Source organism: Halichoerus grypus, chromosome 10 (assembly GCF_964656455.1).
Source record: "Halichoerus grypus chromosome 10, mHalGry1.hap1.1, whole genome shotgun sequence".
NCBI lineage: Eukaryota > Metazoa > Chordata > Mammalia > Carnivora > Phocidae > Halichoerus > Halichoerus grypus.
In genome coordinates, this window is record NC_135721.1 from 54,789,408 (window position 1) to 54,861,496 (window position 72,089).

General features: G+C 39.5%; 1 long non-coding RNA gene across 2 annotated transcripts; it reads right to left on the reverse strand.

The window, feature by feature from the left end:
• Positions 1 to 3,313: 3,313 nt before the first annotated feature.
• Positions 3,314 to 48,974, reverse strand: LOC144379356 (uncharacterized). Of its 2 annotated transcripts, none has more exons than XR_013442185.1 (3): positions 48,911 to 48,974; positions 4,307 to 4,380; positions 3,314 to 3,963 (listed from the first exon to the last, which is right to left on the reverse strand). It is a non-coding gene; the product is annotated as an uncharacterized LOC144379356 (long non-coding RNA). The 2 variants fall into 2 exon arrangements; XR_013442186.1 differs by lacking the exon at positions 48,911 to 48,974 and adding an exon at positions 15,968 to 16,298.
• Between the last annotated feature and the right edge of the window lie 23,115 nt (positions 48,975 to 72,089).

The window sequence follows — 72,089 nt, forward strand, 5'->3', positions numbered from 1 at the left end:
ACATCAAAAATGAAAAGATAATGTGAAAAATAAAATTCATATTTACTTACAGGTATGATGATTCATGCACTGATAATGAAGAAGCGGTGATTTGATTGCTTTATGGTAGCCTAGTGTAATTGATACAAATATTTCATGGTAGCCTAGACTATACACTAATGAAAGAATCATTATAAAAATTTTATGGCATACAGTATTATAGTCATATCCATGTTACATTTTTTAAAAAGCCACTTACCTATGAGGATAGGATTGCAGTTTTTCCAATTATGAAAGAGACATACTTACATTAAGGTAATTCTTTGAAAAAAAAGTTATAAAATAGCACAAAAACACATCATTTTTATATGAAATATCACTCACCTTATGCCTATGAAAGGATAGGCTGTTCACTTCTATACAATGTTCTCCACAATGAATACTTAGGCAATAATGACAACAAAAGTCTCATGCAGTTCTTGGTGTACAGTTAGATTTTCACATGAAGACACTCATATACACATACAACAGATAAGCTTATTAGCTGTACAGCACGATGACCATTTACAATTCACTGCGTGGAAGTAAGTCATCATAAAGTCTTCATCCTCATCGTTTTCACACTGAGCAGGATGAGGAGGAAGGGGAGGTGGCAGGGTTGGTCTTGCTGTCCCAGGGGTGGCAGAGGTGGAAGAGGTGGAGGGAAGGGAAGGCAGAGAGGCAGGCACATTAGGTGTAACTTTATGGAAATAGAATGTAATTTCTGTCTTTTTTGCTTTTTCATTTCTCTAAAAATGTTTCTATACCTTACCAATGCTTCTTCCATTGTTTGCTTTAATTTCAGTGTCCATATCATAGAAGGGTCCATGTCATAAAAGAAGTCAAAAGCAGTCTTGAAGAACTGGACTCCTTCTGCAAGACTGTCTGACATCAGTCTGTTTTCCCACACTGCTTCTTCTACATCTTCTTCCTCATTGTCGGCACTGATTCAGAAGCGTTCATCTCTATCAAGTTGTCTTCTTGATAGAGATGTTAATTCCTCCGGTCCCTTCACCAGCCCCCCACCTTTTTTTTGCCATATCCACAATCTCTTTCATGATTTCCCTGATTGGCTCCGTCATAAATCCTGTGAAGTTATGCACAACATCTGGATATAATTTTCTCCAGCAGGAATTTATTGTTTCAGGCTTCACAGCTTTCATGGCTTTCTCTATAACAACAATGGCATCTTCAATGGCGTAATCTTTCCAGATTTTCATGATGCTCTATCAGGGTTCCCTTCCATAACATTGACAATCTTTTCCTTGGAGTAACGTATATAATGAGCCTTAAAGGTCCTTATGACCCCCTGATCTAAAGGCGGTTACAGACATTGTGTTTGGGGCAAGCAGATCACTTCAACGCCTTTGGTATTAAACTCATGGGATTCCAGGTGGCCAGGGGCACGGTCCAATCTCAAAAGAACTTTAAAAGACAGTCCCTAATTGGCAAGGTACTTCCTGACTTCAGGGACAAAGCATGGATGGGACCAATCCAGAAAAAGAGTTCTCATTGTCCAGGCCTTCTTGGTGCACAGCCAAAAGACTGGCAGCTGGTGTTTATCTTCTCCCTTCAAGACACAGGGGTTAACAGCTTTACAGATAAGGGCAGGCAGTCCTATTCATAAAGCAGACCGCATTTGCGCAAAACAGTAGTTAGCCTATCACTTCCTGCCTTAAATCCTGGTGCTCACTTCTCTTCCTTACTAATAAATGTCCTTTGTGGCATTTTTTTCCAGGATAGAGCACTTTAGTCTGCATTAAAACACCTGTTCATGCAGATATCCTTTTGCCTCAATGATTTTCTTAATGGTATGTATGAGCTCATCATCTGCCTATTGGTCAACAGAAGCTGCTTCTCCTATTATCTTGACACTTTTTAAGCCAAATTCCTCAAATTATAAAACCATCCTTTGCTGGCATTAAATTCTCCAGCTTTAGATCCTCTACCTTTTTTTTTTGCTTTGTCATAGAACAACTTCGCTTTTTCTCAAATGATTAATTAGAGTCTATAGGTATGTCTTTCTTGTAGCAATCCTGCACCCACATAAAAGCTGAATTTTCAATGAGATAAAAAGATATTCTGCAAAAAGTGCAAGGTGTTTTGCACCTGCTGGTATAGCTGCAGCAATGGCTTCACAAATTTCCTTTTGCACTGGTTTGTTTTTGTTTTTTCACAATGGTCCTTACATTGGGTTCATTTATCTTGAAATGGCGGGCAACCTCAGCTGTGGACTTCAATCTATGACACATATCAAGCAATCTGACTTTTTCTTGTAATCTCATGACTTTTCTCCACTTCTTGGGAGCACTTCCAGCATCACTCGTGGCACTCTGTATGGGTCCCCTGGTGTTATTCAAGGTTTATGGTATTGCACTAAACGTGATGAAAAATATGCCAAGAACTGCGAAAGATCAGTTTTTACTGTGATACACAATTTACTGGAGAGATGAACTGCTCACATGGAGGTGATTAGCATCATATGCATTTTAAGCAGATACCTGCAACACTTGAGCTCACCACAATAGCAACAGGAAGTGGCTATGAAATTATTACAGTAGTACAGTCTGTACCACAGTGAATTTTATGCAGTTATGATTTAATACTGAATCTTTACAGTTGTTCACCTTTCCCTCAACTATGAGTGGCACCATGTACAGTCTGTGTTTGTGAGTGTAAGTTTTGATAAATTTTAACTTTTCATAATAGACTTGTGTATATTTTATGGTATCAAGTGATAAAATAGACTAGTATCTACATATATTTTATGAATCCATGTCATACTTAACTTGTTCTTAATTTTTTTAGTACTTCTAGACGATGCAGCTTGTCTACAATTTTAAATTGTCACAAATCTCCCAAAATTTTTCCAATGTATTTATTGAAAAATCCAAGTAGAAGTGGACCCACACAGTTCAAATCCATGTTCAAGAGTCACCTCTACTCTGATTTGAAGTATATCCTAAAGGTTAAATATTCTCTCCACTATTTTGATCTCTCTAAAATCACCCTGGGATTAAAAATCTTCAACAAGGTCCCAATTCACCTTGAAATGTATTTCTTGGGAAGAACAACCTAAGCTATTATCATCTTATCATTAATTCAATTTCAGAGTAACTAGCTAGTCACCTAACAAGGGCTTATGGGAATGTATCCAGGACATGTAAGTTTTGACTTGGAAGATGAAAAATAAAGGAATTTGGGGTACTTTCCCAAAATACACACCCTGACAGGGTTCTACAGTGCAGCCTGGACAGTCATTACGGGACATGAAGGCACAGAGTACTGGGGAGAATAATAAGTGGTCACAAAAATGAATTGGATTTAGCAAGATGGAGACATCTGAAAAGCATGCACCATCTGCTTCACAAATTTGCTCATCTCTGGGCTTAGGGGCTAATTCTAACTTTCCAAAGTGTGTAAAAGATATGCAGAAGACCAAAGTCACTCCTACTCACCAACTAGATAAGGTAAACCCGTTAAGGTCTATTTGGCCTGCTAAAGAGAATCCCAAGGAAGTGAAGGCAATCAGCTCAGTGTTTTGGTAAAGGGAACTGGATGAAGGGGTAGAGAGTCTCTCTTCCCTTCTGGGATTTGTCAATCTTTTAATATTGTATTTCACCTATCCCTAAGACTATTCACATATTAAAATCTCTAAAATCAGGATGCATCTTACAGTCAGAACATATCATAGTTTCACTGATAACTTTTTTCTTTTTAATGGAAAATAAAATATTGGTATCTATTACATTGATGGCATCTTAGACACAATGAAATACTGTATATTGGAAGGGTGGCTATAACACATGGGAATATACAATACTTTGCCATCTCTTCTGTGGGATTCAGCCACAATCAGCACAGCCCTCCAAGCCTCTGTCTTCAATTCACCAGTTGTTTGTGGAGTCCCCAAGATTCCCAGGCACAGTGATCATGTTTGTGTGGCTACATGAAAAATCTTGTCAGAAAGGGGAAAGACAAGGTGGCCCTATTTATTTTAATATGTCTTCAGCTATTTTAAAGGGCTTTTCTTACTTCCATGTTGGAGGTCTTCCTACCAGTTTGGAAGAATGCACCCCTCCCTCAATTCCCCAAACACACCAGTTAAATTTTAAAGCTTAGGAGTTTTCTCTGTGGCCCTCTGTTTCCCTTAGATCAGGGAACAGCCAGTGAGAAAGGAAGGAATGCTTTCAGAGTGTCATTTACACCCCAGAGGCTCTGTACCACCCACAGTCTTCCCTTTTTGCCTCTCAAATGAATCAGAGCAAAATTAAATATCAAAACTCACTCAGACACTCCCAGTTTCTCCAGGCCTTCAGTCCAGCCTCTGCCAATTGGTGAAGAATACGGCTTAGTTGAGCTCTGGGAATATAAAATAAAGTTGCTATTGGTGCCTTGTCAATCAACATCCAATCCCATGCAAAGGCAGAATGTGCAGTCATGTGCCTACCACATGTAGAATGTTACTCAACCACCTTGGAGGAGGGAACAATTCCTGCAGGGAAATTCTTACAGCCCAGACATTTGACTCAGAGATCCAAGGGGGAGAGGAGAGAAGAGAAGGATCAGGAATGAATTCATGGCAGGTATTAATGTAATGCTGACTTCTCCGGTCTTGACCATCCAACTATGCATAGGGAAGAAAAAGAGAAAGAGGACAGACAATAATGAATGGAAAGGAGAAAAGAGGGCAAGAATGTTCTCTTCCAGAAGCATCGCCAGGGGTATAAGGGACACACACATTCTCTAAAAGTGGCACTCCTCAGAAAAAGTTCTTAAGGTGCTATGTTAACGCCACTACTGTTAAAAAATATATAGGTTAAAACGCATCAAAGAAAACAACATGAAAGCAAAGAGAAGCTAAGAGAAACCTATGTGGGAAAACCTGGAAGCAGAGAGTCAGCTTTTCTCTTTCCCATAAATAATGCTACATGGCAGTCCATGACTCTGCCTACAGAGACTGGCTTTGTCAGGAGCCAAGAGATGGTGATAAGGAAGAGCCTAAGTTGATGGTCATCCAGGTGGACCTGAAGGAGTTTATGCAAGGCCAAGAAGAAAAATCAAGAATTTATTAGTTGCGTTAACTGGCTAACAGAAAAAATACATTCATAAATATGTGCTTTCCCTCCAGTGAATATAATGATCTTTCTCTCAATCAATTGGCCTGAATCAATGTCAGCTGGGAAAGCCCTAAAGGAGGATGGTATCTTCTCAAATTCTACCTCCCAGTGTTATTTCTCTTCAAATTACATTTGCTCATGTCTACAGAGTATTAAGACACTCATTGATTTATCAAAGGACCTCACAGGAATGAAACAATCTTCAAACTCAGACTTTACCAGAATTGACAAATGCAGCAGTTCCCTGTAGAACAGCTAAGACACGCAGAGGAACCTGAATATCATTGTCCTAAATTATCTGGAATAAATTGCCCAAATTCCCCCACTTAAGGCAAATGAACATGCCTCTTTCTCTGGGGACTGCGTGAGAAACAAATACACCTTTACTTGTCTGATCTACTCCTTTGTGGTTTTAGGTGGGGAAGATCAAGTCATACAACCTAATCAAAAAGAATATTTTTCCTCTTTAAGTGAAAAAGCTTAAGAAGAATTCCTCACATGTGTACAGAACTTTATACTATTCTAAGAACTCTCAGCTGTTATATTTGATGCTCATAGGCATTAAAGCCCATAAATAAGATGTGTATTTACAGTCATCCTACTACTGCAAAGCAAACCAACAGTTTTTCTATAAACATTACATACCAGTTGCCCATAACCTCAAAAGATCTTTCTCTGTATCCACTCACTGCCCTTTCCTTTCCTTTTCCCTAAAGCTTTTTTCCCCTCCTATGATTAGTCCTGCCTGTTTTACAACCTTTATTACTGTTGTTATATGTACAGGTATTTGCATTTTCGTTGCCTCTGAGGATCTTTATTCATAAGATGGTAAATCTCCCCCATTTTCCTTTTCTTTCTTTTTTTAAAATTCTCTTTTGTACTCCCATACCCTGATCAAATGATGCCCACATGTTTCACAACAGATTGTGTTTTGTTTCACCTTCACAACTCCCTTCTCCTGGCCATACCCTTTCAGTACTTATGCTTATTTTCCTTGTGATTTGTATAGAAAGTATTTACTCGCCCTTCCTTACCCTGGTTCTGTTTCTGCTGCCACAAAGATAAGCTGATGTTAGTCTCAAGCCATCAATTTCAAATATGGAAATTACTTATTTGTACAGAAAATGCTTCCAAAGTCTTTCTTCTTACAAACTTTCTTCTTAACAAACTTTTATTCTTCATCCCTGCCACAGGATTTTAAAGTTGAAAGGGACCTATATGAAATCTAATCCAAAGGTCTCATTTGAAGGTGACTAAACAGGGATCTGAACCCAGGCCTCATCAGCTTTGGCCTTTACAACATATACTGATTTCTGGCCCCAATCACCTCTCCTGAGTCTTACACTCAGAAATCATTTGACATTATCACCTAGTGGCCCAAATGTATTTTGAACTCATTTAGATGCCATCACTGAGCTCCCCCCACCCCACCACCACCCCCGCAGCCCCCAACTCCTCCTTCCCCCCTCAAAACCTGCCGTGCCTCCTTGGTGAACATACCACCATCCACCAGATGTCATCCTTTTTTTTTTTTTTTTTTTTAAATTTTATTTATTTACTTGACAGAGAAAGCGAGAGCACAAGCAGGGGGAACAGAAGAGGGTAAGGGAGAAGGAGGCTCCCCGCGGGGAGCCCGATGCAGGGCTCGATCCCAGGACCCTGAGATCATGACCTGAGCCGAAGGCAGATGCTTAACCATCTGAGCCACCCAGGCGCCCCACCAGATGTCATCCTTGATGTAGGTGTCATCCTAATTCCTCTCCTTCTCCCCCAACCTCCAGCTCATCTCTCAATCTGACTCCTCTTAAGCCTCTCCATCACCAGCAAAGTTCCGGCCGCCAACAGCTCTTTCCTGAATCACCGCAACACCTTCCTGAGTGGTCTCCTTGATCCCCCTCTTGTCCACATCAAATTGCAACCATCTCTTGCAGCAGACACATCAAAAATTAAAATTTGATCACATCACTACCCTGATTAAAACCATCAACGAGTCCCCCACTGCCATCAAGAGAAAGTTTGGATCTGCAAGTAGGGCTACAAGGCTGTGTTTTGACCCCTTATGTCCAAGCTCATCTTTGACCACTCTTACATCACATTTCAAACCAAACCTCCTTCAGTCATTTAGATGAGTCATGTTCTTTCCCACCTATAGCCCTTTGCATGAGCCATTCCTTCTGGCTGCAAGGTTTTCCCTCTTCCATTTTATTTGGATAACTGGCAAGCTCCTATTCATCGTTCAGGTAGGAACTTTAGAAATATTTCCCCCCAGATCGCATGCTCACTTCTTGCAGTTCTTTGCTCCAATGTCACCTTTTTAGACAGCCCTCCCCTCACCAGCATTTCACATATCAAAACCTCATGGATTATGCATCCATTTGCTTATGCTGCTCTGCCCCTTCACCACCTGTCCTCCTCACCACCACATTAGATGATTTTTAAGCACCGTGAGAATAGGGACCCTGCCTGTCTTAATCACTGCCGAATCCTCAGTGCCTAGTAAGCATTTTTAAGTATTTGTTTGATGAATGAATATTCTCGGTGTTGAACATCACTTTGTTTACAGTAGTAGCTTAATAAATATTTGAAGAACGATGGAAGGGAGGAATGAAAGAAAGAAAAAAGGTTAAAACTTGGGAGTTTATAGTGGCTTTCATCTTTCTTTTCTATAAAAGTTGCAACATCTCTTCATTTTATTGTTTGTTATTTCATCATCTTTCTCCTATTAGCCACTGAAAACAGCTGCCCCCCAAATGGACCAAACCATCAACAAACTTAACTCCGAATGCAGCAGCACAGCAGTGAGGCCCACAGTCAGGAGCACCCCTCCAGACTTCTCCAATTCATTTCTTAAGCTTAGATGCCTGCATTGAATCACCAATTTCTGTATCTTTGACTGAAATGTCAGAATTAGTTTACAGCCCTGCCCCATCCCCTGCACTTTTCCTGAAAACAATTACATCAAAAACTCCTGTTCTAGTCCATTTCTCTCATAGACCATCTCCTAGCACCCTATGAGCTGTGTGTAGGTGGCATCGTTATTATTCCTTGACCTGCTCTCATCTCTCATCAGCCAGTGTCAGCATAGATGTCTCTCATTGGTACTATTTTTTCCCCACTTAGTTCTTTATTTAAGAGAGTATGTGCTTCCTATTCTGGGTCTCCCCAGAACCTTCCCTTTAATGATTTATTTGAGAATCCTGCCCACTAGACTGAGGTTTAAGGGCCTCACCTTCCTTTCCTTTTTGAAACAAGGATCTGTGCTTGCCCACATCCCATCTGCTTCCCACCACAGTCGGTCCATGAACACTGGCAGTGACATGCTCTCTCTTGTGCAAGAACATAGAAAGGCATCTGCTCCAGCCAGGAAATTAGAATTCATCCAGAGCAGGGAGGTCCCCGGATCTGTTCATTCACGTTAGGTCTCAGTTCCTTCCTACTTATGTTTGTTCTTCCTTTTACAGCCCCAGCATCGTTCCTTTTGGCAGAAAAGATGAATGTAAAATAGCTCTGATGGAGTTTGCACTGTACTGACCATTCATCAACAGTACCCTGGTGCTGCCAAGCACTCAGACAAAGGGATTCTTTTCTTCTTATTCCATGCTTAGTTTTAAATCCTTTTCCCTATGCTAAGCATTTTTGAAAGCCTAGGTTCACTCTGAGCTTCAGCTTTCTGGCTTCTTTAAATTTTTCTTCTCATTTTTTTTTTTTAAATACTAGACATTCTATTTTATGCATCCCTGGTTTAGGTTTTATTCTTTTATATTTTTATACATCTTTAAAAATCTGAGCTCATCAGAGAAGGACCTGTGGAGTCAACCTGGATTCTGTGGGTTTTTTTTACTTTTTCACTTAGATCCATTTCTCTAAAATCATCAGAATAGTATCAGGGTGCAATCAGGACTAACAACATAGAAATTGTTTTCATTTTCTTTTAAGGTATTCGTTGTGAACTTGATTCATAGAACACTGTAGGAAATACAGAAAAACAAAAAGAAAAAATTTGAATTTATCCAAAACCTGGTCAACAAGGAATACTCACCACTGCCATTGTACTGACGTATGTAGGGCTTCTTTTCCCCTATGCATTAGCAAAAAAAAGGGGGAAATCATTTGCGTATCCCATTAAGCTCACTTAACACCTTCCTATGCACAATTTTCTATGTCACTAAATATTGTTCTACAACATTATTTTTAAAGGCTACGTAGTATTTCGTGATATAGATAAGCTATTATTAATTCAACAAATGCCTATTACAAGACGGAGGCTGTTTCTAACATTTGGTATTAGAAACAACTGTGTATTGAACATTGCTATAGGGGAATCTTTGTGCATATCAATAATTGTTTCTTTAGGACTCAGTCCTGGAAATGGAACTGCTAGGTCAAAGGGTATGAATTTTAAAAAAAGGTACAAATTAAATTTGAGGATACAGATAAAAATTACCTCTCATAAGGGCTTTATATTCTCTGTAAATTTACACCAGGTTACATTCTCTGGAGATGAACGTGTGTACTTTCCACAACAGTAGGTATTAAAATTTTTCAAAAACCTTAACCAATTGTATAGGTAAAAAATGGTATTTGTTGCTTTCAGTTGCATATATTTAATTATGAGTAGGTACTGATAATTTTCATATGTCTATTGACTTTATTTTTCTGCTTTTGTGAATTATCTGCTCATAATCCTTTGGAAATTTTCTTCCTAGGGTGCTTGTCTTTTTCTTAAAATATAGGAGTTCTTCTATACCTTGAGAATTATATTAGACCTATTCTTACAAATATTCCTATTTATTCTTATTTTTCACTTACTTCTAAATTTTCATTATTTTTTACGAAGCAATAGCCTTTGTTTAGTAAATAAAATGTATTTTTTCTTATATATTATCTGCCTTTTGGATAATGTCTTAAATGTCTTCCCCACCAAAAGAGGATCTTTTAAAAAACACCCATATTTTCTTCTAATATTTTTATGGATTCTTCTTTCTTACTAAATATTGAATTTATATGGAACTTAATTTGCTTATGGCAGAAGATAAGAAATCTTAATTTGTGTCCCAAATGCCTAGCCATTTATTCAAATCATTAATTAGGGGTGCCTGGGTGGCTGTCCGTTGAGTGTCCAACTCTTGGTTTTGGCACAGGTCATGATCTTGGGGTCCTGGGATTGAGCCCAGTGGAGGGCTCCATGCCCAGCGGGGAGTCTGCTCGAGGATTCTCTCTCTCCCTCCCCCTCTGCCTCTCCCCCTGCTCACATTTTCTTTCTCTCAAATAAATAAATCAATCTTTAAATAAAAAAAACACTTATTGAGTGCCTGGGTGGCTCAGTCGGTTAAGCGTTTACCTTTGGCTCAGGTCATGGTCCCAGGGTTCTGGGATTGAGTCCTACATTGGGCTCCCTGCTCAGCAAGGAGTTTGCTTCTCCCTCTATCCCTCCCCCTTGCCCATGATCTCTCTTACTCTCTCTCTCTCAAATTATTTAAATAAATATATAAATAAAAAACATTTATTAAATAATCCTTCCTTCCCCAGTGATATTTAAGAACCATTCTTATCATATGCAAATTCTTATATATACTTAAATCTATTTTTGGATATTCTATCCTGTTAATTTGAAAGAATTAGCACTTTTAAGTCCTCTCATTCAGAAATGAGTTAAGTACTTTCATTTATCGAGATATTATTTCTCAGTAAAAGTTTGTTTTTTTCAGATAAGTCTTTAACAGGTCTCATTAAATTTATATGAACCCATTTTATATTTCTGACTGCTATTATTAATGGGACTGTCTTTCTCATACTTTTTATTGGGTTATCACTAGTATACAGGAACTGTAGTGGCTGTTGTGATGTGCTGCTCAGATCCTCCTTTGTGGCTTGTGCACTCACTTCCCTAGCTGCTGGGTGGTGATAGATGGCAGATTTAAGCTGAGTTCCCCTCTGGAACTGCCCTTAACAAGAGGGTTGGCTTGCTCCCAAGTCATACTCTTCCCACAGTCCTTGTCCAGTGACTGGTAGGTTAGGGGTATCAAGGTCCAGACCCCTTGCATCAAAGCAGGAAATTCTGAAGAACCATCTCAGCTTCAAGGCTCCCCATGGAAATGGATGTGGTTCTTGTGGCAACTGCATTATAGTCTAACACCTGCCTCCACTCCCCCTAAGGTATTGATCCTAAAAGCACTCACCAATAAACTTCCTATATATAAGCCTCCATATCAGAGTTTACTTCCCAGGAAACCAGTCCTAAGACAGCTGTTGTCAGGAATGATCTGAGGAAGAAGACAAAACTAAAATGCAGTTTTGGAACTGGATCACTTGCTAACCAGCTGGCAATGAGGACCCCATTCTTAGCAGTAGGTGGAGCAGTAGAAACTACAAGGTTGCTGTAGCAGTGCAATTGTTAAAACTTCTCACCAGTGACAACCTGGGATAGGATATCCTTGGAAGAAAATGCACTGGCAGGTGCAGTAGCTTAAGTTTTAAGAGGTTCTGAGGAAGTACTAATTATAAGGACAATGGACTCTAATGGCTTGCTGAGTGGCACTGATGCATTGGAGAGAGACAAGAAAAGGCTAAGAGTAATTAATCACTAATTGAAAGCTAAGAGTGAAAATCAGAGGACCTCTCTGGCAGCATGTAAAAAGGCTGTGATTCCTGATCTCTGGGGGAAGGAGGAGGTTAAGGATCAAGCCCAAGACTTAATTATACGAGTAGCAAAGCTCCAGATAAAGTGAATTCTCAGCCCTGGTAAGTCTGCTATACCAAGGTCAGGGCTCTGACTGGGAAGGAGTGGGACCCTGAAATTTGAAATGCATCATTTGGATTAATACACTTGTAAACATTAACATTACAGATCCCCCTAACCTTGTTGGGCCCAAAGAAGTGGCCCACTGCTCCCTAGTAGTCTACAGCACCCCTTGCTTAAAGATAAGGCAGAGGCTTCTGTCCTGCAAGGCAACATGTACCCTCCCTCAAGTTCTTTTCCCCACATCCCCTGTTGGGCAACAGAGCAATATATAGGGTCAAGTGACAAGGTTACCTGGATGATGATGTGCTGGGCCTGCAAAGGGAGGAAACTATATCCCAAAGATACTGTAAGACCTAGTTTAATTATACTAATATGAGTTGGAGCATATGTATGACACTGGATGCTGAGGGTGCTACAAAAAGAGTGAGTAAAGAACATCAGGTAGAGGGCGCCTGGGTGGCTCAGTCAGTTAAGCATCTGCCTTCGGCTTGGGTCTTGATCTCAGGGTCCTGAGATTGAGCCCTTTGTTGGGCTCCCTGCTCAGTGGGGGGCCTGTTTCTCCCTCTCCCTCTGCCTGCCTCTCCCCCTGCTTGTTCTCTCTCTCTGTCAAATAAATAAATAAAATCTTTAAAAAAAATAAAATAAAGAACATCAAGTAGGGAAAGAAAGAGTTTTTATCAGCATGAGGACACTCTCCTACATTAGAGGATCTAATTTTATATCCTGGCCTAGGAAATAGCACTAGCACACTACTAGGATTGCTCTTGGAAGGTCAGAGAAAGAAAGAGTTCATACATACTAAATGAAGTACAAATATCAAAACTGCCTTAACAGATGGTAAAATGAAGAGTTTAAAAGCCCAGGGAAGTAAGCAGCTAGAGTGGATATACTTTGTAGGGCCAGAAAGCTCACCTGGTGATTATGTTCTGCAGTGGGGTCCAGAGGACACCTCATTTACCAAAGTAATAAGACAATAAGGCATGGGCTGGTAAGAGAGGCTGTCCACTGCAGGCCAGAGCAGAGGAAAGGAAATACTATTAAAAAATCAGGCTCACTGGTAGTAGTGAAGATGACAGAACCAAACAAAGAGGCCTGGTTTTCTAACTCAGGAGCCATTAACTCAAGGAGAGGCTAGATACTCAGAAGGAAAGACTCTGCAACACCAAGGCAAGTATGCACAATAATTCCCCCAATTCTTCTCTAGAAAGACCTACGGCTACTTACTCTGATAATCACATACCAGGGAAAAGTAGAATACACCAACATTTCAAGGACTATTGTACAAAGGCTCAAAGTTGATATCTGGGCACATAAAACATACTCATGGCTCCATTAAAATGGCAACTTCTGAGAGCCAAGTAATAAATGGAGTGCTGGGCCTAATCTTGCTTGCAATCTTGCTTCTACTGGGTCCACAGATCCGTTCTGTAAAAATGTCCTTGGATGCTAAATGTATAAATGGGATGGACATGCTTGGTGGTTGGAATAATCCCTACATGGGTTCCTTGGCCTTTGGAGTAAGTAAGAGCCATTATAGTAGGGAAGATCAAGTGAAAGCCACTGAAACAGCCCCTTTCCAGAGAAAAATTATAAATAAAAACACTATTGTGTCCTGGGGAAAATGAAAGAGATTAGTGTCACCCTAAAGACCTCATCATGACCCAGAATGTAGAGGTAGTATTCCCCATTATATTCCCATTTAATTAAGTAGTCTGGCTACCAGAAAAACCAGATAGATCCTGGAAGAGGACATTAAATTCAGCCTAGTAGTAGTTCCAATTACAGCTGCTGTGCCAGATGTGATGTCTTTTCTAGAACAGATCAACATGGCCTTAAATACATGGTAACCAGCCACTGAGCTGGTTTTGGTATTTTCCATCCATATCAGGAAGAAGGATCAGAAACAGTTCTCTCTTACACTGGAATAGGCCAAAGAATATATTCACATTTTGCCCTGGTGCTCTCCCAACCTCTGCCATACTGTAACCTAAAGGGACTGGAATCTATTGGACAATTTTCAGAATATCACACTGAACCACCATATAGGGCAAGATGAGTAAGAAGTACTAAGTATGTTGGAGGCCTTAGGAAAACATGCCTCCAGAAGGTGGGAGAAAAACTCTGAAGATTCAGGGACCTGCCATATCAGGAAATTTTTGGGAGATCCAAGGATGCTGATACTGCTCTTCCAAAGTAAAGGACAAACTTCTGCATCTCATACCTCCTGTCCATAAGGAGGACGTACAATGCCTGGTAGTCCAGATTCTAGAGACAGCATTTTCCATATTTGAAAATACTGCTCTGATTCCCCTACTGGGTGACATGATGTACAGTTTTGGGTATGTCCCAGAGAAAGAAAAGCCTCTGCAAGGCAGGACCAAGTTGTAAAAAAGCGGGCCTGCCACTTAGTCAATATTACCAGGAAGACCCCATGCAATTGGAGGTGTTGGCGTGGGGGAAAATGCCCAAATGACAATAGAAAAATGGCTGAACTTGGGTCACAGATGTGTCTGTTCAATATGTGGGTTTGGGGTTAAAATGAACAGCTACTATACAACAGCCCCACTCAGAGGTGACCTAGAAAGTCAATGGTATAGAAAATCCTCCTAAAGAGTATAGCTTCAGAAGATGCACCTGATAATGCTCTTTGTGTGGAATGAGAAGTGACTCAAGGTAAGAACATATATGTACTTAAGGCCAATGGTATATCAGGCTTATGTGGTGTGTCGGGAAACTGAAGGAAAAAGACTAGAAGATCATAAACAAGGAGAGCTGGGGAAGAAGAATGAAGATGCATCTACAGAAGTAGCCACAAAATGTGAAGATCTTTACTTCTCATGTTAACTAACCCACCAGAGAGTATCTACCATAGAAAAAGGACTAAACAACCAGGCTAGCAGGATGACTGACTTATCTAGTTGATGTTAGCCAGTCTCTGCATGAGCCACCCCAGTGCTGCAGAACGTGTACAGGAACGGAGCAGCCATAGAAACAGGGACAGGGGCTGTGCATGGGCCTAACAGCACGGGCTCCCAGTCACCAGGACTGATCTAGCTACTGCTGCCACCAAATGTCTAACCTACCAGCAGTAGACATGCATACTGAGTTTCTGAAATGGTACCATCCCTCAAGGAGTCAACCAATGATTACACTGCATCCTAGAAGGGGCAGGATTCATCTTGAATGGACTTGAAACACATTCTGGGTATGAGATTGCCTTTTCCATCTGCAGGCCTCAACCAGCACCACTATTTTAGGGTACAATATTTGATCTGCTGACCAAGGTTCCACAAACATCACGTTGGACCAACATACCTACTTTACAGCAAAGAAAGCACAACACTGGGTGCAGGCATGGTCATTAGATCCACTAGTCCTATCACATCACCCAGAAGTTATTGGCTTGACAGAGCAAAGGGATGGCCTTTTGAAAGTACAACTGGGATGCCAGCTCGGAGATGACACACTGAGAGAATGGGGCACCCTCTCCAGCATGTAATATACATCCTAAATCAATGCAGAGTATATGTTGCTGAATCTCCACAGACAGAATATAAAGGTTCAAGATAAAATGACTGAAAGAGGAGTAAAACCACTTACCATCACTCACAGTGACCCACTTGTGAGAATATGTGATTCCTGTTCTGAGCTCGGTAGGTTTAGAGATTCTGGGTCCCAGGGGAGAAAAGCTTCCATCCATTAGGTAACAGGAAAGAATCCCACTAAACTCTAAGCTATGACTTCCATCTGGTCAATTGAGGATCCTCATGCCTAAGAGACCAGCAGGTAGTGAATTACCAGGGTAACTGACCCTATCATCAGAAGGAAGTTAAGGCTACCGAAATATACCAAGCCAGGGAAAAATATTTTTGGAAACCAAGTGATCCATTAAAGCATCTCTTGAAGAACTTCATCTAATTTTGACAGTAAGTTTTTGTGTGTGATAATCTCATTTCAATGTCTAAATAGCCTAAGAATTACAATTTTTCTTTTTCTTTGAACTAAGATCTAAAAGTGCTTAATTTCATTTTTTAACTAAAAATGTCTTTAACAATTTTTACATAGGGTCTCTTTCTCAAATGCTTACCCTTGATTTCCACAATCAAAACACTTGATTCAATGGTACTTTGCCATGCACAAATGATTTCACTTTTTCATTCTTTGATTCATCCTTGTTCCAGTTATTATCCCCTTCTCCATCCTTTAAAAAACAAAAACAAAAAACATTCCTAGCAGGTAGTAGAAACCATCCTCCAACTTGCTACAGCCCAACTTCCCAGTCAGATTGCCAAGTTCAAACCTCAAACCAAGCTGCTTTACTGGAACTGTTACCACAAGCAAAATCCCTCCTAAACAAAGTCCCAGTGTTTTCTATACTTGCCTTTTCATTCATGAATAGAATGAATAGAGCCTCTGACCCTGACCTGCTTGATTAAAGCCTGCCACGTTCCTCCAGCAGTCCTTCCCTCCTGGCAGAACCTCCACGCCAAATCCAATTCCTCTGTGGGACTTCACAGTGAACTCCTTGCCTGCAGAAATATGTACACTATAAATAGCATCCTTCCACTGAATTCATAATCAGGGTTCCCACACTCTACTGTGTCTCTCTGAGTAGCTGCTTTTTGCCTCAAGAGGGAGACCCAAGACTCAAGTCCAGCATATGCCCCAAAGGTTGATTCTTTCCCCTTCTTCCTCTCCCACGAGTTGCACAGGTTTTCTTTTCTTCCCCCTGAAAACTCACAAAAACAAGCAGTGCCTCCATATTTTGCTTTCTCCCTCTGCTCTCGCTCCCTAAATCCTTCCTGTTTTACACCATGCCACAATTCTAGAACACTTGATCTTCAGAGTTCCAATATGAATGACCACTAGCATTCCCATATGTCACAGTAAATGACAGATGAGAAAATCTCAGGGATCCAGCTAAATTACTGTAGTTCTGCTTTTAATTCACTCCTTAGGAGAACAAGGTAAGCTCAGCCCAGCCCAGGCCATAGCCAACAGGCAGCTGCCAAGACTTTGGTACAAGGCAGCCCCATGGAAAGCTTAAGTCAGATTCCTGCAAGGAGCATGCAGAGTCAAGCTGGGGGCCACATTAAAATGTCAAAACCAGCACACAGAAGTAGAGCCAATGTTCACATGAACTGGATTGGGATGGGAGCAAAACAGGCAAGTCTGGCCACGAACTGCACAGAGTATCTCCGGCTTCCCTTTGCTGATGCATAAGAATATGGTGTGTGTGGATGGTGGACTGACTGAAAGAAATATTGCCTTATACTCACACTGCTTTCTCTAGCTGCCTCCATTTCCTCATGTCTTCCATTTGTACCACTGAGGCACTTTATAGTTCTCCACTCACATGCTTGGAGGTTCTCTTGGCTAGCTCCATCTCAACATGTACTGCCCATTCACAGGCAAAGCTCATCTCATCTTTACAATAATGAGGTGAAGTATGGAGAGCGGGTACTGTACCATCTTAAAGATCAGGACACCGATACACTAAAATATTAACTGATTTATCATAAACAAATCAGTAGCAGAGCAGCACCTGGGATAGAATTTGTATCTCCTAACTTCTATTCCAATTATAGTTACCTCAAAATTATGCTGAAGTGAGTAGAATTGTGTTGATCTCCAAATGGGCAATTCCAGGTGGAAAACAGATGTCTAGCCTTCATCACCTACATACCAAGATGGTACAGGATATACTTGACACTTTCTCAAATCAAAAATGCATATTCTGTAGTCACATGTCTTCAGGCCACCAGTATACTCCCTTGTCAATCTCAGACAACTATTCGTAGTTTTACCCTATTTTACCTTCAACTAGTAGCATACCCCAGTCCTATAACCTGGAGCTTCTCTGGATCCTCAGATTTTCCAGTGTAAATATTAAACATGTAAAATTCTATAAATCTTAAGAGATGAGAAACAGTTCCCAGGGCCCCTAGGAACATCAGCCTTGCTCTCTTCTTTATGTTCAACCAAAGAGGACCCTTATTCCCTCCAATATTAACTAGGTGAGTTCCACGACAGCAATTTCATTTAGAAAGGGGGGAAATTGTTTTTTAGGGCAGGAAGAGGAGGAAAATCAAGCTTTGGTGTTGATTTGTCCTGTGTTTAAGCAACATTTTATGACTCTGTCCATACACAGCCCAGATGCTCTGGCAAGGCTACTGTGCAAATAAAATATGTCCTACCTCTGTGCATACAGTAAGGGTGTGTAAATGTACGCACTTCCTGACATGTCAGACCATTTGGACTCATTCTGCTGCAGCACAACTTCTAGGCTCAGGATGCATGGGTAACCTCTGATAACACTTTTGACTTCTGTTTACACCTGTCAGCAAAGACTCACTTTCTACCAGTTCTTTTGGGGGACATAAATAATAAAGCAAGGGGATTTCCAGCTTTGGAAGCTTCTTAGGAGAATCCACTGTAAGGCAGTCCACCTGATCCACTGATCCTAAAGTCACCTACTAAGGTGAGGAAGGAACAACACAAGAAAGCTTTCATTAAAAAATGTTCAGAAATAAGATGCCCACCTTCCCAGAAGTGAGGAACAATAGAGCTAACTGGGATACAGACATGTGAAAATTACACATTACAGGAATCAAGATGAAGGAATCCTTTCCATTTGTTCCCAATAAGCACATCCACACTGATACAAATACTCACACAATAAAGGCTCACTCCAGTCTTTCTCCAACACAACCCATCCTATACACAATTGTTTATCTGTGATACTTCTCAGTGTCATGTTCTTCATACTACTCTATAAATTGGAGGAAATCCTATTGCCTACAGAGTAGAAGTGGTAAACTCCTGGCAAGAGGGTTGCAATGTTCTTCTCCTATGCCCTCCTATTGGACCACTGTACTCTAACCTGCTGAACCCTACCTTATCCCTAAAACACAGTGCTTCAGACAATCAGCATCACTGGATCCTAGTTGGCAAGGGAATAGAAATTTGCTTACCACACCTAGTTGAAACCTAACTGTTCACATTTTTCTTGTATTTACCCCTAAGGCTTTGTTCTCTACTTACCATTAACATATGAATTTATTCATTCATTAATTCAACATTTATTGAACTCCTATCATGTACTGTATATAGCGGGGATAAGGGAGACAAAAATGAAGCCAAGGCGCCCAGGGAGGAGGCCATATCAGCTGAAGGTGGGAAGGGAGAGAGAGGTACAATTTGAAAGTGAGATTGTGTAAGACTGTTGAATCACAGACCTGGACCTCTGAAACAAATAATACATTATATGTTAAAAAAAAAAAAAAAGAAGAAGAAGATAGTAGGAAGGGAAAAATGAAGGGGGGGGAATCGGAGGGGGAGACGAACCATGAGAGACTATGGACTCTGAGAAACAAACTGAGGGTTCTAGAGGGGAGGGGGGTGGGGGGATGGGTTAGCCTGGTGATGGGTATTAAAGAGGGTATGTATTGAATGGAGCACTGGGTGTTATACGCAAACAATGAATCATGGAACACTACATCAAAAACTAATGATGTAATGTATGGTGATTAACATAATAAAATTAAATTTAAAAAAAAAAGAAAGTGAGAATACAGGCCGATGGTCAGGTTTGGAAAGAAGTTGATGAGTATGGGTTTGAGCACTTTTTGTTGGAAATTTATTTATGATAATCAAGTAGATGTCCATTAGGCACCGGGATAGAAAAGGAAAAAGGCATGGGCTCAATCTATAGATTAGAGAATCATGAGAGAAATTGTGTGAGCCGAGAAGGCTGCTAAGACCAGACCTTGAAGCATACCAGACTTTGAGTGCTGAGGACAAGGTGAGAAGGACGGTGACAAAGGTCAGGGACTTGGATGAAGAACTGAAAGAACATGGAGCCAGGGTGCCAAAAAAAGTGGAGGTTTGCCTTTTTAGAAGATGCAACACATCAAACATTTTTCTTTCAGTTCACAAATTCTTTCAGCGAAACAATCCGAAATAACCATTCAGAGTGCACCTTGTAGTGATGAGCGCCAGGTGACATGGAACTGTTGAATCACTATATTGTACACCTGAAACACACATACATAATACTGTATGTTAACTAACTGGAATTAAAATAAAAACTTAAAACAAGAGAGAGAGTGCACCTTAAAGGAATAACAAATTCTACAAGAGACTGTCCTCACCTTCAAGGACCTTGGGTCTGAGGGAAGATGTGTACATTAATATATATGTCATGCAAGCATCTTATTTGTCGCAAACAGTGAGAAATGACTGTAAGCTAATTACAAAAAAAAATTTAAGTTAATGGTGTAAATAAACAAAACATTAGTAATGCATTTGCATTAGGATTTTGATCTTTTAGACTTTAATATGTGTGGTTCTATCCCCCTAGCATGATGTGAACTCAGAAGGAGCATTACCTCCTTGAAAGCATACCCTGAGGTTTATGTTTCCGGAATGTGGCCGGTACCAGATGAAGTGTTTACCAAAGGCAGCTGAAAGCAGTATAACTGGAAGGACAGTCTGAACTGTCGTCAAAGAAGAAGGAAAAGAGCCAAAACTAGAGCAGTGGTGCCAGACTATTAGGTCAATAGCATGAAGCAAGGCCATCAACAGTTAATTCAGTGGGGGGGATAAGGAACCAGCAAAAGGGCAAACAGGTAGGAAAGTAGAATGAAGAAAGAAGGTGAAGGGGGCCAGAGCAAGGGGGCAGGAAGAAAGCACAAGTGTCAGAGATGGGTTAAATGTGGGGGCAGATTCACAGCTCAGGAATATGCTGGATGATCTAAAGGAATGGCAGGGCTAGATCAAAGGCCTAAAACACACCAGCTTCTGCAGTTCCTGGTACAACAAAGTCTAGATGAAAGGAGATACCTCTACGTTTGACTGTCAACCAACTCCACCTGCCGGATGGCAGCATCCCATTTCCCCCATTGGAGTCTCATACTGGCCTGTGATTGTGCCTGATTGTGGCCAGGGGTAGTCTGTTTCCCTTTGTCTCTTGGCTGTAATCACTGTTGAAGACTAGGTGGGATGATATATTTGTAAATGCGTAACAGAATGTTAAATGATTGGCATTTCTCAATATAATTAGGTAACTAAATGAATGAAATAAACCAATACTTACCAGGACAGCTGAAAAACAGGGTCATTTGAAAATGTTTCTTATTATAAGGGAGAGTATGGAAGACTCTCCATGGTTTTCCCCTTCTATTCCTTTCATTTACCTTTAATTTTTTTTCCTTGCAGGTTAAAGCTGACTCCACATCCTAAGGGACCAACACAAGCCATCAAGTTAAATGATGTCCCTGATAGCTCTGTGGATCAATAGTTATATAGGCCTATTCCTCATCCGAGCTCTGTCAGGGCCCAAATTATACACTGCACATGAAAACCACCTCCTGGATTTACTACCTCGACAGCCCCCAGCCATGGCAGGTGGCTTATCACCCTGCAGTTATTTCTTTTAAGCTTTAACTAAGTCTTTGCTACTGATTTTTCAACATTTCCAACGTGGCAGAGCAGCAATTAACCAAGTTGTCCTCCCTTCCACAAAACAGCAGTAATTTTCTTGGCTTCCAAAGAAACTCTTTAATTTTCTATTTCTCTCACAGAGGTATGAGAAATCTTCAAGTCAAAGGACATAGAACTGGCAGAGAGGTTACAACAGTATGAGGAAGCAGATGAGAACTCAGCCCTCTACAGTGCTTTTTGTGCCCCTAGAATAATCCACGAGAATCTGGACCATCAGCATTTGTGGGAAAGTGTCAGATGAACTGAAACCTCTGGTTCTGCTTCTGATATTCAGATGCTGGCTAAACCACCTCACCTCTCTATGTTTTGGTTCTTCTCTCTCTCAAATGGGAATGATTCCACTTCCCTGCATTACTTCATGGAGAGGATATCAACCTAAGTCAAACAGAGTATGTGTGAAAACATTTCATACTCCTGGGAGGGCAGGCATCCTATAAATTCTATGTTCTATTATTATTTAATATTTATATATCTCAGATTGATCTGGTTTCATGAATCACTTTATAACAAAGTGGACTTGAACTGTATTGAACTGTTTTTGAGCTTCCTAATATCCCAATTGTGTCAGCTGTCTAGAATTACAGTCCTCTGAAATAAAAGCATGGCTTTAACATAGCAAGACTGACTACTGCCTGTGGTTAAGAGACAACATTGTGTGGCTTTCTAATCAGTGTCCAAGGCAAAGAGGCTCACTCGTGGTCAACATGGTAGCCTGATTAATGAATTGCCTGACTTATGAACTGCAATCTTCAAATCTGTCTCAGTTTGACCTATCTTTCTTATCTTCTCATGTATGTTCTTGGGACATTTCAGTTTAGTGAACAGGAATAATATCCACTTTAATAGTTTTTTAAAAGAAACAAGAGACCCTATGTTCTACTGGTCCAAATATGTGGATATAGTTTCAATGTACAGTCTCCCCATGACTTGTGCTATTGTAAATATTGTTTCACACTCTAGTGCCTTGATTATACTCTAGTCACTTACTGACCCAGTTATAATCTGTCTTGTATAAAAAAGTGATGTGCTCCTCTAATTCCAAGTATAATTCTCATTAGTTACTTTACTCCTGCATCCAATTATATCAAGCCAATGTTTTCCACACTATCCTATTTTGAGTTCCTATAACCAACACTTCACTGTGAAGTGTCATTTTTGGCTCATCTTAACCAATGTTTAGCTAGCTAATCAAAAACATTTGACTATCTTCTATTTCTAAACCTGACTCAGCTATAAAATTGTGGGGAAGTGGTCAGTGCTGCTTTTGTATTACCAGGCCCAGACCACAGTTCTGTGGGCATGTGTGCAAGTCAATTTCTAAATGTTTGAACTTAATCAGCATTCAATTTCGCAATCTGTGCAGAAAATGAATTGTAGACTTTCATTGACTCTCCCACCTGTAGGACAGAAGGATCCTTCCCATTGCTACTCACAGAGTCAATTCAGATCACTTTCCCAGTACTCTCTGGCATTGTCTGGGGACATCAAAGTCTGCATTGAGTCATTTAGTCTTTGCTGTCCTCCACAATAAGTATCATAACACAACAATGTCCCAGATATTGTTCCTTACATATGTTGAATATATTCCCCTTTCTTCTCTACCTGCCTGGATTGTTGTAACACTCAAGTGAAGTAACAGAATATTAACTATCACATAGAGTTTTATAGAATTTAAGGCATTTTTTCATTTAAATGAGAGGAAGCCTTGAAAATTTAAGTCTGTTGTTAATAATGATGATGATGACGAATGTTTTATTCAGTTTTTCTTTTATTTTTAGGTGACCAGCTCTTCTGAATACTGGCACATCCAGATGTTGATGAACTCCCCCATTAGTCCTCTAAGCTCAAAAGATTTCAATTTCCTGACCATGATCCCAACATCAGACAAGAATCTCTTTCCATCATGTGGACTGACTTGCACTCACTGATATCCTACTCCAACTGCAGATCATCTCCATTTCTTATTCCGCTTAATAGCTAGATCACTGTTCTTTTGAGTTGGCAGGGAGCTCAAAATTAGCCATGCACAGCAAATGGCTTATGAAGTGATATTGGCCTTGATGTCTGATCTTAAACCCTAAGTCAGTGCTGTTTAGTTTTATTCTTTATGGATTCACTCCACGAGCAGACTTAAAAGGGAAAGAAGCAGATAGTTGGATGTTCACATGAAAAATAAAACTAGATGCTCATATTATACCACTAACAAAAATTAAACTGAAGTGGATTAAAGATTTAAATTTAAGAACTAAAACTATGAGATTCCTAGAAGAAAATATGAGACTCCTAGAAGAAAACATAGGAAACAAAACTCCTTGACATGGGCCTGATTTTTTGGATATGACACCTAAGCACTAGCAACAAAATCAAAATAAAACTGTGGAACTATATCAAACCAAAAAACTTCTACACATCAAAAGGAACCATCAACAAACTGAAAAAATAGACTACAGAAAGGGAAAAAACATTTGTAAACCATGTATCTGATAAGGGGTTAATATCCAAAACATATTAAAAAAAAAAACTCATGCAACTCAATAGCCAAAAAACAAATAACCCAATGAAAAAATGGACGAAGGACCCGAACAGACATTTCTCCAAAGATGATGTACAAATGGTACGTGAAAGACAAGTATGTGAAAAGTTGCTCAACATCACTAGTCATTAGAGCAATGCAAATTAAAACCACAATGAGATATCACCTCCCACTTGTTAGAATGCCCATCACCAAAAAGACAAGAGATAACAAATGATGGCAAGAATGTGGAGAAAAGTGAACACTTGGGCACTGCTGGTGGCATTTTAAATTGGTACGGCCACCATGGAAAACAATATAGATCTTCAAAAAATTAAAAATAAAACTACCATGTGATCCAGCAATTACATCTGGTAATATATCCAAAGGTAAGGAAAACACTAACTTGAAAAGATATCTGTGCTTCCATGTCTATAGCAACATTATTTACAACAGCCAAAACATGGAAACAACATTAGTATCCATTGATGGATAAATGGATAAAGAAATTGTGGTAGACAGAGAGAGATAGAGACAGATACATAGATATGTATATAAAATGGAATATTACATTGGAATATAATAATGGAATAATGGAATATTATGTATTTAATAGAATATTATTCAACCATATAAAATTAGGAAATCCTACCATTTGCAGCAACATGGAAGGACCCTGAAGGCATTACGCTAACTGAAATAATTCAGAAAGAAAAAGACAAATACTATATGATCTCACTTATATGTGGAATCTAAGAAAAAAAACTCATAGAAAAAGAGATCAGACCCCAGAGGCAGGGGGAGGGGGAGGGGGGACTGAAGGAGAGTGGTCCAAAAGTACAAACTTCCAATGATAAGATAAATGAGTACTAGAGATGCAATGTACCACCTGATGACTATACCTAACACTGCTGTATGATATACAGGAAAGCTGTTAAAAGAGTAAATCTTAAGAGTTCTCATCACAGGGCGCCTGGGTGGCTCAGTTGGTTAAGCGACTGCCTTCGGCTCAGGTCATGATCCTGGAGTCCCTGGATCGAGTCCCGCATCGGGCTCCCTGCTCGGCGGGGGGTCTGCTTCTCCCTCTGACCCTCCCCCCTCTCATGTGCTCGCTCTCTCTCATTCTCTCTCTCTCAAATAAATAAAAATCTTTAAAAAAAAAAAAAAAGAGTTCTCATCACAAAGAGAAAATCTATTTTTCCTTCATTCTTTTATTCTTTCTTTTTACTGTATATGAGAGGATGGATGTTAGCTGAACCCATCATGGTAATCATTTCACAATATATGTAAATCAAACCACCATGTTGTATGCCTTAAACATATACAGTGATGTATGTCAATTATTTCTCAATAAAACCGGGAAAAAAACAAGACAAAACAAAAAAAATAGACCAAGCAAGTCTTCCTGAAACAGTCACTGCTTTAAGGAGTACAGTCTTTAATTTGAAGGTACTTTCGCAAGCTGAAAGCTGTAATAATGCTTCATTCCATTTGGCAACAAAACAAAGAACTGGAGGATTTATAAATTGACAGATCCTCTAGTAAGTGTAAGAGATCAAATTTGCATTCTTTTATGTGACTGGGTGACACATCTCATCACCTATTCTGACTCTGGGGCCTTATTAATCGTCAATTTGCACACAAGCAATTGGCATGATGATCCAAATCAATCATAACCATGATGGAAAATGTTCCACAGGACGATAACAAAATCCACTGGCACCAAGTTGTACAGATACAGAAAACTAAAGGTAACCTACCTGAACATGCCACCTCCTAGTTTCTGAACATTGATTCAGCTCATCTGACACACTAGAGGTTTGTGCCCTTCTCACCACTCTACAAACATTCCTCACATGGTAGCCTGGTCAATAACGGGAAGGACTTTCCCAAATGGAGACTGACAGGAGACAAAAGCCAGGGGTGTTTCTGGATGGTTTAAAAGTATTCATGGAAAGGCCATGGTGGTAAAACGAGTTTCAAAAAGAACATGTTTTGTGCCCATTAGAGCATGTGTGGTTTACAGACATGGACTTCAATCCTCGTGTTGACGTGTAGAGAGAGACATCCATTACAGTAATACTACTGGTCTAACTGACCACACCCCCTCCTCATAAATAGTCCACAGACTGAAGGGAAAACTATTGGTCCACACTTTTAAGTTATGAGAGAATTATGACCCTAAGAATTTGGTCTCTTTTCTTCTCCTCTTCCTGAGACCAGAGTGATGCTGCAATCCTAGATGAGTATATCTACTTTAAAAATTCTAACTTCACTTTAAGTGGACAATCCTGGCATCTAAACTGGAGGTGTGAGGTAAAGAAAGCAGAGCATATTAGCAAGCCCATTTGGTATAATGATTAAAGTTAACCATTTGGTTTCCATCTGACTGGCTCTTGTGTTGGATCTTTCATTTGGCTCTGAAATCACGCAAAGAAGAGAGGGGTATTATTTATGGGCTCCTAAAAACCCAACATCTTCATTAGGTAGCCAAAGGACTTAAAGGTAACATTAGCTGATATAACAAACCAACCCAAACATTTCACTGGCTTGGAATAATAGACTCATGTAACAGTTCAATTTAGCATTCCTGGTTGAGTGGCCATCCCCCAAGGAGTGAAGCAAGGGCCTGGTTCCTTCCATACTCAGGTTCTATTATCTTCAACATGTGGCTTCCAAAGCCACCATAACAGTCAATGTCATTCTAGCAAGCCAGAGAAGGGAGCTTGGAAGATGCTCGTGGGAGGATTTTATGAGTCAGGCCTGAAAGTGGTGCACACTACTTTCTCCTGACATTGTTTTGGCTAGAACACAGTTACATGGCCACAAAAGGGAGGCTTGGAAATGTATTTGAGCTGTATGCTCAGGAAGAAGAAGAAATGAGTTTAGTGAGCATCTAGCAGTCTCTGCTACAGTGGCTATCTAGGAAAAACAAAAAGTCAGTTGATCAGGTTTCAGATCATTATCAACACAGTTATATTAGGATAAGATGTCTCAAGAATGAAAGGTGTGAGAATTTTCCAAATAATCTCTCTATTGCCAACACTATTATTAGGAACCCAACAAATGGTATAAAGATTTGTTAAAGGAAAACCTTAGGATTTGCACTGTCTACTGCAATCATGCATTTTGAGCCCACTAACCACTTCCATGCCATGCTACCAGCACCGAGTAGGAACAAGATTCTGACACCCTTGCCTTCTTCCTGGACTCGGAGTTTTTTCCACCTTACACTCCACTTCCTATCCCAATCTTAACTGCCCAGCTCTCAATCTCTGCTTCATTCATCCCTGTCCATGCTGTTACCCCTCGATACTCCCTGGCCTGACCTTGACACTGTCCTTTTTGTCTCTTACCCTGATGATTAGCACTCACTCCTCTGGCCACTGAGCCTGACAACTCAGCCAATTTCTACTCTTAATCACTGGATTCCACCTCAGCACCAGTCCACCGACCTGTAGAAGTTTTCCCACTCTCTAAAGAATAGGACATGCAAGTCTTAAGAAAATATAAAAAATTCCCCACCCAGTGATATTTTACATTTTAGCTGCTAAAAAGCATTCTACATACATTATCTGATTTTAATCTGATCCAATCCTCATAAGAATCCAAAGATGTTGGGACCACTGTCATCTCCATTTTAAAAATGAAAGAAATGAGACTTAGTGAAGCATAGTATCTTAGGAACATCACACTTAGGAGTGCACATTTGAACCCAGTTATCCCTGACTCCTCTAAGTTTAAGCTCTGGGAAAAAAAAAAGTACCATGTATAATTAGCAGTTATCAAGGTTTAGAGGAGACAGGAATATGTAACGTTAATCACAGTTTTCTGGGTGATGTCTATGGATGTTGAGCTGATCCCAGGCTATCCAGGTCTCTCCCAAAAGAGACAACCATTAAGAAGCAATATTATAGGCCAGTCCACTCATGTGGAACCCCAGACCTATCACTTTTGAATAACTACAATCACAGTTCCAAACAGTTCTGATTGGCTTCACTGTCCTTGACCTTTGGGGGATCTGTTGTTACCTCCTTGTCCAAATTATAACATATTTTCTATGTATTAGTCACAAGCTGATTTTTCTGACAGTGTGAGGAAATCTTCTCAGCCCCAAATGTCTGCCAATGATTTGTGGATGGCAGGTAAGCATATGAGCAGGCTATATTTAACACAATTTGAAATTTCATTGTCTTTCAGTAAAAGGCAGCTGTTTCCAGATGTCATGAATCAACCTTTATGTCGGACTGACGTGGTGTTTGCAGGAAACATCTTGCAATACTGTCATGTGTTACTGGGAGCTTCTTGGACTAGATTATTTGCAAGTCAGAACCTGCTGCTTTCTAGCGAACTGTTCTTTGGATTGCTTCAGCAACCTCCTGTTCAGATATGACAATAGGTGGACGTCCCATGGTTCATTTTCCCCACTTGGTGCTCTCACAACCACAATGCTGCAGCCATTCCGTATCAAGATCTTCACAAACACCTGACAACAATTCAATCACACATATCTGAGGAACACACTCAGTGAGAGCTAATTGACGCTATTTATCGTCAAGCCCAAGAACATTTTATTTGGATTTCCTGGAATTACTAATTTTTCAAATCCTGAATTTCCTTCTATTTCTGTAATGTTTTGAGTACCAAGTTAATTTTTGTGTGCATTTGTCAATTATACCCAACTTATCTTCACTTAAGTCACTCAACGTAAGATACTAATTAGCTAAGCAATTTTATTGTTTAGTCTGTCAGATCCATGGTTATTTTTATACCCACATAAGTCTTCCCAGGCTTCGGGTGGCTTTGCCAAATTTCTGTCCCTTTGTTTTACTACATTTCACCCTATTGACCCCTTTACTGCTATGATGTGGATTAATTTAAGTCATTTTTCCTTCTGCTGTAACAATCCAATAGTAAATGCTTTATGCATACTACTTTAGACCTGTCATGTCATTTGGCTATTGAGGCAATGCATAATAGTCTAATTATTGTAGAATAGGAAATTTGGAAGGTATGATGTCTTTTATTAGGTCAGGCTATGAAAGAAATTCAAGGCCACAATTAATGTAATTCTTGCAAACAACTGTTGGATGTCATGGTTTTTAAAAACAACCTGAACTTAGTTAGATTTTCATACTTTCCTTCCTTTTTTCAAGCAGTACAATGCTCTCTGCCCTTACCCACATTTTTATTCGTTGCTCTCATACCTAAGCTCTCACATCTGATGGTATAGCCATCTCTGATTCAATAACTAGGATTCTCTTTGCCATGACTAGTTTCAGATTTACCACATTTTACTCACTTAGCCTGGCTGTCAGTTCAAGATATTTGGTAATAAAGTGTAGCTACCCTGCAGGTGTGCACATCGTCACCTCAATTCCCAATAGAGAGGTCTCCAATAACTGTGGATTTACTGGGTCTTCTTTTAATGCCCTCTCAGCCATCCAGCTCTAGTGGATGACTGACTCTGTCAGCCAGAACACTTCGGACAGTCACAGCTCGCTGGGCTTGGATGCACCTTAAATCTCTGGTTCCAGACCATCGAGCCCAGCCGGCTACTCGCAACTATTTCCAGCGTATAAGCCCATTCCTGAGTGAAAAGACCATCAGTCTCCCCACGGACTCACCTCTAATTCTCCTTTCCCTGACAGAGTGACTAGTCTGGCCCCATGATGAGCTACTAAAACCATTATGGGGTATCAGAGCCCCACGAAGCAACTGCAGCACAGCTTGCCTCTCACGCACAAGGACACTACACTGAGCTGGGTTTTGAGAGGGTTGTAATTAGCATGATTACTTTATTTTGATTGCTGAGGTTAACAACATGGGCAATGCCCAAGTATATTATCATCATCAATTGATGAGTTAGAGTTTTAAAAATCTGATTATATGACATGTGTTCAGCCATATCACCCTCTGCATTGCTGTTAGGGAATAACTAATGCCTTGTTCCTTAAGATGCTTAAATAATTTAGCCTATGATACTGTGCCAGGTGTGAGTAAACCTAAAGAAATGAGCTCCCCAAATACTTCGCTGTGTAGGTGTGTTTGTGTCTACAACAGTGCCATTTTAAAATGGCATCTAAGAGAGCAGGAAGCTCATCATTTCAGTTGATCAGCAGTATGCCAGCAGAGTTCAAAATATCTTTGTGAGACAGCTCCTCCCTATGTTAATCCCCAAAGGAAACTGATAAACAAACGGTTCTCAACTGAGGCTACTTGGCAATGACAAAATTTGGCAAAATTTTGATAAACATTTTTGGTTGTCCCATCTCATGGGTGGGGGATATTCTACTGGCATCTAGTGGATACAGGCCAGGGATGCTACTAAACTTCCTACAATGCACAGCATAGCTCCCCACAATAACGAATTATTTGGCTCAAAATGTCAATATTAACAAGGTTTGAGAAACCCTAGGTTAGACCAAAGAAAAAGACTTAAACAGGGTTAAAAGAACTTCAAAGAATCATCAAAACATAACAAACTCAAATAGTTTGCCCACTCAAAATTATTTAACAAGGACTATAAAAATTTCAAAACAGTAAACCTCATTTGTTGGAGCATCCTGAAAATGAAAAGACCCCAGCTTGCCTTTCAAAGATAAATTTTTTAGGCATTTTGAAAACTCCCTGAAATTAGGACTTGAGATTCAAATGAAGAATCTGCCTTTATTCCAGTACCAAAGGATCGCTCCCTCTTAAGGAAATATTGGATGATAAATTCTCCCAGCCCCTCCTCCAGTCATGAAATCATGCTACGTGTGAGAAAGCCAACAGGCAGAATTTTATCTAAAAGTGATCACTACCCAAGGTTATAAAACACAGCCCCTACTCTGGGTGATCAAAAATGAAGTGTTAGCCTTTGTACCACAAATAGACATATGGCTTAATTTATGCTAAAATAGGTTATTGTAGCCTAAATTCTGACTCTTCCCAAAATTATTCCCTTGCTTGTGCACTGTGATGAAAATAAACAGAATGAAAATTAAGGTTATTTACTGGCCATTTAAAATGCAAATAGTACTTGTAGGAGTGGACTTTCAATCATTCAATCATAAAGTAGTTATAAAAAAGTTTGTTGTAAGCAATTTCCAATGACTGTGAGGAAGATAAAGAGATGGAGCTGCAGATGGACAGATACCATAAATATCTGATCTTTAAAAATTAAAGCATTTGTCTGGGGAGGTGTAGGAACCTCAAAATCCTGGTTTTAGCTATCCTCACCACCCTGGGGGGTAGTGGCCCAGAAACCTATATGCACAGAGGACAATGGTGAGAATATTTGTTCTTTATTAGTAGCTGGGGCTTTGGCCCCAAACCCTAAGGTAGATCTCAAGCCCTGGTAAGCTCTGCTGCCTGCCAGAACTCCTCTTGGCCAGATTAAGAAGGTTGACATAGCTTTCTTCCCCCTGAATCTTACCCTAGTTTTCACTTACCTTTTTTTTTAATCAATTAACATACAGTGTATTATTAGTTTCAGAGGTAGAGTTTAGTGATTCATCCGTTACATATAATACCTAGTGCTCATTACATCAAGTGCCCTTCTTAATGCCCATCACCCAGTTACCCCATCCCCCCACACACCTCCCTTCCAGCGACCCTCATTTTGTTTCCTAGAGTTAAGAGCCTCTTATAGTTTGTTTCCCTCTTCCCTTCCTTCCCCTAAGTTTCTCTATTCTGTTTCTTAAATTCCACATGAGTGAAATCATATAATTATCTTTCTGTGATTGACTTGTTTCACTTAGCATACCCTCTAGTTCCATCCACATCATTGCAAATGGTAAGATTTCATTTTTTGATGGCTGAGTAATATTCCATTATATATACACACATATATATGTATATCTTCACTTAGCCCATTTTAAAGGGAATGGGAAGGGACATCTTCACTTAGCTTTTTAAAGGGAATGGGAAGGGACACATCTTTTCCACATGGAAAAGGGGCACCTCCTACCTCTGGTCTCCCAAAGGGCAGAGCATTAAAAGAAAGAATAGACAATAAAGGGAGAAAAAGAAACATACAGATGGATGCTACCAGGCCTTCCTCCAAACACAGCACGTCTCCACACAGCTCCTGCCTTAACTCTCTAAGGCCCTATGAAGAAGCTACAACCCAAAAGACTACTGGGGCAGTTGCCATAAAATGCACTTACAGAGATGTCCACTCACATGCAGAACTTCATAAGCAAGCATCAATGAATCAAGGTGCTGCTCAAGCAAATTTAAATTGTGGCACTGTATATCATAGCTCCAACCTAAGTCACCTTGTAGAAGATTCTGAGTTGCAAGTAGGAGACTGTTGAGGTATTAAAATTACCCAAAAGACAACTAGCATTGTGGATTTATGGCCAAAGCTTCAGAAAGTAAGACTAACTGCAGCAAAAAATAGGGAGTTTGAACATGTTGACAATTTCTGGAAACATCCAGAACTATTACTTGAAATTAACTGTACAATCATGTCACCTCCACTTCAAAATGCTGTTCAGGTTAATGATGAAGAGACCATCCACACTTGCTTAATATTCCCCACCGTGCTATACTACATTGGGTGGTGGAAGGATCTCCATGTAGCAAGCTCAGCAATTCTTACCTACCAAAAACTTACTCCCAGCTCCTCTTGTTTAGTCCCAAAGTTGTGACCAAGCCTCACAGATTCAAGAGTTTCATCTTACATTATAATTCTCATTAAGTGGCTCTTGATTTGCCTTCCTCCTAGGTTTGTTATAAGAACAGAGGAGTGTTGGGTTCTTCATGTCTATAATGGGCCCAGAACTCCCTAGAGGGAGGTTTTATATTTAAGACAGCAAAAATAACTCTCATTACAATTAATAAAAGAAAAATTAGCTCCCCATGTAGAATCTAAATAAGCCTCCAGTATATTAAACATTCAGGAAAGAGATTTGCTGAAGACTCAGCCTGTTATGACCCAGGTGGGGCACCACAGTTAATGGAGCTGTGATGCAGATGACACCAGGTGATGTTCAGGGTTCCTAGTTGCCACAGCAACTTGAAATCTCTCCAACATCACTCTTGCTCCTATGTTAAAGAACCACATTCTCAAAGCAAAGAGGTGACAGAGCTTTGACCAGCTTCTCTGACAACCATCCTCTACCTCTCTGACCCTACCCACCTCCATTAGGTGTAAGGCTTAGGGAGGCACTTCTAGTATCATTATATTATTTAATCTTAAGCTTGCTCCAACATGGGGCATTTTTTCCAAACAATAATACAGCTTTTAAATGAGGTAGACCATGGTTTGAATCCAGCCTCTCTCTACTGTGCTATTCCAGCAATTCTGGCCAAACTGCTTAACTTCTTTAAACCTCAGCATCCATCCCTGGAAATTAGTGTTGTGTGTTAGTCAGTTTTTGCTGCATAACAAATTACCTTAAAAATCTCAGTGTCTTAAAAAGCTTTCATTCTCCGGCTCACATGTCTGCCAGTAGTTGTAGGTCTACTGGGATTGGCTGGGGTCAGCAGGGCAAGCTCTAGGCTGTGGGCTGGGTTTACATATTTCCCCTTGGACTAGCAACAACCCAGGCAATATTCTCCTCATAGCAAGCCCCAGAAGCACAAAGAGGCAAGCCAAACTATGCAAGCACATCTAAAGTCCCTGGTCAAGTCATGTCTGCTAGGGTCTCATTAGCCAAAGCAGTCACATAACACAATCTAAAGTAAAGTAGGAGGGAAGTGCTCTCTATCACCACTCCTCTTACAAAGTCTTTGCAAAGCCACAGAGGGAGTGAAGAATTGAGATCCAATCTCCCACAGTCAAAATAACTATCATATAAAGGTGTTGTAAAGATTATATGAGATCAAAATACATAAAGCCCAGGACACAGTAGGTGCTGAATAAGTGACAGTTATTATTATGGGTTCACAAATAGTTTTCTGATAGCTATGCCTACCTACATAAAAGTTCTAAAATGAGACAGTTAAGACATTACTTTATTACTCTTTATTAACTGCAATTACTAAAACATAGCCTCAGGCTTCTGCACCCTGTCTCTATGAAACTCTGATGATGAAAATAAGCCAGGGCAAACTACCAAAAGATTTAACACAAACTAAAAAGCTGGAGACAGCTGTCCTTGGAACCTCAGGCTCCCTGTTCTGAGCAGCTTCCTCCAATTGCCCAGGCCTTATTTAACATAGCAAAGGTCTCCAAACACTCAGTCCTATTAGAAACCACTAATATATCTAGAAAATGGATGCACCCTTCTCTCTATATTTACACAGGGCTAATAGGAGAACAGGTATGGTGGTACGGTGGCTGATTTCCAGTCTCTTCTCATACAGATCTTTCTTTTTCTTCCACTTCCTATAGGGAAGGGCCTTTCACAATGTGGGGGGAGGGGATGTGTTTTAATCTCACGATGATTTTAGGGCCCCTTCTGGATCCACAGCCCCTCCCCCTCCTGTCCCATTTCACATACACACTCTCCTACCTCTCATCCATCCTTCACAGAGAACTGCAAAGCAAATTACCTAAAATATAGGGACCATTCAAATTAGCAGGGACCTGGGCAGTTTCAGAACATCACATGGCACTCACCAGGAGAGCTGAATCTTTGGACCTAGAACAATATTCCTGGGTTGAACTTTCCACTCCATCATCTCTCAGATGGACCTCGATGTTATTTGGACTCTTTAGGACTCATTTTTAACAATTATAAAATGAAATTAAAAACACCTGCATTGAGGGGCACCTGAGAAACTCAGTCGGTTAAGTGTCTGACTCTTGATTTCGGCTCAGGTCATGATCTCAGGGTGGTGGGATTGAGCCCTGCATCGGGCTCTGCACTCAGCACAGAATCTGCTTGAGATTCTCTCTCTCCCTCTCTCCCTCTGCCCCTCCCCCTGCTCACACTCTCTCTCTCTAAAATAAATAAAATCTTTAGGGAAGAAAAAACACCTGCCTTGAAATATCACTGATGGGATCAGATGAGATCATTTACTTCTGAGAAAATATTTATTGAATGCTTTGTGTGCCAGGTCCTAAAGATGAAAGACACAGCCACCTCCCTCCAAAGTTTACAAGGTGGTCCTGGCACATAGTGGGAGGGCAGTAAACCATCACTATTATTACCATTTACATTTATCTGGTGGCAACATGTGAGATATTTAATAAGTGGCATAGTATAAGAAACTTTCTATAGGAATGAAGAGCAGTCTTAGAGCTGTAGCAGCATGCTGGAGGCCACCTAGTATTCTAGGATCATGGAGAAAAATAACCAGGCAGCCTGGGGGTAATGACCAAGGAGACCATGGCAGCATGGCCACACAGGAAACTCAAAGCAGCAGCTATTTACCACCCAGGAAAGAAGTGTTTCAACATTTTGACAACTGGTATGGTATTACAAGTGATATTATATTTTAAATAATAAATATGCACTTATCATTTAAAGTCATGTCCTACATGTTTGATATTCCTCTTTTCTACCTAAATGATACAATAAAGGAATAATGCTCTGCTATGTATGTTGCTTTTACTGACCACTGATGCAAGGAAAAATTAATCATGGGTGAAGCTGATATTCTAGTTCCAGCTCCAAAATGATACACACATGATAATGGCCAAAGGAGAGACATCCTGCCATAGGCACCAAAGATCCCTCCCTAACCACCACACATGGACCCAAAGAAAAATAAAATGATTCCAAAATCAAGGCTGAAGAAAGCATCACTGTGTCAGGTGTCAGGGATGCCAAGCCAGTGTGTTTGGATGCTCCACCCCCCTGGGGGTCCTCCTGTGCCATGAGAACTCACTTCCTCGGGGATGTCTGAAGTTTCTCTGAAGTCCTCAAGTGAATAAGTGACAGAGGGGGTGAGGGGGGTCAGTCATAGGAGAGAGGGAACAAATACAAGAGATCTCTTAAGGAACAGAGAAAGAAACCTCTATGACATTCATTCCAACCACAGCAACACAATGCCTTGAGATAGTGCCAGGCTTCTGCCAGTGTCATGTGTTTACTCGGCAGCATTCACCCTCCCCCAAAATACTGACTGAAGTAAATGAAGTAACATATTTCATCAAATGAAAAATATTCTAGTCAATGAAAGAATGAAAAACTGGAAAACTCCCATGCAGAATGGAGAAGATTCTTGTAAGAATCATAGCAAGAAATGGTACATTCTTAACCTAATTCTGGCATATAGTCATGGGGGTTTAGAGTTTATAAAATCATCCGGTCCATTTAATCTGGAAAACTGAAGGCCAGCAAGGTAAAATGTCCTGTACTGAGGACTCTTGATCCTCAACCCAAGGGCCAGGTACATCATGCTAACATTTCTTTCTCCCAACTGCAGAAAATAAGCATACACAAAAGGAAGACACTGAGGAATAATCAATGCATCATGAGACAGACATTCTTTGGAAGAGACTTGTGATAAAATATTCTCCAAATAACATACAAACACAGACATTTAAGATTATTATTCTAGTTGCCAAGACAACAAAGGAACAAAATCAGAGAAAAAAAGAACCAAGAATTCTTCCCCCAAGCTCTACACCCAAACCACACTGAGACTAAGAGCAAGGCACTTCTCACCTTGGAATTGCTGGCCCAAGAAAGGCACCCAAAACCAAGACATATGCCTCTGACCACAGAAACCTGGGCTGCCCACAAGTACGGAAGTACTACAGAGCAAAAGTATTCAACACCAAGTGTGCTGCAGGCCAGAGTGATCTGAGAACTAATTCCATTCACATGTGCCTAGGAGATTTGTTTAGGGGGAAGCAATCCAAAAGGCCAACTGCAGAGTTCATTTTAATAGCACTGAGGTTTGTGTGCATGTCTAATCATGGGATCAGCAAATTACATGCCTGGTGCAAAGACCATATGACCTCTGTGGGATTGTTGAACAATTGAGTGCATTTGAGAAAAACACTAAGAACGGAAAATTCACTGAGCAGAAGGCCAAGTTGCGAAGCTGTTACATGGGGGCAGAAGAGCAAGAAGGATCAGTAACACGATTCTGGGTATCTCCTAAGCCTGGGGCACTGAACTAGGCACTGGAGAATTGACTCCCTCCCCCACCCCACCCAAGTCACTAAGGAGGAAACCACATTAACTTCTTTAATGGGGCACCTGTGTGGCTCAGTCCTTTAAGTGGCTGACTTCGGCTCAGGTCATGATCTCAGAGTCTTGGGATCAAGTCCTGCATAGGGCTCCCTGCTCAGCGGGGAATGTGCCAGTCCCTCTCCCTCTCCTGCAGCTCATGCTCTCTTCTGTCTCTCTGTCTCTCTCTCAAATAATTAAACTCCTTTAATGAATGGCCAGCCCTCAAAGGAGGCTCTAAATGCTTGTCATCAAAGGCAGACCAGAGATTGTAGAGGAGAAATAGGTCAGGAAAGAATCTCCTTCCACCCCTGTCTGCCTGGCTGTGCCTCCTCCAGACTCTCAAAACTCATGAAACAAAAAGACCTTGAGACCTTTGAACATTTAAAGGCCCTAGTAATAGACTAATGCAAATTAGCTAAACAGGCAAAGTATTAACAGAGTCACTGACAATGAGTCAGGAAATAAAGAGCTAACAGTTACACATCCTCCTCTTCTCTCTCCTTTGTCTAGCCCTGGTTTCCATACCTCTCCCCATCACATCATCATCTCCACACATGATCGTATGTGCATGCATGCACACACACTCCACACACACGGTAATTATCAATTTGTGGTAGCAAAAAGTCTTGGGCAAGATTAAATCCCAGAACTTTGGCAACAGGCTATCGTGAAAGATGCTGGAAATATCAGGAAATGAGGAAGACTATAATGTCTGAGTAAAACTCTGACCTGAATTACAGAAAAGAAAAGTAAAGAAATCCTTTCTCTGAGAGAATCCTCTGAACCTTAAAACCACCCAACACACAAGCAGTGTTGCCAGCACAGGAATCTTTCCTCTCTTATTTAATTCTTCCCAAGGATACAGTCTCTGCTGAGGACTTATTTCAGAGCATCTAAAAAGCATGGTTTTGTGAGTTCACTAGGGTCTGAATTTCTCGAAGGCACAGGCTATATTTCTCTCATCTTCATACATCACCACCCAGCACATAAGAGGTCCTCCTAGATGCCTACTGTTGTTAGAATGGCCTGCCCACTCCATGTGCCCACCCTACAAAGAGGTATTAAATTCCCCAGTGCACACCTCGGCCTCTTACCTGAGATGAAGCTGAGCTCAGTACACCATCACTATTAACATTTACATTGATCTGGTGGCAATCTGTAAGCTACTTATCAAGTGGCACAGTACAAGGTCCCACTCACAGGCATGAGCAGCAGTCTTAAAGCTGCAGTAAGGTGCTGGATGTCGTCCACTATGACAGTAGTACCATCTACCCATCCAACAGATGCATACGTGCCAGACAGACACAGTTATTGTCACTAGGAATACATCCCACCCATGATTTCTCTGAAGAGTCATCCAGCCTGTCCTAATTTTGAACAAATCAGTAAATAAACACTGATCTGAAGAGCACCTCCATGTGCTAGGGTATGTCCTAAGCACTTAAAGGGAAATGATGTAATAGAGACAGACCATGCCCTAAAGACACGAACCATTTAGCAAAGTAGCTGAGACCACACACAGCAAAGGAAAACTGGGCAAAGATGGTAGAAGGGAGAGATCCCCAGTGAGACAGAAAGTCATTGAGTATTTTAGTGTGCAGAGGAGGGAATCTGTCCCTCAGCCTAATTTAGCCTGTTAGATCTGGGACATGGTGAGAGGTAGTTCTCTAAAGACAGAGACTTTTTAAAATTGGTAGGGTCAGCGCTGAGCAGAAATGAAGAAGGGAAAGAGAAACTAAAAATGATAGAGCACAATGTTGGGCCTTTACAGTCCTTACACCTCATGCAATTCTTCAGGAGCTCTTTTGATGTGAACTTTTGTCATTATGTTAAGCTGCCCAACATCCAAGCCCTCCTCCCTTCTGGAAAACCCTTCACTGTCTCACCCAATAGGATGTCCAGCCCCAAGTAAGCTTAAATTGGGGAGTGAGTGCCACCAAGAGTAATGGACCCGAGAGCCACACAGTATCAAATAGAGTGTCATGCACTGGTGCATCCAGAATTGGGAGACTCCCAACTGGACTTTTCCTTTAGCTGAACCTTAGCTGAGGTTCTGGCTGCTCAGCTTCCTCAGGTCTCTGCCTATTTTCCAATCCTGTTTCCTTACCCTCCTCAATTCTATGAGTTATCCAAAATCCTTCCAATGAATTTCTTTTCTGCCTAACTAGAGTCATTTGCAGCTGCTTACTACGAACAACACTGACCAAAACATAAAATGATATAGGCATCATTTTATAAAGAAACTGAGGTTCTGGGAAGCTAAATAAACAGCCAATTAGTGACAGAGATAGGGTTTAAGCTCAGGTCCTCTGACCTCAAACCCAGAGATGTTTCCTCTCCTTGCTGTGTTCATCAGGACATCTCTAGTTGCAAGTAACAGAAAAAAAAATAACTAAAACTGCGTTAAACAGAAAGGACATGTATTGACTAAATAGCTGAGATGTAGAAAGCATGCCTGGCTGTACTGCCCAAAGGATGCCAAACCTATTCATCACTGGTTCACTCTCACCTGCTCACCTGCCTCCCACCCACCCACCAGCCACAAGCTTTCCTTCCTTCCTCCCAACCAAAAGTCTCTTTCAAATTCTTTTTTACACATTATATATACAAGAAACTTAAATTACCCCTTTCCATGCCATTGTAAACCAGAGCAACAAACATTTCTGGGAGCCACTGTGAAAGCTGTATGTTAAGGGAGGAAATTCAGAGAATGTGGAGGATTGACTGGCTCATCATGGCTTTTCCACTCCCCTGAAATTGTATCACAGGGGCAGCCAGCCACTCTGGGTCCAAGTCAGTAGGACTTGATCCCAGAACCCCAGAGCAGGGGTTAAGTTCCAAAGTATGTCCAAGGGAGAGTGCTAGGGGTCAAACTGCTAAGGAAAAACATGTCCAAGAAGTTTATAGAGAAAGAAAGCCCTGAGGTGGGCATTTAGAGCCATAGCTTACAGCCAAAGGATTAGACAAGATTAGAAGATAAGAGCAAGGAACAGTGAGAGGGGATGAGTGTGGGTTGATGGCAACAGAGCAGACTGAGAGGAAATGGTTTTATCTCCTTTCGTGTACAGTAGAGTGAGTTAGCTCTACATAAGGGGCCAGACTGAACAGTACACTGGGCTCCATGGAAGGCCTCCCCTAGGGCCCTGTATCATTTGCTCCTTAGGTCTAGATTTTTCCTCCCTGCCCCAACTCTAAAGTTTTTCCTAGAACTGAGCCTGCCACCTAGCAGCTGATCCTTACTTGAAATTGCAAAACTTCAATATTTACCAAACACCAAGTGTTATTACCTAAGACTTGGGCTAGGGGTTGGTGATACATAGATGAAAAAAAAAAAAAAATGTCATTTTAAACCTTGAAAAACTTTGCTGAGGGTGAGAGAAAGAGCTGAGCTTTAAAAAAAAAAAAAAAAAAAAAAAAAAGATAAAATATTAGTTCTATAATAGAGGTTTATATAAGGTTGCCATAGGAACTCAGAAGAGGAGCAATTAACCTGAGTGCCCTTAAGGTTGTGGGAGGGAACAGTGGGTAAAGAAGGTAGAAGGAAAGTTGGGCCTGATCCTCCATGGGGTGGCACAGGTTGAGAAGAAACACCAAAAGGAATTAGGGTTGGGTCAAAAAAACAGTCCACACCGATCTGAAGCTCCTCCCTAGAACATGAGCCCTCAGCTTTTATGCCGGCTTCTTGGCAGGGGCCTTCTCCCTAGAGGGAACTCTGTAAATGTCTATGAATTAAACAATGAACCCTGCTTTGCCTTTGGAACAGAATGCAGACCTGCAAGACCGAGGGACGCTCTTTCCTAAAACATTATCACAGCCTTTAATTTCTCATTATGACTCTCTGAGCAGTTTAATTAATAATTGCTATGGGAAGAGGAGAGCAAAGTGATAATTAATAGCTATTGGCCAGAGCTATTGCTGAATTGAGTCCAATTATGAAACGAACAATGCACACCTAAGAAGAAACATGAATTACAAAAGTAAAGTCCATGGGTAAGAGGGACACTGAGGGATCGTCTTAATCTGACCAGATGTTGGGTGAGGTATACTTCAAATGGGAAGAATGGAAAAGTGATAAACATGAGCATTTGTCAGGAAACGCATCCTACACCATGGTCTGCACTTCCGAGAAGGGCAAGCACTACCACTGGGCTCCTCTTCCTCCTGACCAGAACAGTGCAGGACAAGCTAGGGACAAAAAGGAGGAGCAAAGACTAGGGTCATTTACAGAGGATGCCAAGTGCCCGGGACGCCTCCAGCAGCCCAAGGACACCCAGCACTTCTGAGATGAACACATCTCTAGGACTTGATGGCTCTTTGATTCCTTCTTTAAAAGGCAGCATGATGTTTTCAGAAAGATGATTGCTACAGAACTGCTTACCCAACAAAGAACCTCCAAAACACTTGTTGTCTGAATAGTTGGGTGACTGACCACTCCACTGATCCCTGTGGCTAAGCTGTATATTTACCCCACTGTCCCCATCAGGGATCCTCCTGTGCTGTCTTTTCAATGCACATTGGCTTCTCTCCACAAACCATCACTTCCCCATAATGTCCATCTTCAATTTTCAGGCTCTGAAAATTCATTACACCCAAACCATTAATATAGCTAATTTTATGCTTTCTTTTATGAAGGGCCTTTCATGAATATAGAATCTTATTAGGTATTAGATATACCTATTAGGTATAAGAATTTTTAAAGTTGAATCATTTAGGCTGCTGGTTAAATAAAATCTAAATACAAAGGTTCAGATTTTTTAAAGGAAAATGTATAATTTATAAAAACCTATGCTAAAGAAGAAATTAAGAAAGCAGGCACACAATTCCTATAAACCGCAAATAATATGAAAAAACAGGCAGAAGAGAAGAAAGAAAATTTTTTAAATACCAATGATGTCTATGAATTAAGAACGTTTTACGCAAGCACTGGTTGAGATAATTCTGTGCTTTTACAATTGCTCCTTTAAGAAAAATCTCTCAGTGGGCGCCTGGGTGGCTCAGTTGGTTAAGCGACTGCCGTCGGCTCAGGTCATGATCCTGGAGTCCCTGGATCGAGTCCCGCATCGGGCTCCCTGCTCAGCAGGGAGTCTGCTTTTCCCTCTGACCCTCCCCCCTCTCATGTACTCGCTCTCTCTCATTCTCTCTCTCTCAAATAAATAAAATAAAATCTTTAAAAAAAAAAAAAAAGAAAAATCTCTTAGAGTCCATAGTCTCTCATGGTTCATCTGAGAAACAAACAGGGTTTTAGAGGGGAGGAGGGTGGGGGGATGGGTTAGCCTGGTGATGGGTATTAAGGAGCGCCTGTATTGCATGGAGCACTGGGTGTTATACGAAAACAATGGATCGTGGATCACTACATCAAAAACTAATGATGTATTGTATGGTGACTAACATAATAAAATTCAAAAAAAAATAAAATAGGAAGAAATATGGTCCATTGGCCAAGCACCAAAAAAGAAAAGAAAAGAAAAATCTCTCTTTTTCTACCCCCTAGGAAATGCTGTTATCCTGAGAGTTACATGACATAAGGCGACATTCTATGGCTGAGCCAAGGAATTGCAATGGTTTGATCCAAATGCCCTGGGCCTCTACCTTCCCTTCTTCCCCTTCTGATCTTTAAGAACTTGCAGGCTGGAGGTTCTAAATTAACCTAACAATTTTTTTTTTTTTTTTTTACATTTTACGGAGTGCACTTCAACTATTATTCAACTGTGAGCCCATCCACTTTCTTCGCAGGTTAAGATCTCAGTCTACACCAACTGCTGTCAACTTCTCCTTCACTAGAGGCAGTTTACTCAGTAGAAAGAAAGGAAGGATTAGAATACAAAAACTAAGGTTCCAGTCCCAGCTCAGCTCTCCTTCTCATACCCTTTTTGGATCTCTCCTGTCTCATTTGTAAATTATGGGTGGTCATGCCTGCCATCTCCAAACCATGGAAAGCTGTGCATATGTATGCAGGAAGGGAGGAACATTATATACAGGGTAGAAATGCTGCAAAAGACAGAATGTTTTCCACTTGTGAATGATAAAGCATCTTCTTTCAGACACAGAACTCAGTCCATTTACAATATGCCTACTGCAATGCCTACTACAACATGCGACTCCACAGCAACCTCTTCTTGTGCCTTTCACAGCTCTCTCCTGTCTTCCTGCATCCATTACAACCCTGAGTTACTAGAAATGTCTCAGGCACATCACGAAAATACGCTCTTCTTTTACAAAGTGTGTTGCAAACTCAATGTCTAGTTATCCCCTAGGACATGGGTTTTCTGGGTCAGTATAGTAACATGTCAGTGGATATAGGACAGTACACTGAACTTAAATCCAAATTCCTGAATTCGCCAGACTGCTTCCCCCTAACTTTGTATTTCAAGCCACAGGACAATGTTTACATCATCTAATTCTTTTCTGTTTGGAGGCCAGGGACTACCAAAAACTTACTTGGCTAAGCATTTTCCAGAGTGTGAAGGATTGCTTAGTCCTCTAACAAGTTTTATTTTGACAAGCAGAAGTTTTGTTTTCCTGATGTTCCAGGGGAGCCTAGGATTTTTTCTTTTGCCCCTCTGAAGCAAAAGCCAAAACCATCAATAGGTTGAAATTCTAAATAGATTAATCCCCAACACTACCTAGCTCAAATTCATCACTGTATTCTTACAATTATCCTTTCTCCTATTCCACTTGTTTACTTTTGTTGGATTTCTGCCTTCCCATCTATAAGACAAGAGATAGGAAAGAGCAAAATAAGGTGGAGACTTAATATCAAAACTACAACTTACTTTTTCCTTTTGCATTTCTTTTATAAGAAGAAGAGCAAAAAGGCATATTTGGGGGAGTAAGAAAGAAAGAACGTAATGTATTGATTATATCTGCACTGAAATAAAAGTAAAGTGAGAATGAGTATTTTTTTCAAAACTAAAGATAAATGAAGATCCAGGGCCTGGAGAGGGGAAAGATGATAGAATGGGAAAAATTGGTAAGAACCATGCTGACTTCATTCTTATCTGTTTTCATGAATACATCATTTTTGGAGTTTCCAGTTGTACTGAGAAACTTTCTCCCTTCCTTTTTGTAAGATGCCAAAAAAAACTGCACTCGAGGGTAAGCAAACACCTGACAACCCAGGAATTCTGATAATGCACTAACAGAAGCAGGATTGCAGCACTGTGTCTGACTGAAAGATTTCAGAACAGCTTCCCTCGCACTGGGATGTTTTTCCAAGTGAGTAGACCTGGCATCCGCTTAGAGGAGCATCAGACACAAGTGGCCAGTTAGAATTCATGTTGCAGAAATTGGATATTGGAGAGAACACTGGCTGGGCACAGGCCCTGAAAGTCCTGGCTCTGAGGGTATGCATCCCCTGCACAGGCAAGCTCTCCAAAGAGCTTTGTCTCTGGTAAAAACCAAAAGCCTAATATTTATGCATACTCTGCTGGATACTCCTCACTGCAACAGTCATGCCTTAAAAGGTAAAGCACAGAGCTCTGCTGCTTTACAAAAGTCCAGAGGAAACAACTTGATTTATCACAGAGTTCAAATATATTTGAACAGGTTATTTAGGCTTTGTAGGTCAGAGGGTCTCTGTCATATTTCTGTTGCAACTACTCAACTCTGCTATTGTAGGGCAAAAGATGTCACAGAGAACATGTAAACAAATGAGTGTGGTTGTGTTCCAACAAAACTTTATTTACAAAAACAAGCAGAGGACAAACATAGCCCATGGGATATAGTTGGCCAAGCCCTGCATTAGAGAGCATAGGGCTTTGCTAGGGGAGAAGCAGGGGTTTCTACTGAGGCCTCTTATTTGGTGATTCCCACATTTTTCAGATTCATAGAGCCCTTTTTATCAGTTTGGAATGCCTTCAGCTGCAGGTAACAGGAAACCCAACTCAGCTGACTTACACAAAGAGCAATTTCTTATTCTCATGTAACAAGGAGTACACAGGTAAGGTCATTGCTGCCCTACTTCACTGCTTTCTTGGACAAAGGCTATTTCCTCCACCTTTTATTTTTTTCATTTTTTTATTATTAACATATAATGTATTATTTGTTTCAGGGGTACAGGTCTGTGATTCATCAGTCTTACACAACACCCAGCACTCACCACAATACATACCCTCCCCAAAGTCCATTACCCAATCACCCCATCCCCCCAACCCCCTCCACTCCAGCAACCCTGTTTGTTTCCTGATTCTAAGTCTCTTACGGTTTGTCTCCCTCTCTGATTTCTTCTTGTTTCATTTTTTCCTTTCTTCCCCTATGACCTTAGGATACCTTTCTTATCACTAATACAGTGTCCTCTACCCAGAGAGGGGCGTAGTATACTTTCAGATCATTTCTATAGTTTGTTACTTAGGATACTATCTTATCACCAATACAGTGTCCTCCACCCAGAGAGGGGCATAGTTTGGTGTCTCAGGTCTCATCCCTAACAATTTTCCTCTCACTTCCCTACTCCAGAGGCTGGAAAAATAAATACTAAATTCCCCACCTTTTCTTTCAACAAGGGGTGGCCACCCACATGCCATAGTTCTAGCCAATGAGATATAAACAGCATCCTTTCTTGATCAAAACTCTTGAGAGTACAGGGATAGAGGGTACATACCTCAATATCATAAAAGCCATCTATGAAAAACCCACAGCAAATATCATTCTCAATGGGGAAAAACTGAGAGCTTTCCCCCTAAGGTCAGCAACATGGCAGGGATGTCCACTATCACCACTGCTATTCAACATAGTATTAGAAGTCCTAGCCACAGCAATCAGACAACAAAAAGAAATAAAAGGCATCCAAATCGGCAAAGAAGTCGTCAAACTCTCACTCTTTGCAGAAGATATGATACTTTATGTGGAAAACCCAAAAGACTTCACCCCAAAACTGCTAGAACTCATACAGGAATTCAGTGAAGTGGCAGGATATAAAATCAATGCACAGAAATCAGTGGCATTCCTATACACCAACAAGACAGAAGAAAAAGAAATTAAGGAGTCGATCCCATTTACAATTGCTCCCAAAACCATAAAATACCTAGGAATAATTCTAACCAAAGAGGCAAAGAATCTGTACTCCGAAAACTATAAAATACTCATGAAAGAAATTGAGGAAGACACAAAGAAATGGAAAAGTGTTCCATGCTCATGGATTGGAAGAACAAATATTGTGAAGATGTCAATGCTACCTAGAGCAATCTACACATTTAATGCAATCCCTATCAAAATACCATCAGCTTTTTTTCAAAGAAATGGAACAAATAATCCTAAAATTTGTATGGAACCAGAAAAGACCCCGAATAGCCAGAGCAATGTTGAAAAAGAAAAGAAAAGCTGGGTGGCATCACAATTCCGGACTTCAAGCTCTATTACAAAGCTATAATCATCAAGACAGTATGGTACTGGCACAAAGACAGACACATAGATCAATGGAACAGAATAGAGAGCCCAGAAATGGACCCTCAACTCTATGGTCAACTAATCTTCGACAAAGCAGGAAAGAATGTCCAATGGAAAAAAGACAGTCTCTTCAACAAATGGTGTTGGGAAAACTGGACAGCCACATGCAGAAGAATGAAACTGGACCACTTCCTTCTTACACCACACACAAAAATAGACACAAAATGGCTGAAAGACCTAAATGTGAGACAGGAGTCCATCAACATCCTAAAGGAGAACACAGGCAGCAACCTCTTCGACCTCAGCCACAGCAACTTCTTCCTAGAAACATCGCCAAAGACAAGGGAAGCAAGGGCAAAAATGAACTATTGGGACTTCATCAAGATAAAAAGCTTTTGTACAGCAAAAGAAACAGTCAATAAAACCAAAAGACAACTGACAGAATGGGAGAAGATATTTGCAAATGGCATATCAGATAAAGGGCTAATATCCAAAATCTATAAAGAACTTATCAAACTCAACACCCAAAGAACAAATGATCCAATCAAGAAATGGGCAGAAGACATGAACAGACATTTTTCCAAAGAAGACATCCAAACGGCCAACAGACACATGAAAAAGTGCTCAATATCGCTCGGCATCAGTAAATCCAAATCAAAACCTCAATGAGATACCACCTCACACCAGTCAGAATGGCTAAAATTAACAAGTCAGGAAACGACAGATGTTGGCAGGGATGCGGAGAAAGGGAAACCGTCCTACACTGTTGGTGGGAATGCAAGCTGGTGCAGGCACTCTGGAAAACAGTATGGAGGTTCCTCAAAAAGTTGAAAATAGAGCTACTCTATGACCCAGCAATTGCACTACTGGGTATTTACCCCAAAGATACAAATGTAGGGATCCGAAGGGGTACATGCACTCTGATGTTTATAGCAGCAATGTCCACAATAGCCAAACTATGGAAAGAGCCAAGATGTCCATCAACAGATGAATGGATAAAGAAGATGTGGTATATATATACAATGGAATATTATGCAGCCATCAAAAGGAATGAAATCTTGTCATTTGCAATGACATGGATGGAACTGGAAGGTATTATGCTGAGCGAAATAAGTCAATCAGAGAAAGACATGTATCATATGATCTCACTGATATGGGGAATTCTCAGGAAACAAACTGAGGGATGCTGGAGTGGTGGGAGGTGGGAGGGATGGGGTGGCTGGGTGATAGACACTGGGGAGGGTATGTGCTATGGTGAGCGCTGTGAATTGTGTAAGACTGTTGAATCACAGACCCATACCTCTGAAACAAATAATACATTATATGTTTAAAAAAAAAAAAAGGTAGCAGGAAGGGAAGAATGAAGGGGGGGAAATCGGAGGGGGAGACGAACCATGAGAGACTATGGACTCTGAGAAACAAACTGAGGGTTTTAGAGGGGAGGGGGGTGGGGGGATGGGTTAGCCTGGTGATGGGTATTAAAGAGGGCACATACTGAATGGAGCACTTGGTGTTATACGCAAACAATGAATCATGGAACACTACATGAAAAACTAATGATGTAATGTATGGTGATTAACATACTAAAATTAAAAAAAAGATAGTAGGAAGGGAAAAATGAAGGGGGGAAATCAGAGGGAGAGATGAACCATGAGAGACTATGGACTCTGAGAAACAAACTGAGGGTTCTAGAGGGGAGGAGGGGTGGGGGGATGGGTTAGCCTGGTGATGGGTATTAAAGAGGGCACCTATTGAATGGAGCATGGGTGTTATACGCAAACAATGAATCATAGAACACTACATCAAAAACTAATGATGTAATGTATGGTGATTAACATAACAATACAATAAAATTTACCAAAAAAGGCACTAGAAAAAAACCACTGTAAACTGAAATCCAAAAACGGAAAAAAGACCAAAAAATTCCTCTCCCCACTACTTTATAAACCAATAGTCATAAAAAAAAAAAAAAAAAGAGTAAGGTAAGTTGCTAAAAGAGTAAGAAGAGAAGAAATATCCAAACATACAACCACAACATATTCACATGAAATGCCACCATATCGGAGTTGTATTCTTATTTCCAATGCAATGAATATACACCTGTGGTCCTAAGTTTTGCAATTTGACTACAAAATACAAATTATCACAGCTATTTAAACCTGTTTTGGGGCGCCTGGGTGGCTCAGTCATTAAGCTTGTGCCTTCCGCTCAGGTCATGGTCCCAGGGTCCTGGGATCAAGCCCCACATCAGCAGGAAGCCTGCTTCTCCCTCTCCCACTCCCCCTGCTTGTGTTCCCTCTCTCGCTGTGTCTCTCTCTGTCAAATAAATAAATAAAATCTTTAAAAAAAAAAAACAAACTGTTTTGAATAATGCCTTTTACTTTCAAAGCAAGTTTATTACTATCATCTTAACTTGATTCATGGCAAGTGTCTGAAGTAGGTAGGGTTTACCTGCTTATGTCAAAGGAGAATCTTGTATAGAGAAGGAAAATGATTTGCCTGAAAGCTCACAGATTCATCCTGTACCCTCAGTCCCACACCAAAGAATTCTCTATTATTTACTCACAAAATGCAGAAAATTGGTTCATCTTATTTTCAAGATCCCACTGCATCTCCGCGCCAGTTTCTTACTACTTTATCCTGCCTTTTTAAATATTTCTCAAGTACTGACCTTGCAATTCACCACCTAAGCACCTGTTTTCCTTTCCATTCTGTATATGAATTTGAGTCTGAACTGGTTCTACTAGCTCTGAAATACCTCAGTTGCATCCAAGACAAAGTGCAGTCACTTAAAAAAACAAACAGGCTGAGTCACCTCCAGGTCCCAAACCCCTCAGATTAGATGAATTACCTCCTGTTTGGGGGGAAGGAGAGTTGGGGGGGAGGGCGGATTAAGTTTCAGGTTAAGTGCAACAATGCAGTGGATAAATATAAAAGAGAAGGAGAAATGTCTAGTGGATAATAAGAAGGTGGCGAGGCTAGAATCCAAGCCACACCTCAGAGACAAGCTGAGCTGAACCCATCCACAACTCCTTCCTGAAAAACTACCAACTGCTTAGAAGGAGCCACCCCTCCTACTGGCAGCCCTGTTCCTGAGCCTCCCACTCCCAAGCCTGCTACCTAACTGGGGGCCTTCCCTGGGTACCCCTTCCCCTTTCTTTTGTTTTCATCTTCGTCCATTCAGCCCAACAAAGCCAGCTTTTTGCATATTAAAACTGAATTTGTTTAAGGACAAACAGTTGGAGACCTGCTTCTCAGGGGCCTGAGTGACAGATCGCATGAGGGGTGTCAGGCTTGGGGGCTGCCAATTTGGCAGGTCCCCGACTCTGAAGAGACACTAGCCCATGAGCTGCTCGCTGTCAGGACTCCAAAAGGCATTACCCTGAGCTCCAAGGTGGAGCTGCTTACCAATACCATGATCTCTCCCCAGATGCAGTTGCTACTGCAGCTAATTAAGAGAACAATTAAGACTAAGGCAATCAGTCAAGTACACAGACCTCAGTCATCTTCCCAGCTCCTGGATGCTGTGCCACTCCCAGAGGGCTGAACCATATTCAGTCATTCAGAAAATGACAGGAAGAAGCTATTAAATATCTGAAAACCATAAAAACGCAATCATACTGTTCTTTAGCTGAGCCATGCACCAGAGACCCATGCCCAGCAACTTTAGAAACTTAGCAGTCCTCTCGAATTCACACACTCACAAATAAGATTAATCAAAAGCAGCTCAAATCAAAATTTAATTATAAGGTGGGGATGGAAGAGGCTGTGCTGGCCATTCTCCTGCTTTTTTTGGTTTATGACTGATCAATACCCCTAGTATCAGCCAAATGCATGACAAAGTCCATGGGGTGTCTTTAGAAAGGAAGTAACAGATTAAATATTGAGCTAAACAATTTAATCTCCTCCTGGAAGAATTTTCAGATATCTGTAAAGGTAAATCCTATTAGAGGGGAACAGTCTCCATGGGCTAGATTATAGAACCTCATTGGGAGAAGTTCATAAACACAGAAACACAAGCCACTAAAACAAAACTTCAAATGGAGAAAAATAACTGCCCTTAAAAAGAAATATATGTCTGTTGTGCGTGTGTATGTGTGTGTGTATATACATATAAATGTGTTTTTTTAATTCAGTAAACTTACTGCAGAGCACTGTAAGACTCCTCTTTTTTTTTTTTTTTTTTTTAAAGATTTTATTTATTTGACAGAGAGAAAGACAGCCAGAGAGGGAACACAAGCAGGGCGAGTGGAAGAGGGAGAAGCAGGCTTCCCGCTGAGCGGGGAGCCCGATGCGGGGCTCGATCCCAGGACCCTGGGATCATGACCTGAGCCGAAGGCAGCCGCATAACGACTGAGCCACCCAGGCGCCCCTCTAAGACTCCTCTTGAGTATTGGTTTTACCTCTGAATAGGTAGTTATCTCTATGAAACACCTTACAAAAGAAATGGAATTTTCTGTTGACCTGGAGCTACAAAATGAGGCTGACCATTTTAGAAAAAAGCACCACAAACAATGTTATCAAAATATTTTTTATTAAACCCCTACTATATGCCTTGAGAGGGATATTGAAAGAATAAGTAGAATGTATTGAGATAAGAGCATGGACTTGGGGTTCAGACCTGGGTTCAAATTCCATCTCTCCACATACTAGCTATGACACCAGGCAAGTGACTAAACCACAGTTTCCTCATCTGTTAAGAGGCCAGTGAGTACTGATAAAGCAATGATGATAATGATACTGATTTCTATTAACTATCATTTGTAGATGGCCTGAACAGTCATTGCAACTTCTATATGTGATTTCTATATGTGATCTTATACTCATTACAACTCATTACAACTTTACAGGATGAATATTATTATTATTATAGTCATTTTAGAGATGAAGAATCAGATATTATTAGGCAAGGCCTCTCATGGCAGTGGCTGGAAGTACCAAGAAACCCAAGCCCTGAATTCACAAAAGCCTTCAATTTCAACTTTGTTTTTATCTCCAAATAAGGTGATACCATCACAGCCAGAAACCAAGACCACTGAAAGTGAACAACCTAACCTTTTTCTCTGGTTCAAGTCCAAGAAGACACATCTACTGCACTATGAATTAGTATTTTTTTCCTAATGTTAAAATTATCTTGTGAATCATAATGCATTGTATTATATATTTAAAATGTACATTTGCCCTGCATAAATGTTTAAAATTATCTTTAAGCTATTCTGGCCTTTCATTTTTTTTTATGTATCAAAAGCCTCAAAGAAAAAAAAAACAAAAACAAAAACAAGAAAAAAGGGAGAGTATTAGACTTCTATTTACCCATTATCAAGTAACCAAATGGATGCCAATGAACACAGAGTTAGGAAAAGATGCATGACACACAATATTATGTAGGGTTTCCGCCATACAGACACAATAGTCCCAAGTATCCTCAAGAGCACAGATAATAGTAAAACATAGTGAATTAATTAGAAAGGGATGAGTCTGGAGTACTTATTATCTTTGTTTTCTAATATATCTAAATTAAAAAGCTTATCTAATGTAATTTTTACTAATGTCTGTTTAACAACCAGCTTGCAAAATCTCAAAAATCTAACCATGGACTTGCATGAGCCAGGAGGAGCCAACTCGAGCAAATCACTGACTCCACAGATGGTTCTTCATATATGCAAACGTGAATCTTTTAGCAGGTGCATATATTGATATAGTGACACTTATAGGAAGATATGTATGAATAGGTATATGTGTTCAAAAACATATGTCCAGATGAATTTCTTTACTATGTAAGAATATGTGCCCCACACTCAATCCAGGTGAGCTGTCCATAGACATTGCTCTTCCAATCTCCCCTGGTGCTATTTGCTACAAACTTCTGTTGGGATTGGCCAGGCATGAAAAATACCCTCATCTATATACAGCTTATAAAATAAATTGGGCTTTACTTTGTTAGCTCTTGCCAGTCTCAACCCAATGTCACAGAGGAGTTGGTAACTTCCAGGTGGCCACTGGTGGGCTACTTTTCCTCCTCATCTGGTGTTACCGATGAGAACACTCCCAGAACGTTGTAAAATGCTCAGAAGTCGAATAACCAACATCCACTCACATCAGAGATTTTTTTTTTTTTTGCATCTACTGTGCACTCACAGGTACACACACATGCATACACTCACTCTAAAGAAAGCTCATGTTTTAAGCTATCACACTACTCTCCTGAAATGTATAATACAAAAGAAGGGCAAGCTATAATCATTTGATATAGAATGAGAGCCAAAAAATGCATTCTTTTAAGAACGAAATTCTAGACCTGACTATATTTCTACTATGGTATTTTTTTTTAAGTTTTATGGATTTTTTTTTTTATGTTCAGTTAGCCACCGTATGGTACATAATTAGTCCTTGATGCAGTATTCAGTGATTCATTAGTTAAGTATAATACCCAGTGCTCATCACAGCACGTGGCCTCCTCAATACCCATCACCCTGTTACCCCCTCCTACCACCCTCCTCCCCTCTGAAACCCCCAGATTGTTTCTCGGGGTCCATAGTTTTTCATGGTTCATCTCCCTCTCTGATTTCTCCCCCTTTGGATTTCCGTCCCTTCCCAAAGATACAGACACAGTGAAAAGAAGGGGCACATGCACCCCAATGTTCATAGCAGTAATGTCCACAATAGCCAAACTGCGGAAGGAGCCGAGATGCTCTTCAATAGATGAATGGATAAAGAAGATGTGGTACATATACACAATGGAATATTATTCAGCCATCAGAAAGGATGAATACCTACCATTTGCATCAACATGGATGGAACTGGAGGGGATTATGTTAAGCGAAGTAAGCCAAACAGAGAAAGACAATTATTATATGGTTTCTACTATGGTATTTTAATGTGCCCATGTTACCATTAAAATTTTTTTAAACTACCACCTCAACTATCCTTACAGCCAAACTACTACTACTGAAAAGGAATTTGTCTACTTCTTACTGTTTCTCCTTTTCTTGGAAACCAACTGATCCAAAATCAACTGCTTAGATCTCTACTGTGGCAAGGAGAAGAAAATTCAAAGCCTTTCATTAATGCTCTAAATTTGAGAAATGTCCACAAAGGACAAAAGTGCAGGGATTCAGAAGAAAAAACAGAAGGCAATGGTTTTCAGGTGCTGCATTTTCCCTAATTCAAATGATTTTATAATAAATTTTTAAAGCCCTTAAGCCATTAGCCTAAATGTTGTCTGATACTATTTTGAAAAGGAAAAAGAAATTAAACAGGAAACAGCCACTAAATTTAGAAAGATAGTTACGTCTTTGTACAGCAACCTTTTCATCTTTACCTGCACTGTAAATAGGTTTTTTTCCCCCTTAATCAGAAGAACCACTGGTTGCTACTTGTAAGGTATAATCTTCCTAGACAGGATTTTCATACCAAAAAAAAAAAAAAAATCAATCTCTTGACTCAAATAGGATCAACTGACAACCAACGTTTTTGAAGAATCTTCTCAACCTACCATTCAAAGAAATATTGAATAAAAAAGGAAGAAGAAAAGAATGTCCTTTTCAACAAAAGAAAGCATTTCATAATAGTCAACAATGCACTTTCCTCTCCAGAGAGGCAAGGACATGTTCACTTATTTTTAAACAGGTTTTTTAGAAACAGGATAGAGAAATGTCAAGCCAACCTCAAGTGGTGAGCCTCCATGAAGACCAAATATTCCAACAACTGTTGAATAGTGGAGAGAAGAAATCTCCCTAAACATTATCACTTATCCCCTTTCTGCCAAAAATACATGGAAGCTCTCTGGGCAGCCATACCTCTGAAAGCTGAATTCTTAGTCTTTGCATCATATAAAAAACTATTCAGAGGTGGAAAATAGAAGTCCAGACTATATTTAGGCAAAGTAGTCATTATTTACTGGCCAATCACAAATTTTGAGTTTATCCAGATGGTTTGAAAATACATAGTTGTCTAACTGATTGCAAATTTTCATACTTCTTTCAACATCTGAAACCCAAAGGATTTTGAAAAATTACCTTTTTCAAACAATTCACTTTGAGGACTGTGGATATTCCTGGAAAAAAATCGTATTATATGTAGCTTGCTTTGATCTCATAAGTCCAAGGAAGTTTCTAGTAAAAAAAAAAAAAAGAAAAGAAAAATTTCTATGAGAAACACGAATCTAAACTGGTTTCAGAGCTTAATGAGATTTTAGCAAAAACTTGGTATTGACATATCCAGTGTATACTTTCTGCCAGTAGTTAGCAGGCTAATCCATTCTGTATATTTTCTAAAAATAACAAAATGAAGAATGATGAAGGGTATGTTCCCAGTCATGGGACACACTATGTCAATCTCATTTCACCTCACATCTCAGAACTCCCCCAGATTTCAGGCTTCCACAGCGGTTGTAAGCATGTTTATGTAGGAAAAATCAAGGAGAAATTGGGAGAGTCCAGAATCATCCAGGGATTCAAGGATGAGCGAAGCACCAATCTGCTTTTTGTCCCACACCTAAATTAGAGCAGCCACAAAAATATGTCCATCAAATTCACTGTTTCCCAAAAACTGCTTTCTCTCTCAACTGTCCAATTTGGGGTACTGTAACTGTCTCTCTTCTACTTTCACAAACTAGAACCTTAAGTCATCCCTGAAAACCCCCCTCTCCTCTGCACTTTGACCTCTTCTCCAGTCTTATAATTTCTCATTCGAATTATTCCTCAGGTTCAGCCCTTTCTCACCATTTCCAGAGCATCTGCCTAGTCATACTTGAGCAACTAAGACAACCTCCCACCTAGTTTCCAACCTTATTCCAGCCTCTGCCACACTAATCCAGAGGTCATACCATTTTGAGACCAATTCCTAAAACCCAGTTGTTCTCAAGTCTTTCTGTCTGTAGAATCAATAAAGATCCCTGATCTAAACTCCCCTCTCCTATTCTCATGTTACTCTAGCCCTCCTAACTGTGAGAGACATGACTAGATGTCCCCCAATATCCACTGTCTTCTTCCTTAAAAACAGAACCCCTGGGGCGCCTGAGTGGCTCAGTCTGTTAAGCATCCAACTCTTGATTTAGGCTCAGGTCATGGTCTCAGGGTCGAGAGACAGAGGCCTGTGTGGGTCTCCACGCTCAGCGGGGAGTCTGTTTGAGATTCTCTCCCTTTCCTTCTGCCCCTCCCCCAACTCAAGCACACTCCCATGCATGTGCACCCTCTTTTTCTCTCTCTCAAATAAAATCTTTTTTAAAAATTTAAAAATAAAAAAATTAAAATAGAACCCCACTTATAGCTGGGCACCCCCCAACCTAAGGGCTAATTTTCCTGAACTCTTTTGCAACCAGGTATGCCCCTGCAATCAAGTTCTGATGGATATAATATGAACAGAAGTATTATGTTCAGTTTCTAGGTCATGTCCTCAAAATAAAGTAGTGTGCACTGGTATTCCTCTTTTGTCCTTCACACTGACTAGGATGCAGATGTGACATCAGGATCAGGAATAGCCACTTCAGAAAAATGAAAGCCATATATAGGGGATAGTGAAGACATTCTACCAGTCCTACCAGTTCTCTGCTTTCAGTTTGTTAAGTAAAAAGAAACAAATGTACATTTTATCCAATCCATTGTTAAACTGTGCTTTTGTGACAGCAATATAACCCATACCCTAATTTATATTCCAATATACACTACATCCTCAATTGTTTTATAAAATTCAATAGGACTAATTTTCTAAATTTATTGTTAAATATATAAAACTATAGAAAGTAGAAGAACGACCTGGATTTTTCACTCAAAATCACATTCACTTTTGGCACACAGCCCAACATATACCAGCAATATGGCAATAGTCTCATTATTCTAAACCATTTTTTAAAATCTCTGGTTGAAATAAAAATATTTCTTTATACATATTAAACTTCTCCAGTTGCAGTCATCAGAAACTTAAAAAAAAAAAACTTAAGAAAAATGGGGAAAATTTTAAAATATGTATACAGTGGCATCTAATGGCTCTAATGGCTCTCAGAAATACCCAAACCTGCCCTCTGTTTCTCAAATTCCTCTATTTCATTCTGTCTCACTACAAACCAGCTTCCTGTGCTTCTGTTTAAAAGTGGGAATACAGCTGCCTACCACTCTTGTGTTTCACATACTGTAATCCAAGTACCCAAAGAGAGAAACCATTACTGCCCCTGAGTTTTATCATGTGTTAACCTTAGGCAGACCCTAAGAGCAGAGGAATACAAAATAAAATTGGCTAAACACTGTTTACATATTTACTTTTGGAAAAAGACCCTGCTGGGCCATAAGTACATGTAAAAGAATCCTTAGTAACAATTCCATTCCGTCTTGGTCAGTGGCTTAGGGATGTGCATCTGGACCTGCAGCAGAGCTGGGATGCTCGTCAAAGTGTTCTACAAGTACAAGCTGGCTCCAAGTGCAACAGAGGGTGAGATTCACTTCCTTTTCCACTGTCCCCAAGAACCATAAATTCAATGTAGAAATGTTAGGATGCAACCACCCAGGGAGATCTCAAGAAAAGCCATAAAAATGTACTTAGCATCCTAACATACTCTTTGTTAACATATATATGCTCTATTCTCACAGCCTCGAGGGACAAGACATTTGTCACTGGAAACTACATAAAAACTAGTGCAGGCAAGAATGGTCCATTTTGGGGGCACCTGGGTGGCTCAGTAGTTAAGTGTCTGCCTTTGGCTCAGGTCATGATCCCAGAGTCCTGGGATCACGCCCCGCATCGGGCTCCCTGCTCAGTGGGAAGCCTGCTTCTCCCTCTCCCACTCCCCCTGCTTGTGTTCCCTCTCTCGTTATCTCTCTCTGTGTCAAATAAATAAATAAAATCTTTAAAAAAAAAAAAAAGAATGGTCCATTTTGTTCAGATTCTGATGCTCTCACTCCTGGATAACAGGTTTTACAGAAATAAAAAGTTGCAACAAGCTAGTTATAGGCTTATTTGTTGCTGTTCTGTTTTTTTGAAATTCCTCCAGGGAAATGTAAATACAGCTGCAAGGTCTTCTTTTTCTGCCTCTGATAGGTTTTACCTAATTTCTCATAAGCCTCAAATTTCTGGGTTCTAATGAGTGTGCCTAGATGCTACATACTTTTGTTTTAAACCATGCTAATGGTTTACCTACTTTTTCTCATCTAATCCTTCCAACAGATTTGATAGATAGATATCATCCCCATGTTTTCAAGCAACTTTATTGAGATACAACTTATGTACACAATGTAGCTATTTGGGGGCCCCTGGGTGGCTCAGTCTTTAAGCGTCTGCCTTCGGCTCAGGTCATGATCCCCACATTGGGCTCCCTGCTCGGCGGGAAGCCTGCTTCTCCCTCTCCCACTCCCCCTGCTTGTGTTCTCTCCGTCGCTGTCTCTCTGTCAAAATAAAAACTTAAAAAATAAATGTATCTATTTTAATTTTACAGTTCAATGGGCTTTGACAAATATGTAACAATTAAAGAAATACAAATATAATCAAAATGAAGATATAGAACATGTTCACCACCCCCAACAATTTCCTTTGTGCCCCATTCCCATCACTCTCCACCCTTCCATCTCAGACAACCTACGTCTCAGACAACCCATAACTCTTTGTCCTCATAAGAGATGAAATTAATTTCATCCAATGTTCCACATAAATGGTACTCTTTTCTGTGTGTCTTTTTTCTACTCGGCATTATGTTTTTGCGACTCATCAACATTGCTGAACAGATCAATAGTTCATTACTCTTTACTGCTCAACAGTATTCTGTTGTATGGGTACATTACAATGTTTATCTACTCCACAGTTTATGGGCATTGAAGTTGTATCTGTTTTAGGCTATCATGAATAAAACCATTATGAAGGTTTGTGTACAAGTATTTGTGTGAACATGTTTTCATTTCTCTGGTAAATACCTATATGTGGAATTTTGGGGTCATAACATAAGGGTATGTCTAGTTTTATAAGATACTGCAACATCTTTTTTCCAAAATGATTGTTCTATTTGCTTTATGTTCTCAGCAGGACTTAATATTTTCAGTTTTAATTCTAGCCATTCTTGTGGATCTGTACTTGGGATCTCATTGTGGGTTCACATTTACCTGATGACTGAGATGCTGAGTATCTCTTCATGTTCTTATTAGCCATTACTTTTGGAAGTGTCTATTCGAATGACTTGCCCATTTTTTAAAAGCCATTTGTGTTATTATTGAGTTGGAATAGTTTCTATATATTCCGTATACAGCTGCACCTTATCTTTTATTTTTTTAATGGTATCATTCAAAAAGTTTTTAATTTTTATGAAATAGTTATTTTTCTCTTTCATTGTACATACTTTTTCTCCTCTATATAAGAAATCTTTGTCTAATCCAAGATGAAAAAGATTTTCTATTTTCTTCTAAAAGTTTTTATTATTTGGCTTTTTTAAACTTCCACGAGGCATGTAGGGTTAATTTTCATGTATGATGTGAAGCAATGGTCAATATTCACTTTTCCATATGAAAATAGTTACACCATTGTGACTTTTTTTAAATATTCTCCTTCCCCCATTAAATTTTTTGGCAACTTTATAAAAAATCAATTGACCACAAATGTGGTAATGTATTTTTAGAATCACTGTTGTGTTTCATTGTCTGAAAGAGGTCCATAGGTTTGTCCTTATGTCAATCCCACACTGTCTTGCTTACTATATCCTTATTGTCAGTCTTGAAATCAGGTAGTTATTCCTATGTTTCAAAATTACTTGGGATTTATTAGGTATTTTCCATTTCCATGCATATTTTAAAATCAGTTTGCCATTCTCTATTTTTTTTAAAAAAAAAGCATACTGGGATTTGATTGAGATTACATCAAAACTATCAATTAGTGCAGGGAAAACTGACACCTTAACAATACTGAGCCTGATACATGAACAAGGCAGATCTCTCCATTTAGATCTTCTTTAATTTTTCTCAGCATTTCTTCAAATGTTCTGTAGTTTTTAGCATATAGATCTTATTGAAGTTTTGTCAAAATTTTTACTTGTTTCATGGGTTTTGATGCTATTCCGAATGGGATCTTTAAAATTTTAACCTCCAACTGTTCATTGCCCATATAATTATAATTGATTTTTGTACACTGACCTTGTATTTTGCAGCCCTTCTATACTCACTTATTGTTCTAGTAATCTTTCTTGTAGATACCTTTGGATTTTCTATAGATAATATCATAAGAGTTTTACTTTTCCAATCTATATGTGGATTTTTTTTTCCCTGCCTTATTACGCTGGTTAGGCTATCCAATACAATGATGAATAGAAGTGCAGAAAATAGGTATCCTTCCTTTTTTCTGATCTTAGGGAGAAAAGTCTTTAGTTTCTCACCATTAAGCATAATACTTGTAGGTTTTTCACAAATGTTCTATATCAGGTTTAGGAAGTTCTCTTTGTGACTAGTGTTCTGAGGAATATAACTGATTTTCAAAAGTTAAACCATTTGTACATTCCTTGGGATAAGTCATACACAATCATGTGTATTACCATTTTTACATACTGTTCAATTCAACTTACTAAGATTTTGTTAAGGGATTTTTGTATCTATGTTCATGTGGGATATTACTGTCTATAGTTTCCTTTTCTCATAATGGAATTTTCTGATTTTACTATCAAGATATTAAGATTAGTATTAAGATAATGCAGACCTCATAAAATGAGCTGGAAATATTTCTACCTCCTCTATTTTTGGAAAGACTATGTGTTAGAATAGTGTTATTTCTTCCTAAAATGTTTGATATCAAACATCAGACACTGATGTCTTCAGTGAAGCCATCTGGGACTGGAGTTTTCTTTTTAACAAGGTTTTTCATTGGAATTTCAATGTAACTACTAGGTGTAAAGCTATTCAGATAATCTATTTCATCCTGAATAAGTTTTGGTCAACTGTGTTTTTCAACGAATTTTTCCATCTCATCTAAGTTGTCAAATTTAATGAAATTTAGTTATCCATAAAATTCCTTTATTATCATTAACGTATGTCAGATCTATAACTGTATGTTGCTTTTCATTCCTGATAGTGGTAATTTGCATCTTCTTCCAATCAGTCTAGTTAGAGGTTTATCAATTTTATTGATCTTTTCATAGAACCAGCTTTTAGTTCAGTTGGTATTTTATATTGTTTTCCCATTATCTATGTCAATCCTTTCTGTTCTTTATTTCCTAAATTCTAGTTACTTGAGGGTATAATTTGCTCTCCTTTCTCTACTTCTTAAAATAAAAATTATTTATTTTGAAACTTCTTCTTTTCTTTTTTTTTTTTTAAAGATTTTATTTATTTATTTGAGAGAGAGAGAATGAGAGAGAGTACATGAGAGGGGGGAGGGTCAGAGGGAGAAGCAGGCTCCTCACTGAGCAGGGAGCCCGATGCGGGACTCGATCCAGGGACTCCAGGATCATGACCTGAGCCGAAGGCAGTCGCTTAACCAACTGAGCCACCCAGGCGCCCAGAAACTTCTTCTTTTCTAATATAAACATTTAGTGGTATAAATTTCCCTTTAAGCACTGTTTTAGCTGCACCCCACAACTGTTATGTGTGTTTTCATTATCATCTAATTTAAAATACTTTCTAATTTCCTTTGTGATTTTTTCTTTGAACCACACATTTTTAGTAGTGTGTTATTTAACTTCCAAATATTTAGGAATATTCTAAATCTTTCTGTTAATGACTTCTGGTTTAATTCTGTTATAGTCAGAGATTACACTCTATATGATTTCAATCCTCTTACATTATTGAGACTTGTTTTATAGCCCAATATATCTTGGTTGATGCTCCCATATACTTGAAAAGAAATTCTACTGTTATATCAATTTTTTGATGGTGTTATTCAAGTCTTCTATATATTTAACTGATTTTTCTGTCTACTTTTTCTATCAATTACTAAGAACAGAGTGTTAAAATCTTCAACTACAATTGAGGAAATAACCATTTTTCCTTGCAGTTTTGTCAGATTTTGCTTAATGTCTTCTGAAGCTTTTGATTGGGTGCATGAATATTTATAGTTGTTAAATGTTCTTAATGTACTGATCTCCTATCATTATGAAATGCTATTCCTTATCCCTGGTAATATTTATTTTCTGACATCTACTTCGCCAAATATTAGTTCAGCAACTTTTACCTTTCTTGTGTTTAGAGTTCCCACTATATATTGTCCATACTCCTTTCACTTATATCTCTGTCCTTTTATTTAAAGCATGTTTCTTTTCTTTTTACATCTTGGGAAAATTTGTATTGAATGGATTGATATACTTTCCTGCTTTAGTAACTAGAATAAAATTTTATTTTCAATGATTTATAGTACCTCAACATGATAGTTGTGCATGATTTACAATTTTACAGAAATGTAGCTGAAGAAAGTGTGTAGAATATGTCCTGAGGACATAACTTTGAAAGTTGCTTATGGCATGCTTTGAATTAAGGTATATCTATAGAAACAGATCTAAAACATCTATAAATAGAAACTGAGTAAGACTAAAATCCAAACATCTATTAATGTTAACATGTTAGGCTATTATTAACTCTCAAAAAGAATAACTATGAGAATGTTAGCCATATAATAGTCATCCTTTTTTGTTATTAAATGCTTTAAATACTTATTCTCTTTAGACTTAGTATTTTTTATTTTTATTTAAATTCAATTAACATATAGTGTATTATTAGTTTCAGAGGTAGAGTTCAGTGATTCATCAGTCTTATACAACACCCAGTAATCATTACATCACATGCCCTCCTTAATTTACATAACACCCAGTTGCCCCATCCTCCTACCCCTCTTCCCTCCAGCAACCCTGTTTGTTTCCTATGATTAAGAGTTTCTTATGCTTTGTCTCCCTCTCTGATTTTGTCTTTATTTTTTCTTCCCTTTCCCTATGATCCTATTTTTTTCTTAAATTACACGCATGAGTGAGATGATATAATTGTCTTTCTCTGATTGATTTATTTCGCTTTGTATAATACCCTCTAGTTCCATCCACATCATTGCAAATGGCAAGATTTCATTATTTTTGATGACTGAGTAGTAGTCCATTGTATATATACTCCACATCTTCTTTATCCATTCATCTGTCAATGGACATCTGGGCTCTTTCCATAGTTTGGCTATTGTGGACATTGCTGCTATAAACATTGGGGTGCAAGTACCCCTTCAGATCACTACCTTTGTATCTTGGGGTAAATTTCTAGTAGTGCAATTGCTGGGTCATAGGGTGGCTCTATTTTCAACTTTTTGAGGAACCTCCATACTGTTTTCCAGAGTGGCTGCACCAGCTTACATTCCCACCAACAGTGTAAGAGGGTTCCCCTTTCTCTGCATCCTCGCCAACATCTGTCATTTCCTTTATTATTTTATTTTATTATGTTATGTTAGTCACCATACCGTATGTACATCATTAGTTTTTGATGTAGTGTTCTATGATTCATTGTTTGTGTATAACACCCAGTGCTCCATGCAATACATGCCCTCCCTAATACCCATCACCGAGCAAACCCATACCCCCACCCCTTCCCCTCTGAAACCCTCAATTTGTTTCCTGTAGTCCATAGTCTCTCATGGTTCGTCTCCCCCTCTGATTTCCCCCCCTTCATTTTTCCCTTCCTTCTCCTAGTGTCCTCCATGCTATTCCTTATGTTCCACATATAAGTGAAACCATATGATAATTGTCTTTCTCTGCTTGACTTATTTCACTAGCATAATCCCCTCCAGTTCCATGCATGTTGATGCAAATCTGTCATTTCCTGACTGGTTACTTTTAGTCAAAATGTCTATTCATGTCTTCTGCCCATTTCTTGATTGGATTATTTGTTCTTTGGGTGTTGAATTTGGTAAGTTCTTTTTTTTTTTTTAGATTTTATTTTATTTTATTATGTTATGTTAATCACCATACATTACATCATTAGTTTTTGATGTAGCATTCCATGAGTCATTGTTTGCGTATAACACCCAGTGCTCCATTCAGTACGTGCCCTCTTTAATACCCATCACCAGGCTAACCCATCCCCCCACCCCCCTCCCCTCTAGAACTCTCAGTTTGTTTCTCAGAGTCCATAGTCTCTCATGGTTTGTCTCCCCCTCTGATTCCCCCCCCCCTTCATTTTTCCCTCCCTATCTTTTTTTTTTTTTTTTTAACATATAATGTATTATTTGTTTCAGAGGTGCAGGTCTGTGATTCAACAGTCTTACACAATTCACAGCTGGATGATAGACATTGGGGAGGGTATGCGCTATGGTAAGCGCTGTGAATTGTGTAAGACTGTTGAGTTTGGTAAATCCTTTATAGATTTTGGATATTAGCCTTTTATCTGATAAGACATTTGCAACTATCTTCTCCTATTCTGTCAGTTGTCTTTTGGTTTTGTCGACTGTTTCCTTTGCTGTGCAAAAGCTTTTTATCTTGATGAAGTCCTAATAGTTCATTTTTTCCTTTGTTTCCCTTGCCTTTGGAGACGAGTCTAGCAAGAAGTTGCTGTGAGTGAGGTCACAGAGGTTGCTGCCTGTGTTCTCGAGGATTTTGATGGATTCCTGTCTCACATTTAGGTCTTTCATCCATTTTGAGTCTATTTTTGTATATGGTGTAAGGAAATGGTCCAGTTTCATTCTTCTGCATGTGGCTGTCCAATTTTCCCAACACCATTTGTTGACAAGACTGTCTTTTTTCCATTGGATATTCTTTTCTGCTTTGTCGAAGATTAGTTGACCATAGTAGAATTGAGGGTCCATTTCTGGGTTCTCTATTCTGCTCCACTGATCTATGTGTTTTTGTGCCAGTACCATACTGTCTTGATGTTTACAGCTTTGTAATATAGCCCAAAGTCCGGAATTGTGATGCTACCAGTAAAACATGTTTCTTTTGCACAGCATAAAACTGGGTCTTCATTTTATATCCAACCCTACAATCTCTTTATGCTAATTGGAACATGAAGATAATTTACACTTAACCCTACCATCTAACTATTTGCTTTCTATTTCTTCTGATTTTTGTTTCCTTTTCCCTCTTTTCTTGCCTCTTTTTAGATTAATTCAGTACATTTTTTTATTCTGTTTTATCTCTACTTCTGGCTTATTAACTACAACTCTTTGTTTTTTTTTTTTTTTGGCTTTTAGGTGTTTTTTACAGGTTGTTCTAGAACTTTCAATAGGCATCTAGAAGTTATACAGTCCATCTTCACATATTATACCACTTCACGTACAATGTAAGAACTTTATGATGAATACTTCCATATCCTCCTTCACATTCATTGTATTATTTTTGCGATATAGTTTACTTCTATATATTTTATAAGCTTCACAAGTCAATATTGTTATTTTTACTTTAAAAAATGGAGTATTTTGAAGAAATTTAAATATGAAAAAATGTATTTTATATTCCCCCCATATTTACCATTTCAAGTATTTTTTTTATCTCTTTGTGTAGATATAAGTTTCCATCTGGCATCAGGTTTTCTCCACCTGAAGGGATTCTCTTATATTTCTCATCCTGTAAGTCTGCTGGCAACATATTTCCTCAGCTTTTATTAGTCTGAAAGCAACTTTGCCTTCAGTTTTGAAGGATATTTTCACTGCATAAAGAATTCTAGGTTGACAGGTTTTGTTTTGTTTTTTTTTAAGAACTTTAAAGATACTGTTACATTGTTTTTTGTATTGCAGAGTTTAATTTTAAATTTTTAGAAGATTTTATTTCAGAGAGACAGAGAGCACAGGAGAGAGCAAGCACAAGTAAGGGTGGGGGCAGGGGGGAGGGCAAAGGGAGAGGGAAAAACAGGCTCCCCACTGAGCTGAGGAAGTCCCCCACCCCCACGTGGGGTGGCTCAATCCCAGGACCCCAGGATCATGATGTGAGCTGAAGGCAGATGTTTAACTGACTGAGCCACCCAGGCGCCCCTGTATTGTATTATTTCTGGGGAGGGGTATATGATGTTTTTTCTCTGTGATCTTTTTCTCTAGCTGCTTATAAAACTTTTTATCACTATTTTCCTTCAGTTTAATTATGTGCTTTGGTGGGGTTTTTTTGTTAATTAATTAGGCTTGGTATTTAATGAACATCTTGGAATATGGGTTCATAGTTTTCCTCAAATCTTAAAATTTGTGACTATTGTTTCTTCAAATAATTTCTTCTGCACTCCCCCTTTTCTAGGAGTCCAATTATACATGTGATAGAATACTTGATATTGTACCATAGGTCAACTAAATTTCTTTATCTTTCATCCTATTTCTCTCCGTTTCCTTTTTGATCATCTCTTCTATGTCTTCAAATTCACTGATCTTTTGTTTTCATTTTGTAAGTATATAATCTACTATCAATACGTCTTGGGGCACCTGAGTGGCTCAGTCGGTTGAACGTCTGCCTTCGGCTTGGGTCATGATCCCAGGGTCCGGGGATCAAGCCCTGCGTAGGGCTCCTTGCTCAGTGGGGAGCCTGCTTCTCCCTCTCCCTCTGCCCCTGCTCATGTGTGCTCTATCTCTCAAATAAATAAATAAAATTTTAAAAAAATCCCTCTCAGGAAAATTGTCATTTCTGATACCGTATTTTTATCTCTAGAAGTTCTGTTTCTTTTAAATAGTCTCCATTTCTTTCCCCATTGTGTTCATGTTTTCCTTTAAATACCTGAACATAGGGGCGCCTGGGTGGCTCAGTGTTAAGCATCTGTCTTCAGCTCAGGTCGTGATCCCAGAGTCCTGGGATTGAGTCCCACATTGGGATTCCTGCTCAGTGGGGAGTCTGCTTCTCCCTTTGCCCCTCCTTCCCCACTCATGTGCGTGTGCTCGTTCTCTCACGCACGTGCCCGCATACAGGAATAAAATCCTTTTAGGTCTTTAGAAAAAAATAAATACTTGAACATAGTAATAATAATTTTGTATTCTTTTTTCCTTTATTTTATTTAAATTCAATTAATTAACATATAGTATATTAGTTTCAGATGTAGAGTTGTTATTCATCAATTGCACATAACACCCAGTGCTCATTACATCATGTGCCTTTCTTAATGCCCATCACCCAGTTACCCCATCACCCCCCCCAGCAACCCTCAGTTTGCTTCCTATAGTTGAGTGTTTTATGCTTTGTCTCCCTCTCTGATTTCATCTTATTTCATCTTTCCCAATACTTTTGTATTCTTGTCTGCTGATCCCATAATTTGTTTCATTAAGTGATTTTTCTTCTGGTTACAAGTCACAATTTCCCTTCTTCACATGTTGAGTAATTCTTTATTGGATGCTAGACATTGCATGTCTTACATTTTTGAGCATCTGAACATGGTTGTCCTGCTTTAGAGAACTTTAGGATTTATTCTGGAAGGCACCACTCATTACTTGCTGAGTTGGATGCTTGTTTTCAAAACTTTTTAAAGTGCATCTAGAGAAGCTCTCATTCTAGAGATTATTTTAACTCCACTACTAAGGTATGACCTTTCTGGAGTTTCTATTGAATGATCAATAAGGATTTTTCACTCTCACTAGTCAGAACCCCAACACCTCCTAACTGTGGGTTGTCTTGGGAAAAAATTCAGTTCCTAGCTTACCAGCTGGTCTTTGTAGCATTTCACTCTATGCATGTAGATCACAATTTTCAGCAAAGACTCAAAGAGACCTCATATTCCTGGAGATACTTTTCTGGGTAGCACCTTCCTCTCCATAACTCTGCCCTGTATGTTACAGACTTGTTAGCTTCTCTGAACTAAAATCTCTGTCTCCTCAACTCCACAGAATTAACATACTTTTTTTTTTACAATCTTACTCCTTTTTTCACGGTTCAGAGTGTTTTTCCAGGCAGAAAGCTGGGCAATCAAAGGGCTCACCTCATTTGTTCACTTCTTTCAAGGATCACAATCCTTCCCTGCCAATTGTCCAAAATATAAAAGCAAGTCTTCCATTTGTTTTGCCAAGTCTTTCGTTGTTTACAGCCAAGGCATAAAATTTGTTCCTCTTGTTCCATCATGGCCAGAATGGAAGCTTGCTATACATTTTTATGCTAATCCTTATCATTTTGTTCTGAGAGTCTACTTTGGGATAAATGTAGAGACAATAATGACTTTTTTTGAGGATTTACTATGTTCCAGGCATCAGACTAAAAAGTTTTACTTTAATTGCCTCATTTAATCCTGATAATAACCCATGTGTTATGTAATACTTCCATTGTACAAATGAAGAAAATGGGACTTATAGAAGTAACTTTCCTATAGTGACACAGCTAGTAAGTGGTGGGATCAGATTTTCAATCCAGTTCTGCTGGACTTTACAGCTGGCCTCTTAACCAATACATCTGGAAAACACTTTGATTTCCCCAATATACTTACCCCCAAATGACAATATCTCAAGCATGTACACCATTATATACATAGACTAACACTGAATGTCATTATATAACACCAAAGTGTTTACACCTAGAAATTAACTGCATAAATATTTTTGTGAATAAAATACTTTTATATTTATATATATTTAATATTTTATGTATGATTATATTCATTTACGTATACAAAATGAGCAAAATATTTAAAGATAATGTGTGAAGTTGGAAGTAGGAAAACTGTACTATTTATTGGGCAAGGATCCTGAAGTTCTTACAACTTACTATCTCTGCAATTCTTAACTGTAAAATACTTCTTTTTAATATTAATTTCATGTAATTCTATCTTATCTCTTCCAGGATTTTGTAAACAAGATTTGTGAGAGGAAAATCATGTCTGAATCCTCCTTTGTATACCGTATTGTTTAGAACAATGTCTTCTATATAGTACACGCTAGATTATTTTTTATTCTTGATAATTGGTTGATTCATCAAGAGAAGCTTTTTAATGTAAGCTATACTTTGCTTTTCAGCACAGATCCCAAAGGATGTTACTAGTATGTTAGGTATTTCCTGCTAATTCTTTCTAGATTATAGGCTCCCAGAGGGCAAGGATTTGTTTTACATATCTGTGTCTCTGCTCAACACAGAAAAGCCACTAATATATAACCAATTGCAGGCTTCTGGTGTGGATATATGGGCACAGGGCCCGTAACTGAAGAATTTGCTTACTAGGCCTATAGGCCCACTGACTAGTATGACCAGGACAAAGCTCAACCTACCATTGGATTTTGCATTCTAAGATTCTCCTCAGTTATAAAAGTCCTAAATAGTAATAGCACAATTTAACATATCTACATTTACATCACAGTTTAAAAAGCACTCTCATTTCACATGTTAGCCATGATCTAGTCAAGAAAATAAAATTTGCTATTTACCCTACAAAGAGAGGAAAGTTGATTCTGAAGATTGTATTCCTGACTTTTCCATCACACAAATGTAACCAATCAGGGTTATTGAAAGAACCCTGGCATTATCAACAGTAGGAAGCCACTATCACCCCTAGGTCTGGAGGGACAATGGGAGGAAGTGGTGAAACAGCCCAGAAATCTGGGTCCTCCAGCAGCTGCTACAGCTATAAAGGAAATGATAAGCCAAGGATGCCACAGAAAGCCAAGAGGAGGAGAAATGCCCTGGCTTCCCTCCACTAATGCTCTGTAATATTTTGCTGCTACCTCTCGTTGGCCAAATCAACCTGGAAACCAAAGGGCAGGGAAGTCTGGGAAAGAAATGTGGCTTCCTGTATTACAAAGCAGAACAGGAAAAGGCAGAGGAAGAATCTGAGAGCAATCAGGCAGTTGAGTCCACATTTTATATTTTTTGTGGAAGTGGAAATGGAGAGTTGGAGAACTCCACTGACTTACTCAAGGTCATACAGGCAGAAACTGGTGGAGCTAGAATTTCTTCAACTATAAACCAGTTCCATACATTTTTTCTATAGACTATGATTTCCTTTTACAACAGAACAGAAGAGAAGGTGGAAAACTGTATTCCCTTGCTGCACTCTTACAACTGCCTCCTGTTGATTTTCCCACATTCTATCTCATCCCTTTCTCTTCTCTCGTCTCCCTATACACAACAACGCTATTCCCCCAGAGTTTTATTTAAAGTGGCAATCACTTTGGAAGTCCTCAGGACCAAGACCACTGGCATCTCCCATTTCCCCACTCACTCCCCATCCCACTGTGCTCCCAGGGCCCCTCTTGTTTACCTCCCCCACAGTACTTGTCACACTGAGCAGCAATTATTTGTTGCCTCTCTTCTCTCTTGGACTGATGGAAACGGATTCTCAGTCATCTTGATATCCTAAGAAACTGATAGTGTCTAACACATTGTCAGTGCTCTATAAATGCCTGAATAAATGAATGAATATAACTGAAGATATCTTTCCACCAGATTGTTGAAGTATTCAAAATTGAGGCTGCTAATCTGTCCTAAAGTCTCTGAAGATTGTAAAATGCACTAGTTCACAGGTTAAAGTCATTCCTTTAGTCCCACCATCTTAGCTTTAGTGTCCCAGCTTTACAATCACCCAATACACGGTTGTTCGAGTCGTGCCTTTTCATTTAGTCACATGGATGAGAAGGGTGAGCACAAGTGAGTGGCTGTCTAGAGACTGAGAATCCATTCATATGCCAATATAAAAATAATTGGGCAACAAAGCCCTGTTTTAGCATTTTCTCTACAGTGACACATAGGAGGCATTTGTGGGCCCACAACAATTTTGAGAGCATAGTCCTAGGGAACAGTGGTATGTAATCATAAAATTACATTTGAGGTTTAATTATTATTTTCACCTTTCCAACACCTTTCACAAAGCAATACTTAAAAGCATTACAAGAAGAATATTACCCTTAAAGTGATAGCATGGAACAAAGAAAGCACAAGAAAGACCAAACAACAGGCCAGCCTTTTATGGAAACTTAGGTTCAGGACATTATTCAAAATTATTACAAGTGCTTCCATCTTAGGGAGTTTACAGATTGGCTTTGAAGGGGAGGCTATTGGGGGAAAAAATGGACAATGTTTCCTAAAAGAGATATTTTTATTTCTCCAGACTGCGAGCAAATGAAAGCCACTGGCTATTGTGATAAGTAGGCACTGATCACAAGTTAAGAAGCATGTCCTCAAAATCATTCTATTTCATCATAAATCACAACACACTCAACATTATCACTGATAGGTATGTGCAAGGTAGAGGGTGGAAGCAGGTAGAAGCCCTGATGTGTCCTCTATGGGGGACCCACAGGATGACAGTAGGTGCTTGAAAATAATTCTTACCTATCCTCGATAGGGACATAAAATTGTATTTGGTATTTTAACTGCACCCATAAAGTTCCAGCTAATTTAAAAGTGATGGGCAAATTTTCAAGGTCATGAAAAATAAGGAAAATCTGAGAAACTGTCTTAGATTGGAGGGGGCCAAGGAGATACAATGACTAAATATAACATGGTATACTAGGTTGGATCTTCCACCAGAAAAAGGACATGAATGGGAAAACCACTGGAATCCAAATGAAGTCTAGAGTTTTAGTTAATAGGACTATACCAATGTTAGTTTCTTAGTTTTGACAAATTGCCATCATTTTGTAAGATACTAATATTAGGGGAAGCTGGGTGAAGGGTGTGTGGGAACTCTCTGTATTCTATTTGAAACTTTTCTGTAAATTTAAAATTACTGCAAAATAAAATGTTTATTTTTTAGAGAATAAGCCAAGTCCACTGACTATTCTGGTGACTTTATCACTTGGATAATGAATTGAATACTTCTTCTTAGTTTCTAGCTTTTCAAAGAGGAGGAAGTAGATCTGTCAGACAATATGGAATATGGTAGCTGCAGGGCAGGTACTCACTGCTAAATGGCTCTATAGGTGGAAAGGAAAACTGCCATTAAATTTTAAGTGATGACTTCAGGTGTTGAGGCTCCCAGTGGGATTCAGCTAGCCCAGGGTTCTTGATGGACTTCCTAATTATGCTGATCAATTCAAATCACAGTTATCAGGGCATCACTCAGAAATGAGATCAAATTATTTCTTAATTCATTTGAACACATGTATATACACTTTCGCAATGTAAATAATTTACACTACAAGTTTGTATGCTCAGTTTCTTCTGTCAGGATACTGAAGAACAAACTGCTAAGATGCATGTCCCCAAGTTTTGACAGAGTGTTCTACATTTAGGCTTAAAGGGGAAGACTAAGATCAAATGATTGAGGCATACAAGTCCTGACAGGAAACAGATGGCATCATCAACTTGAGGAGAATTTAAATAAAGGAACTGATTCCTAAGAGATGGACAAAATTTGGAGAAATCGGCAAGGAATAGTGCAGCACCTCAAGTCCAGCTTCACAAGAGCTCTCAGGAAAATGTCCCTACACTGAATGGGGCAGGGAGAAGAAGTTGTTACTGGAAACTGGGAGACAGATATATGTAGGGGGCCATCTGTAAACCATCCACTGGACACAAGCCAGAGGACTTAATACCCAGACCTTCCACTCCTCCTGATCTCTGATTCTCTGCTAATGTCTTCCATTGGCCAAATCCACCTAGAAACCAGAGCACAAAGGAGCCCACTGAACACAGCTCACAAAGAACAGCTTTCTGGAGGCTCATAACAGGATGGAGACAGGGGTGGACAGTAGATTTGGAGGGGCAATCATATCCAGCCTACTCGCTCTATTGCTGGCTTCATCCTGAATTTGCAGTGCTATTGCACCTGTTTAATGACAACACGAATCTGTTCACTGCTCAGTTGCAGAATGTTTCTCAATCCAATATGGCCAAATAATTTTGCATTTTGTAAACTCACTGACAGGGGTCAAGCCAGATTCTGACAAGATGCAATCACCTCTGAAAGAAAAGGTATTATTTGCCAAATAACTCAGGCTAG